Genomic DNA, 72,089 nt, shown 5'->3' with positions numbered 1-72,089 from the left:
CCACAGCAACACCCAATTCTTAACCCACTGAGCAAGGCCAGGGATCAAACTGGCAACCTCATGGACACTATGTTGAGTTCTTAACCCACTGAGCCACAATGGTAACTCCAAAAACAAAGTTATGTTTTGGTTATAACCCACGTGCCATGTTTACTCAACATATGAGTTATATGCATAAAATATGATGAACCCTGTCCCTATGGAGGAGATGATCTAGCAAAGATTTTACATGTGTACAAATAACTATAATGCAAAATAGTGTGAAATAAGAGCCAAAATGGAGGCAAAAATCAAACTTACATAGTTCAGGGGGCAGAAACATCATGTCTGACAATGCTAAGAGAGAAGAGTAAGATCTAAGCTGGACTTTAAACAGTTAAGTGGCATTTAGTGGGCAGAGATGAGGGAGAACATGCTATCCTGAGGAAATAACTTGAACAAAGTGTAGAGAATGTCTTAAAATGCAATAGAAATTCCACCTGTCTGGAAACTCAAGGTGTGTAACAGAGGAGTGAGAGGCAAGCCTGGAAAGATGGATTGGGACCAGGGAACTGGATGGGCCTTTATCATGAGTAAAGGTTTGGAATGTGTCTTACAATAGAGAGTCACAGGTTTTTAAATGGGAGGACATTCTACCAACTAAAAGAGCATTTTAGGGTGCCTGAGGGATATGTTAAAAGGAAGGACATGTGGAAGCAGAGGCCAGTGAGGAGGCCATGGCAATCATTAAAGAATGGAACTGCCATGGTGACAGAGGAGGTGAAAAGAGAGAGGTGCCAGAAATATTTTCAAGGAAAAACTAAAATGGACTTTTGAGGAATGATGATGAAAGATTAGACAGGGCATTGAGAAACTGGAAGGGAGCAGGGATAACAGAGGGTCTGAGCCTGAATGATTGGAAAGAGCTTTGATTGGAAAGAGCACAGAAAGGAGAGAGTTCTGTGCTTTATAAACTTGAAGGAAGTTGACTGGAAGGAGCAGGGCAATGGAAACAAGACTGGAGAGTTTGGGGAGGCAGGTCTATAAATGCAACTCTGAGAGGGTAAATGAGAACTCAGGGCAGTGTAGAGAAAGAAAAGAAGAGCATCAATGATGGGCCCTCGGAGAGACTGACATGTTGTGTGAGCAGGAGGAATGGATGGAGAGAGGATGGAGCAGGGCAGAGATGGTGCCACTCTCTTGGTGCTGAGGCTGCCCCCAGACAGTCAGTCAACCCGACCACTCCACCAGGCACTATTTGAGAGAGAGCACATTTTAGAGCAGGGCTTTACAACTTCACTGGGGCAAAAGATCAGTTTTCTTCTTTCCAAATTGTTGTCATCAATACTTTGGTAAAGTCAATAGAATTACTAAAAAAAAGGATCAAGTGCTTGGATGCTGTGGCAATGTCAGATTGCTGTAAACTTTTCTGCACACTTACCTTCAGTTTTGGTACTTACATTGTGATAAATATAAACACCAACACACCTGAGTGGCACTAAGAGAAACTGACATGGAGACGGGGTACTAGTCCAGGCTCTGTTATTAGCCCTCTGTGTAGGCAAGCCTTTGAATTTCACTGCAGTTACCTCCCCTTGTTTGTAAAGTAAGGGAATTAAATTTGCCTAAAGTCTGTATTATATGGTGTTAAAATATTAGTTGACACTGAAAGGGCCTGACTAAATTATCTTTCTGCCCACCTACTTCCTTGCCTGAGTGAGAAAGGTTTTCCTCTCCTGGGAGCCCTTTTTGCCACCTTTCTAATATTTTGCGGTATATTGTGGTGTGTTGAGGCTGGAAGGCTAGTCAGGGAAAAGCAGACCTCTGGCTAGTTTCTGCAAAACTATTCTGAGCTAATCTCTAATTATCTCTAATTATGCCACATAGAAACCATAGGAAATCCGAAACAAAACATTACCCTGAGCCACAGACCCCAGTTTACACAACAGGATCCATGACTCACGAGCTCAGGATTCCAGCACCTACCAGCACAGACCTGTGTATATGCATTTCCACATCTGCCAGCTGACCTGAGGTGGTAAATTGCATTTATCATAGCCTGTTCATCTTATATGCTCCACGTGCCAAACACAGTGCCAGGCATACAGTAGAAGTCCAATATTTCCTTCTCAAATAAATAAATGAATGAAGATTCATTCCAGGCTGACATTACTAAGTGTTTCTTTCTTCAGTGTCCCCCTAACACTATGAAGAAATCATTGCATTCGTTGTAGCACATAGGAATTGTGATTCATATCTCTGGAAAATGTCATTTGGACTGAATTGTGTCCCCATACTCCCTTGCCTTCCAAATTCATGTGTTAAAGCCCTAACATCCTGTGTGACTATGTTTGGAGATGGGACCTAGAAGGAGGCAATAAAGGTTAAGTGAAGGTATAAGAAGGAGGCCTTAGTCTGATAGGGCTAGTGTCCTTATAAGAAGAGGAAGAAGTTTCTCTCTCTCTCCCCTTTTCTGCACACCACAGAGGAAAGGCCTTGTGGGACACAGTGAGTAGGCGGCCATCTGCAAGTCAAAAAGAGTGTTTACCAGAGACAGAATTTGCCAGCATCTTGATCATGGGCTGTGGAAATTTCAGTTTCTGTTGTTTAAGCCACCCACTCTGTGATATTTTTGTTACGGCAGCCCAAGCAGATAACAAAAGCCCTTTCCATATTTTTCCCTTGCAAACATCAGAAAAAAGTTACTGGGGACTGTATACTTGAAACTAACACAACATTGTAAATTAACTATAAGAGAAAAAAAAAAAGCAATTCCACAAGTTCAAATATTGTGAAAAAAATAACCGTTCCTATGAATCTATTTCAAGATTAATTAAAGTTCAAGTAGGACGGTTAAAAAAGTGATTGAGAGTCCTCCACATAGAAAACCTCCAACTTCCCTTTACCACAAGCTGAGGGATCAGGGGATCATGCTTTGGGTCTTTATATTTCATGCCTAGAATCATTATTAACACAGGCATAATCCACCTCTTAGGGACAAAGCTATTCTTCTATACCGTGAGGCAATCACTAACATGAATTAAATTTTTTTAATCTTTTTTTCTTTTCTTTTTGCTTTTTTAGGGCCACACCCATGGCATATGGAGGTTCCCAGGCTAGGGATCGAATCAGAGCTGCAGCTGCTGGCCTACAGCAACGTGGGATCCTTAACCCACTAAGCAAGGCCAGGCCAGGGATCATACCTGCGTCCTCATGGTTGCTAGTCAGATTCATGAACTGCTGATGCATGACAGGAACTCATTTTTTATCCTTCTTACAGTCAAAGATACCTTTGAAAAATGATAAATGTGTTTCATCACTGAACTTTCTAAGATGGTGAAAACGTTCCATAATCTGCAACATTTGATATGGTAGTTACTTAGCCAGAAACTATTAAGCTTTTGAAATGTAGGTAGTGCAACTAAGGAACTGAATTTCTAATTTAATTTTATTTAAACTTAAATAGTCACATGTGGCTAGTGGCTAAAAATGCATATATTCTTACTTCAAAAATTTTTAAACCAGGGAGTTCCCGTTGTGGTACAGTGGAAATGAATCTGACTAGTATCCATGAGGATTTGGGCTCAATACCTGGCCTTGCTCAGTGGGTTGGGAATCCAGCATTGCCATGAGCTGTGGTGTAGGTTGCTGACGTGGCTTGTATCCCACGTTGCTGTGGCTATGGTGTAGGTGAGCAGCTATAGCTCTGATTTGACCCCTAGCCTGGGAACTTCCATTTGCCTCAGGGACAGCCCTAAAAAAATTTTTTTTTTTGCAAACCAATGTAGCGGGTCTGGTAACAGCCATTAACAGCAGTATCTATCCAGGTCAGGGGACCTGTATTGCGAAGACCTATGCAAGAATGAACTTTTTTTCAGTGTACAATTGATGTGTGGTTAGTAATTATAAATGACCAATTTGTATAGTCTCAAAAATAGTCAACTACTGCTCACTAGGTTAATATATACATTCTGCCCAACCACTCTGGCTAATGAAAGAGTCTATGCACTCTTTCTATATCTACCTTGATTCCTCTGCCTTTGGGGAAACAGAAGAAGTAGTACAAAAAGTATGACTTTCAGAATCTAATAAATCTAAGCTCAAATTCCAGATCCCTCTATTTTAATCAGAATACCTGAACAACAAAAAACTACCAAATTTCAGCGGTTTATCACAAGTTTATTTCTCACTTTCCAAGTGTCTGTAAGAGGGCAACAGTCCTTCACTGGTGACTCAACAATTCAGGTTTTTTTCTATTCATAATTTCATCATCTGAGTATGAGGAGAAGGGAGAGGCTGAAGACTTGTGCAGAGAATTTTCACTGTCACACCTGATATCTCATTGATAAGAACTATTACTCAGCCCCACTTAACTGCATGGGAGATACATGGGAAGCAAACTTTTCACATCCAGAAAGGAAAAACATTAAACTAAATGTTGATGAACACAAAGCATTGTCATCTGCTACACAGAGCTTATAAACCTGACAATCTAGTTAAACTTTCTCACCTCATTTGAAAAGCAGAGATATTTATATCTATATTATAGCGTTTCTAAAAAATGAAAATGAATGTACACATGTAAGGTTCACTGCACATGCTTTCTTTGTACATAATGGAGACATAGGGATGGTGGGTTCTTTTGCTTCACTAGAAAAGGGATTGTGCAGCAAACTTGCCACAACAGATTCATGAAACAGCAGGTCACACTACATTTCAAACTACCATAAATCTGATCTAATTGCTTTTGTTTTTTAACTATTTTTTTTTCCTCCACCAGGTCACCAAACAACCTCTTACCTTTACGTAATTTCTTTTTTTTTTTTTTTTTTTTGCTTTTTAGGGCCACACCTGTAGCATATGGAAGTTCTCAGGCTAAGGGTCAAATTGGAGCAGCTGCAGGCCTATGCCACAGCAAGAGGGGATCTGAGCGGCGTCTGCAACCTACACCACAACTCATGGCAATGCCAGGTCCTTAACCCACTGAGTGAGGCCAGGGATCGAACATGCATCCTTGTGGCTCCTAGTTGGGTTTGTTAACTGCTGAGCCACGAAGGGAAATCCCTACATTTATGTACTTTTTTTTTTTTTGTCTTTTGTTGTTGTTATTGTTGTTGTTGTTGCTATTTCTTGGGCCGCTCCCGCGGCATATGGAGGTTCCCAGGCTAGGGGTTGAATCGGAGTTGTAGCCACCGGCCTACGCCAGAGCCACAGCAATGGCAGGATCCGAGCCGCGTCTGCAACCTACACCACAGCTCACGGCAACGCCGGATCGTTAACCCACTGAGCAAGGGCAGGGACCGAACCTGCAACCTCATGGTTCCCAGTCGGATTCGTGCGCCACGACGGGAACTCCCATTTATGTAATTTTTAAGATGGAGCTTTTGTTGTTTTTATTAGTAGGCATGGGTAACTAGCCATAGTTTCCCAACTATTACCACTAATAATTAGTAACTATATAGAGAAAGCTTTAATATAAAATTATAATAAAGTCAGAGTTCTAAAATATGAAACTCATAGATAAAAAGTACTTTATTCTTCTTTTCTGTTCTCATAATACTACATAGCCTGAAGTAAAAGACATTATTTGCTATGTATTTGCAACTGTTAATAGACAGATCTGAATAACATTATCGATCACTTTGATCTAACTGATTTTAATAGAATACTATATCTTGCAACAGCAGAATTTATATCCTTTTCAAGTGTATGTGGTGTGTTCTCTAAGATAGACCAAATATTGGGATACAAAAAAATCTCAATTTAAAACGACTAAAATCATACAGAATATGTGCTTTGACAACAATTTATCTGAATTAGAAATCAATAATAAGATATCTAGACAAACTTTCTAATTTGGAAATTAAACAATGGATTTTTCAATAGTCTATGGGTCAAAGAAAAAAATCGTAAGCAAAATTATTTTGAAATAGAATGATAGTGAAAATATATCAAAGTTTGTAAATCCAACTACAGCCATGCTAAGAGGAAAATTTATAGATTTAAGTGCTTATTTTAGAAAAGATGAAAGGTCACAATTTAAAGTTTAAATTAAATTTAAAGTTAAAAGTTTAAAGCTTAAAAAACTAACAAAAGAAGAGCAAAGTAAACCCCAAAGTAGTAGAAAGAAGTAATGAAGAGAAGAAAAACATGAAATAAAGCAAACAAACAACAGGGAAAGTTATCCAAGCCAAAAAGTAAGTTCTTTGAAAAGATCAAAGAAATTTAGAGTTCAAGTTAGAAAGAACATAAATTTCCAATATAAGAAATAAAAAAGAAGTTATCCCCACAGATCCCATATACACTAAAAATATATAATAAGTAAAATATAATGAGTAACTGTATACAAATTTGACATCTTAGATGAATGGACAAATTCTTTGAAAAAATACCACTAACAAACAGAGACACAAAATGAAACAGAAAATCTGAAGAGACCTATATATATTAAAGAAATTATGTTTGTTATCAAAGTCTTCTCAGAAAAACGATCCAGATGATTGGACTGGTGCATCTTATCATATATGTAAGGGAAGAAAATCTTATATAAACCTTACATAAATCTTATTAGTTCATAGTAGAGAATGGAACTTTTCCCACCTGGTTTATGAGGTCAGTAAGCCCAGAATATCAAAACCTGAGAAAAATATAATAAAATATAGAGAACGAGAGAGAGGGAGGGGGAGAGAAAAGAAGAAGTGGAGAAAAGAAGGGAAAAATTACAGGCCAATACACTTCAAGGACATAGGACATAGATGTAAAATATCCACAAAATATTAGTAAATCAAACTCAGGTATACATATAAAATGGATAATATATTACAACCGAATAGTGTGTATTAAGGTTAGTTTAACATTGAAAACTCAATGTAATCGGAGTTCCCATCATGGCTCAGCGGTTAACAAGCCCGACTAGTGATCATGAGGATGTGGATTCAATCCATGGCCTTGCTTAGTGGGTTAAGGATCTGGTGTTGCCGTGAGCTGTGGTGTACCTTACAGATGAGGCTTGGATCCCAAGTTGCTGCAGCTATGGTGTAGGCCAGTGGCTACAGCTCTGATTCTACCCCTAGCCTGGGAACTTCCATGTGCTGCAGGTGAGGCCCTAAAAAGACAAAAGAAAAAAAAATGTAATTTACATACACACAGAAAAAATGTATATGATAATTTCAACAGATAAAAATAAAGCATTTAACAAAATTCAACATTTAGTTATGATTTTATTTATTTATTTTATTTTTTATTTTTTGTCTTTTTGCCATTTCTTGGGCCGCTCCCATGGCATATGGAGGTTCCCAGGCTTGGGGTTGAATGGGAGCTGTAGCCACCAGCCTACACCAGAGCCGCAGCAACGTGGGATCCGAGCCGCGTCTGCAACCTACACCACAGCTCATGGCAACGCCGGATCCTTAACCCACTGAGCAAGGGCAGGGACCGAACTTCATGGTTCCCAGTTGGATTCGTTAACCACTGCGCCACGACGGGAACTCCTAGTTATGATTTTAAAAGTAAGTTTTTTTAATGGAGAAGGGAAACTCTACTTGGAGTATATATTTTTTAATTTTCAGAGGCTCTTCAATGTCATAAAGAATGTTAATTGAATTTGGAAAAGTTAATGTGGTGGTGGTACATTAGTAATCATCATTCAATGAGGCTACAGGCATGATGTCCATTTATACCCAAAGTTCTAAATTTATTATATTAAATGACTAAAATTTGAGAGAGAAAGAGAATCCTGAGAATCAGATCTTTAAAAAATAAAGAAAAAAACCTCATCAAATTATGAACAGAAGGGACTGGGTGTTCCCATTGTGGCTCAGCAGGTTAAGGACCCAATGCATTTTCTGTGAGGATTTGGTTTGATCCCTGGCCTCACTCAGTGCATTAAGGATCCAACATTGCCACAAGCTGCAGTGTAGGTTGCAGATGCAACTAGGATCTAGTGTTGCTGTGGCTGTGATGTAGGCCTCAGCTGCAGCTCTGATTTGACACCTAGACTGAGAAATTCCATATGCCACAGCTGCGGCCATAAAAAGAAAAAAAAAAAATGAATAGAAGGGACTTTCCACAATCTGTTGAAGGTCATTTTCAAGAATTGTAAATAGTTAAAATTTACTGTACTCACAAGTTAACAAATCAGCCTGTCATAGTTTCAAGGATGCTGGCAAAAGACGCAAATCTCCTAGGTCTGCTGTAAAGGACACTTTATTCCTTACAACAATAGCAGTAGCTGGAGTATTATCATTTTTAGGGGCCACTTTCCTAAGTCCAGTTCTCAAAGGATGACACAATGAGGGCTGGGTGCCACCTGCACACAGCAGCTTACTTTATACAAGAGAAGTACTGAGCTTAGTGAACCCACTCTTATCATGGGCTACAGGCAATCCTGACCAACATTTGCCTGAGAGGGAGACATTATCTTTATCAGGAAAAATACAAGGATGTCCACTCTTACAACAACTATTCAACACAGTTTCTGGAGTCTTAAAAATGTCAATCAGAGTAAAAAAGAAATAAAAGGAATCCAAATTGGAAAAGAGCAAGTAAAACTGTCGCTGTTTGCAGATGACATGATATTATACACAGAAAATCCTAAAGATGCTATCAGAAAACTACTAGAGCTCATTAATGAACTTGGTAAAGTTGCAGGATACAAAATCAACACATAGAAATCTCTTGCATTCCTACACACTAACAATGAAAGATTGGTAAGAGAAATTAAGGAAATAATCTCATTTACATTACAACAAAAAGACTACCTAAGAATAAATTTACCTAGGGAGGCAAAAGACTTATACTCTAAAAATTATAAGATGCTGATGAAAGAAATCAAATATGACACAGATGGCAAGATATACCACGCTCTTGGATTAGAAGAATCAATATTTTCAAATGGCTATACTACCCAAGGCAATCTACAGATTCAACACAATCCCTATCAAATTATGAATGTCATTTTTCACAGAACTAGAACAAAAAATTTTTAAATTTGTTTGCAAACACTAAAGACCCTGAATAGCCAATGCAATCCTGAGAAAGAAAAATGGAACTGGAGAAATTGGGCTCCCTCACTTCAGAGTATACTATAAAGCCACAGTCATCAAAACTGTATGGTACTGGTGCAAAACACAGAAATATAGATCAATGGAACAGAAGAGAAAGCCCAGAAATAAACCCATGCACCTATCACCAATTAATCTACATCAAAGGAGGAAAAAATATACAATGGAGAAAAGATTGTCTTTCCAATAAATGGTACTGGGAAAACTACACAGCTACATGCAAAAGAATGGAATTAGAACATCCTCTAACACCATACACAAAAATAAACTCAAAATGGATTAAAGGCATATATCCAGACAAAACTATAAATCAAAAAGATACATGCACCCCTATGTTCATTGCAGTACTATTTACAATAGGCAAGATATGGAAGCAACCTAAATGTAAGGAATGGATAAAGATGTGGTACATATATACAATGCAATATTTTTCAGCCATAAAAAGAGAATGAAATAATGCCATCTGCAGCAAGATGGACAGACCTAGAAATTATCACACTAAATGAAGTCAGACAAAGACAAATATTATATGATACCACTTATCCATGGACTCTAAAAGATACAAAGGAACCTATTTACAAAACAGAACAGACACATAGTCTTTGAAAACAAACTTATGGTTACCAAAAGGGGAAAGGTGGGGGGGAGGGGTGAATCAGGAATTTGGGATCGGCATATACACTACTATATATGAAATGGATGGTCAAAGGGGACCTGCTGTATACCACAGTGAACTCTACTCAGTATTCTTTGATAACTATAAGGGGAAAGAATCTAGAAAAGAATGGATGTGTAAATGTATATAACTGAATGACTTTGTTGTACTGCAGAAATTAATACAGCACTGTAAATCAACTATATTTCAAAAAATTTTAATTAAAAAAATGAAAAAAAACTAAACAGATAAAATTTTGTTCATGGGTATACAATACAAAAAGATGCCAACTATCTACAAGAACACAAAGTGTTGGAGTGGGAAGAGTAAAGGCTATGTGCTTTGTATAAAATTTAAGTATTTTTTTTATCAATTTAAAATAGAAAGCTATAGCTACATGACATATTATGCAAGCATTAAGCTAACCAAAAGAAACTTATAATAGAAACACAAAAGATGAAGTGAAAAAAGCAAAATAAATCCCTATAGGAAAATCATGAAATAACAAAAGAAGAGAGAGGCAAAAAGGGACAAAACAACTGAAAAGCAACAGAAAACAATTAAGATGGCAACATTGTCATAACTTGTCAATAATTTAACTTAAACTATTAAACTAACAAATCAAAAGGCACAAAATGGCCAAATGAATTAAAAAACCAAGAGATCCATTAATACACTGTCTTATCAGACTTGCTTTTGAATTGAAGATGCACACAGACTGAAAACAAAGAAATGCAAAGATATTCCATACAAAGCTTAACCAAAAGAAAGCAGGGGTAGCTATATGCATATTGGATAAAATATACCTTTAGCCTAAAACTGTCTTTAGAGAAAAAGAAAGTCATTATAAATTATAATAATAATTCAATTGGAACCAATGCAACTGGAAGATATAACAATTATAAATACAAAGCACACTCAACATCAGAGTATCTAAATGAAGCAAATACTGACAGATCCGAAGCAGAAATTGACAGCAATAAAATAATTGTAGGGGACTTCAATATCCTACTTACAATAATGGATAGCAGAAAATCAATAGTCGACCTGAATACTACAGATCAAATGAAAGTTCCTATACAGAACTTTCCACGTGACAGCAAAAGAATACACATCCTCTCAGGTACATACAGAACAAATTCCCCAGGAGAGATCACATTAGGTTACAAAACAAGTCAACACATTTAAGACAACTGAAACCACATGGAATGAAACTAGGTCAGTATGGCAATAAAACTGGAAAACTAAAAATATATGGAAATTAAACAACATACTCTTAAATAACTATTGGGTCAAAGAGAAAATCAGAAGAGCAATTTAAAAGCACCACCAAATGAAAATGAAAACAATGCCAAAAACTATGGGATGAAGGAAAAGCATTAAGAAGGAATTTTATGATAAAAGGCTACATTAAAAAGAAAGAACACAATAAACAACCTAACTTTAGCCCCATAAAGAACTAGAAAAGGAACAACTAAGTCTAAATTTAGCAAAAGGAAGGAAGTAACAAAGATCAGAGCAGAAAAAAAACGGTAGAGACTAGAAAGACAGTGGCAAAGATCAAAGAAACTTTAGCTAGACTAAGAAATAGAGATGACACAAAATTAGAAATAAAAGACATTACAACAGCTAACACATAAATACTAAGGATCACAGGAAACTACTGTGAATGATTATGAGCCAACAAATTATATAAACCAGAAGAAATGGATGAATTACTAGAAATACACAACCTACTCAGAATCATGAAGAAACAGAAAATCTGAACAGACCAATAATAAGGAGATTGTGAATCAATAATCAAATCTCCCAACAAAGAAAAATACAAGATTGGCTTCACTAGTGAATTCTACCAAACATTTAAATAAAAATTAATACCAATCCTTTTCCAAGTATTTTTAAAAATTATAGAAGGAACATTTCCAAACTCATTTCACAAGACAACATCCTGCTATCAGCAATATTGTGATATCAAAATTGGATAAGAACATTACAAGAAAATAATATTATAGTGCAATATCTCTGATGAACACAGATTTCAAAAATCCTCTACAAAATATTAGTCAAGCATGTTCAACAATACAGTAAAGGAATCACACACCTTGGTCAAGTAGGATTTATTCCTGGGATTTGAGGATAGTTCAACATATGCAAATCACTAATATTACATCACATTAACAAAACGAAGGGTAAAAATCATATGACTATCTCATTAGTTGTAGAAAAAACATTTGATGAAATTCAGCATCCTCTCATGATAAAAATTCTCAACAAATTAGGTACAGATGGAATGTACCTCAACATAATAAAGGCCATATGTGATAAGCTCACAGCTAACACCCTACTCAACTGGAGAAAGCTGACAGTTGGGAGTTCCCATCATGGCTCAGCAGAGATAAATCTGACTAGAGTCCGTGAAGATGCAGGTTCGATCCCTGGCCTTGCTCAGTGAGCTGTGGTGTAGGTTGAAGACATGGTTCGGGTCCTGCGTTGCTGTGGCTGTGGTGCAGGCCAGCAGCTACAGCTCCAATTTGACCTCTAGCCTGGGAACTTACATATGCCACGGGTGCAGCCCTAAAAAGACCAAAAAACAAACAAACAAAAAAGCTGAAAGATTTTTCCCCAAGATCAGAAACAAGAGAAGGATGCCCATTATCACCACTCATACAATTCAAAAGCAGAAACAAAATCTAACCCAACTAAAAAATAGGCAAAGGACTTGAATAGATATTTTTCCAAAGAAGACATCCAGATAGCTAATAGGTATATGAAAAGATGCTCAACATCACTAGTAATCAGGGAAATGCAAAACTAAACCACAATGAGATGTCACCTCACATCTGTTAGGATGGCTATTACAAAAAATACTAGAGATAACAAATGGTGGTGAGGAAATAGAGAAAAGGAAATTTTTGTACACTGTTGGTAGGAATGTCAACTAATACAGCCGCTAAGGAAAACAATATGGAGGTACCTCAAGAAATTAAATAGGACTACTACATGATCCAGCAATCCCATTTCTGGGTATATGTAGCCAAAGAAAGTTAAAATCATTGTCTCAAGGGGATATCTGTACTCCCATGTTTGCCGCAGCATTATTCAGTAGCCAAAATTCTGAAACAACCCACACTTACTTCGAAAGAAGAATAGATAAAGAAAATGTGATGCAGGAGTTCCCATCGTGGCGCAGTGGAAACGAACCCGACTGGGAACCATGAGGTTGCGGGTTTGATCCCTAGCCTTGCTCAGTAGGTTAAGGATCTGGTGTTGCCGTGAGCTGTGGTGTAGGTTGCAGACGCGGCTCGCAACCCACGTTGCTGTGGCTGTGGTGTAGGCTGGCAGCTACAGCTCCGATTAGACCCCTAGCCTGGGAACCTCCATGTGCCTCGGGAGCAGCCCTAGAAAAGGCGAAGACAAAAAACAAAAAAAAAAAGAAAAAAAGAAAATGTGATGTATACATACACCGGAATATTATTCAGCCTTTTAAAAAAGTAGGAAACCCTGTCATTTGAGAAAACATGAATTAATCAGGAGAGCATTACAACAAGCAAAATATTTTAGGCAGATAGAAGACACATATCTCATATTATCATTTATATGCGGAATCTCAAAAAAAAAGTCAAACTCAAAGAAATAAAGAATAGAAAGAGTGGTTGCAAGGTGCCAGGAGAAAAGATGAGAGGTTGGTGAAAGGCTATATATACTTTGAATGATGAGTAAGGTATCAGGATCTAAGTGTAGCATGGTGACTATAGTTGGTAACACTGCATTGTACAAATGAAACTTAGAAAATAAACCTTAAGTATTCTCATCAAAAAAAAAAGTAAATACATGAGGTGATAGATATGTTGTTTCATTTGTTAGAATCACAAATTATTCATACATCAAATCATCACACTGTTCACTTTACATTATTGTTTGATGAATTATACCTCAGTAAAACAAACAAACAAAAAAATGTAGTCCACTCTCATTTTAGAAAGGTAGATATGCAGGGCAGGGAAGATGTTAGGAGATTGAAACTGCAAACAAACTCTTGGTAAACTGGAGGTCTCACTGTTCAATAAATGAAGGGGTGAGGATCTCAATAATAAAAGAATTTTCACCAGTACCATCCACCCCCTTCCCTCATTAAAATAAAAAAAAAATAGAGAAAGTGGGAGACAATTTTTATAACACTGGCCATCTCCAGAATGCTTAAATTCTTAATCATGTGCGATTCCACTGCCCCCTGCTGGACATGATCACTGTGACCTCAAAACTAAACATTCTAGAGGTAAACAATTGTAATAATTTTCATCATTCTAGCATTGGCAAAACTGTGCTAAGTGCTTTACGTGCATCATCTCCTTCAACTCTTCTAACAACTCTATGGCTAGAAAATGCTATTCTCACTTTGTAGGTGAGGAACCTGGAGCTTCAGAGTTAAGTAGACCAAGGTCACACAACTAAAGGGACCTCAGAATTAAATACTGCCTCTAGAGCCAGCTCCTAGCTACTTCCTGCTCCCTAAATATATGAACTTTCATGCTAACATACTAGAGATACACCTGGAACAGTACTGAGATACATTATCATCTGAGACTTGTTGATTCACTGTAAACAATGGAATCACAAAAATGACTTTTATGTTAAGAAGTCCCAAATAAGTATCTTCCTCTAGTTTTTCCCTCTTGAGAAGCTGTAGAATTTATTGAACAAGAAAAGGTTACTTCTCAACTAAGAGGAAGACAGGGTTTCTCAGGGTTTCTCAAAGCATGATCCATGAATCAGTCTCCTGCATTAAAATCATGTGAGTTTCTGGTTGATTACAAAGACTCCCAGGCAGCAGGATGTGTCTGGGAGTAGGACAAGACTTGCTGCTGAGACATGATATACATGTTATCAGTGAAGTAGGGTAGGAGTGGACAGAAAGAAGAAGGTAGGATTTTTGGCTCAGCAACTGGGTGGAGAGTAGTGCTGTGAACTGAGATGGAGAAGACTGGAAGAAGTGAATGGATTTTTACTGCCAGCAGTTCAACTGCTGTTTGGCAGTGCACAGAAAATCAGGAGTTTTGGTTTAGACATGTTATGTTTGAGATGCCAGACAGGATATTAAAAAAAAAAAAAAAAAAAAGGCAACTACAAAGGAAATGACTGAGACTTTTAAAATTTGGAACTATGTTATTTTATGTGTATCTGTTATGCATTTAATTGCTGTACAGCACCTGGAATCCCTACCAATGATAAATGCCCAGATTGCTTCCAACTCCGGTCACACAAACAAAACAGCAATGAGCATCCTCATATCTATATCTATCTATCTATCTATCCCCGTCCCCAGTTCCTGACGCACAGGGCTCCTAAAATCCTTAAACATTCCCAAGCGATAAGAGCACTAGGAACATCTTTTGTTCTGGGTGGGCACTTGGATGGGGCTGGTAACCAGAAACACCCAGCCATGACCAGAAGCTTATTAGGATTTTCAGCCCTGCCTCCTCATCTCCCAGAAAGGGGAGAGGGGCTAGAAACAGAGTTAATAATCAATCACACCCTTGTGAGGAAGCCTCCATAAAATCCTAATAGACAGTGCTCGGAGAGTCTTCAGGTTGGAGAACACATCCCAATTTCACAGTGACAGATGCTCCTGCACTGAGGGACCTCCCTAGGCTTCACTTTTCACCTAGCTATTTATCTATATCCTTCATCATATTCTGTAACAAGCTAGTAAATGTCAAGTGTTTCTTTGAGTTCTGTGAGCCACTCTAGCAAAATAACTGAATCTGACAAGACATACATAACTTGACCAGGTACTGCCAAATTCCTCTCTAAAATGGCTGTACCACAAAGGGAACAATTGACAAAATAAAAAGAAAAACTTACTGAATCGGAGAAAATACTGGCAAATGATGTGGCCAATAAGGGGTTAATATCCAACATACAAAAACAGCCCACAAAACTCAACATTAAAAAAAACTACAACAAACCTGATTAAAAAACAGACTGAAGAACAGACATTTTTCTAAAGAAGAAATGCGTATGGCCAACAGGCACATGAAAAGATGTTCAACATCGCTAATCACCAGGACTACGAGATATCACCTCACATCTCTCAGGATGGCCATCATCAAAAGAAACACAATAAACACTGGCAAGGATGTAGAGAAAGCGAACCCTCTTACACTGTTGATGGGTATGTAAACTGATGCAGCCACTGTGGAAAACAGTATGGAGATTTCCCAAACTAAAATTAGAACTACCATATGACCTAGCAATTTCACTCCTGGGTGTATAGCCAAAGAAAATGAGAACAATAATTCAAAAAGATATATGTAAGAATAACCTGACCCCCTTGCTGTACAGTGGGAAAATAAAAAAAATTATTAAAAAAAAAGATATATGTACCCCAATATTCATAGCACCATTATCTACAATAGCCAAGATATGGATGCAACCAAGTCTCCATCAACATATGAATAAAGAAGATATGGTGTATATATAAACAATGGAACACTACTCAGCCACAAAAAAGAATGAAATTACGTCACTTGCAACAACACAGATGGACCTGGAAGGTACTATGCTTAGTAAAATAAGTCAAACAAAGAAAGATAAATACTGCATATGTCACCATTTATATGTGGAATCTGAAAAATAAAAAAAGAACGAGTATAACAAAACAGAAAGAGACTTGCAGATATAGAGAACAAACTAGTCATTTACCAGTCGGGAGAGGGAAGTGGGGAGGGGCAAGTTAGGGATGGGGATTAAGAGGCAGAGACTACCATATACGAAATAAATAAGCTACATGGACATATTGTACAGCTCAGGGAATACAGACAATATATTATCACTTTGTAGTATAATCTATAAAAATATTCAATCACTATGTGGTATACTGGAAACTAATATAATGTTGAAAATCAACTATACTTTGATTTTTAAAAAGAGGAAAGAAAAAAGACTTTAAATGTGCAAACAGCTCAAAAAATTCTGTAGTTTACTCAATAGTATTGTATCAATGTTAATTTCTTAGTTTTGATAAATGCCTAATTGTTATGTAAGGTATTAACATTAGAGGAAGTCAGGTGAAGGGTGTATAGGACTTGGAATTCTTCCATAAATCTAGTAAAATTACTTCAAAATAAAAAAATTATAAAACAAAAAAGGGAGATAACTATTATTATTTGGTAGTACTTATGAAAATCACGTTTAAAAATGCCACAAAGCTAATATAAAAAACAAACGAGATGTGGACTCTTAAGATTGTCATGCAAATCTGAATCCTAATTCTAAGTTCATCAAACAGCTTAATTTTTCATCAAACCAACACATTTTTCTTAAGGAGTGCTAAAAACCTGAACTGATAAAAACACACTCATACTACTAACATATCCACTTTGATGGTATTAGGGATCCATACAAAGATTTTCATTGGAAAAATGATCTGAAACTAAAAAGGGTTGACCTACAAAATCACTTATGCCACCTAGTGGTGACTGAGATAAATATGACAGCTGGCTGAAAGAAAAGGCTTGAAGCTCTCTGTATTTATGATAAATAAGCCTTAACTGAGAGAAAAAAGATGACAATGCAATATCTAATACTATATATCATTTATATTAAAGGTATTCAAAAATAGGAGATTTCAGTAAAATCAGTTTGGAAGAGCAATTTAAATTAAGCCAGGGGAGTAGCTTGCTGGCCACATGAGCAAGCAGCAATCTGAAGTGACACTCCTGTTTCCAGCTCCATATTATACCATATCAAACACCATCTCAACTCTATCAAATCATTATCTTCACTATGGAGATTTCCTTGAAATGCAAAAACCAAATTACAATTGGAAAAGGGGGGGGGGAATAAAAGGGGCAATGAAGACAAGGAGAGTATTCTTGAATGATGAGGAATAAAAAGATAAACCAAAAAAATAAGGGAGGAACCCTGTTCCTTAGAGGCAGGGTTAACCACTCCCATTAAATGCAGGATGGAAAGAACAAGGATGAGGGCAATGCAGGGGCACAGAGAGAATGCAAAGGAGTCGTCAAAGGGCCTGGGTTCTACTCCTTGGCTCTCAGTGTGTGTGTCCCTCTCTGAACTCCCAGACCCAGATCTATAAACTGGTATGATACAATAAAAGGACCCCCTTAAGTTCTATCTAATATTCTATCAGGCAATCACAATAGGAGAAATATTCCTGACTCCTTAATAAAAAATTACTTATGTGGTAACAATTGAATAAAACAGCCCAGAAACAAAATAAGTAATAGGGCTTAACATATTTCCTGGCACACAAGTACTTCATCAATATTAAATATTAGCAGATAGGAGACTTTGGGAGATGAGTCAAAGAGGGAAAACAAAAGGAACAAAGAGGAAGAGAAAGAAGGGAGAGTGAGTCCAGCATGCAGAATTTTCTAGTCCTAGTTCTCACACTATTACACATTTAAATATCTTCCTCATAAATGTGGACCAGAAATACTCTTATCATGTATGAGATACCTCTGCACTTAAAGAATTACTACTTAAGGAAAATGCTATTATCACCTTTTGATAAGAAGCAAGAAAAATGGTCTCTTTACACTCATTTTTATTAAACAAATAAGCCTGGTAGTGGAACTTTTTTTATTTAATGCATAAACATATAAGTCTATTAGAGAAATTGTACATATTGGTGAATATGGTCAATGGTCACATCTATGGGTTAATTCTTTACAAATCAGAACCAATAATTAGGATAGATTCTATGTGCTCTTCATTACATTGTGAAGTGTCTTGTGTAGTCGTATTCTATTGTTGGAATGACAGCTTGTACAAATTTCAAGAAAATTAGGAGATACCTAAAGATCTTTAGCTAAGGAAAACAGATTGGTAAATAGTTCCATGATTTAAGCTAACATTACAATTACCAATTTTTTAAAGCAATAACTCCTCAGAAAAAAATACAGAAAATCTTAAATCAAGTATATTAAAAATTTCAATCATACAAAGTTTGTATTTATTCAACACAAGGTTCTCTATAACTTTAAGAATGCCTGACCCATTCCCATTTAATATCTGCAAGTAAAACTTCTTTTTTTGGTGTCTTTTTGTCTTTTTAGGGCCGCATCCAGGGCATATGGAAGTTCCCAGGCTAGGGGTCTAATTGGAGCTGTAGCTGCCAGCCTATGCCACAACAACAGCAATGCTAGATCTGAGCCACGTCTGCGACATCCACCACAGCTCACAGCAATGCCAGATCCTTAATTCGCTGAAAAAGGCCAGGGATCAAACCTGCATCCTCATGGATGCTAGTCAGATTTGTTTCCACTGAGCCATGAGGGGAACTCCTGTAAAACTTATTAATGAGTACAAGTTCATATTAGCCCCCAAATTTTAATATAAAAATAAGGACAAGGCTGTACATGTTTAATGAGTAGGAAATGGTCTTTTTACTACCTATAAGTTTACCAGAGAATGTTAGAAAATGAGACAGCACAAAGAACATAAAAATACTGATACAAAAGAGAAAAATAAATAAAAATCTCCATAAAGACTGGTTCTAGGTTAGTATATGTACTTGCCACAGAATCTGCTATATTGGACTGTCTTTAATAAATTCCTAAATTTTTTTCTATGTTCCATTGCACTTGGAAGCTTTTTTTTTTTTTTTTTTTGCTTTTTTAGGGCTGCACCCATGGCATAGGGGTCAAATTGGAGCTACAACTGCCAGCCTATGCCACAGCCATAGCCAGAGCAACACAGGATCCAGGCCACATCTGCAACCTACACCACAGCTCACAGCAACGCCAGATTCTTAACCCACTGAGAGAGGCCAGGGATCAAACCCATGTCTTCATGGATCCTAGTTGGATTCGTTTCCACTGCGCCACGATGGGATCTCTTAAGAGCTTAAGTTTTACTGGGGGGGATTGATATACGGAGTATTCCAAGTTGCTACCTAGCTTCCAAAATAGAGATGAATGCTCAAATTATGCATAATAGGATTTTAGGAGTAAATCTGGCTGGACCAAAAGTTTTTTGGTTTGTCTCAATAGAAATCAGCCCAATGTTTCTCTGAGGGATGCCATTCTACCAGCAATGCTTAGGTTATCGGTAGTTTCAAGATAGTGGTGACCCCTCTCCCCGCCCCCCAGTTTACATCTAACACTGAGTGGCATGAACCACCAAGTCAAAAATCAAGTATCTAACATCAAATTAATTCGAGCTATTTGGTACTTAAATCATTAACTTTGACTGCTTCTGATGAATCCATGCTATGGGTACATATACTTCAGGATCCAGTAGTTTGCTTCATACCCTCTTGTCAACACCAAAGAACTAAAGGGATATTCTTAGCTGGAGAAAAATGAAAATAGATTTCATGTGCTTTACTTTTTAAATTAGCCTATTTGTTTAATTTGAATTCTTTGCTTCAGAGAGAACTCAGACTGACACAATCCAACTCTACTTTTACCTGATGGGAAAAAAGTACATTTTTGATAATATGTTAAATCAGAAATATGCTTAAGGAAAAGACACTCATGTGTTTCCTCTAAATTCATAGGTTACTCATCCTTCATCAGTAGATTAAACCCATTGAGTTTCTTTTCCAGCAAGAGCTAACTGTTTAGGAAGCATATACTTGTAGCCATTGCCTCTTCAAAAAACGAAAACATTTGGCAAACTGCTACCTAGAAGCACACAACTGCTCTGAGGTTCTGAAACAAGGCAGAGCTAACCAGTGCACACAGACACATGTAGTAATCAACTGAGTAAGACCACAACTATCACAATGTAACATTTTCTAAATAAAGACTCCCACTAAAATCCAGATACCAGGGGCTAAAATAAGTTACAGGTACTGTGCCATTAAGTTCACACTAAGTTTCCCAAAAGGGGGGGAGGAAGGGGAATCGCAGAAGCCAGTTTGCTGCTATCACATACACAGGTAAGGATACATATGGACACCAAGTTCTCCCCCTCCTTCTGCAACAGTCTCAATAATCTTCTTCATCACCTCTGCATGCCTAAAAGCAAAAGAACAAATCTTATTAGAATCAGTCAGACCAAAACAGGAAAATCAAGTCTTTGTGGAAAAAATCTGTCAGTTAATTTTAATACAGAACAGTAATGCTGTAAAATATTCTCCTCCCTACTCCCCAACAAGCCAGATTGTTGAGTCATGTAAACAGTTTTATTGGGGGAGAAGATAATTTTTAAAAGCTATGGCAGTCACAAGTGAACACAATGGGACTAGTTAGCTTTTCCATAACTGGGGGTGGAAGGGGGGGTGGGAGTAGGACAGAAAATCAGAGAAAGGGAAATCATGCCAGGGCATAACTGCAAAGCAAGGCATGTCTGCTCTAAGAAACACAAGGAATCATACCACATAAATTCAAAGAAACTACACAATAATAAAGTTGGTCAAAAAAAAAAAATGCCACACAAAGAGATATTTACAATGCTGTGATTTTGACTGTATCTAGCTGAGAAAGAGCAAAATGTGAGTTAAAGAAAAGCTAATTGGTCAGAGTTAATAATATTTTTTCTTTATCCTAATGCATATTGCCAAAATTACCTGATTTAGAAATTTTTTTTTTGTCTTCTCAACAGAAAGATTTATCTGAAGTGTTCCATAAATCTTTTCGTGGCCAGCTGATGTCTCCCCCATTGTATAGAAAAGGGTGTTGTCTCTTTTCCTCACTGAGTAAAGTTTACACTTCAGAAAGAGACCTGCCTCAGTTTGATAAGTTCTCTTCTACAATCTCAAATTACAAGAGGAACCAACAAAATAACTCTCAAAAATGAAAACATTTTAAATTAGATAATTCAAAATGAAAACTAGTGACCCTTGAATTACTTTTCACAGTTGGCAATATTAAAAACTCTTGGAAAAAAAAAAAAAAAAAAGGAGTTCCCATCGTGGTGCAGTGGTTAACGAATCCGACTAGGAACCATGAGGTTGCAGGTTCGGTCCCTGCCCTTGCTCAGTGGGTTGACGATCCGGCACTGCCGTGAGCTGTGGTGTAGGTTGAAGACGTGGCTCGGATCCCGCGTTGCTGTGGCTCTGGCGTAGGCTGGCAGCTACAGTTCCGATTAGACCCCTAGCCTGGGAACCTCCATGTGCCGCGGGAGCGGCCCAAGAAATAGCAAAAAGACCAAAAAAAAAAACTCTTGACATAAAATAAACTTGAAAAATGAGCTAGGCTTTCTTTCTAATTAAGCAATGGAATATCAGCGGTTAACAAATCTGACTAGCATCCATGAGGTTCAATGCCTGGCCTTAGTGGGTTAAGGATCTGGCATTGCCATGAGCTGTTGTGTAGGTCACAGATGCAGCTCAGATTCAGCATTGTTGTGGCTGTGGTATAGGCCAGTGGCTACAGCTCCAATTTGACCCCTAGCCTGGGAACTTCCATGTGCCATGAGTGTGGCCCTAAAAAGCTAAAAAAAAAAAGAAAAAGAAAAATTCTGAAGAGAGTATGTACATCAGCTGTACTTATTGGGCTCTGTGAAAACACACTGATACAAATTAAATTCCAAATTATAAAATGCAGTTGAGGGAGTTCCCACGATGGCTCAGTGGTTAACGAATCCAAACAGGAACCAGGAGGTTGCGAGTTCGATCCCTGGCCTCGCTCAGTGGGTCAAGGATCCGGCGATGCTATGAGCTGTGGTGTAGGTCACAGATGCAGCTCGGATTCCGAGGTGCTGTGGCTCTGGCGTAGGATGGCGGTTACAGCTCTGATTGGACCCCTGGCCTGGGAACCTCCATAATGCCTTGGGTATGGCCCTGGAAAAAGACAAAAAATAAAATAAAATGCAGTTGATTTGGTAGGACTGAAAACTTAACTGAAAATAAAGGAGAAGAGAAACTCTGCATACATCTCCCTTCACTAATCAATAAAAGGAGATAAACAGGTTACCTAGAAAAAGCACAACTTTTTTGTGTTTGTTTTTTTAGGGCTGTGCCTGTGGCATATAGAAGTTCCCAGGCCAGGTGTCAAATTGGACCGTAGCCACCGGCCTAGGCCATAGCCACAGCAACGCCAGATCCGAGCTGCATGTGCGACCTATGCCACAGCCTACGCCGACACCGGATCCTTCAACCCTGCTGAGCGAAGCCAGGGATTGACCCTCATGCTCATGGATACTAGCTGGGTTGTCAGTGCTGAGCCACAACGGAAACTGCCAAATTTAACTTTATATTCCACATTAACAGAAAAGATTTATCACAGCATAGCCAACCAATGTCTAAATGATTAGTATTTTTTAATCTAAAAGGGATCTTCCAAACTATTCTTGGAGCTAATAACAAAAGTAAAATCATCACAAAGATCTATACTTATAGCTAAAGACACTCAAAGAACAAGATATTTGTAATGAACTCAAACTTATAAAATAAGTTGGTAAGTTTTTTCTTCTTTACATTTCTAAGGAAAACAAAAGAAACTTATTTATTAAATATTTTTTTCTGTTTGGGCACTATGTTTACATAGACTCCCAAATAATAAATCCATGAAGTATACACACACCTGCATGGGTGAACTGAACACATAGGGGGTGGTGGAAGGTGAGGGTGATTTTCAATGGTCACTGTTTTCTTCACATGATCCTGACTGATGTCTTCATACATGTGCTCAACTGTTAAAGGCTGCCGTTGCTGAAACCATAAAACATGCTTTAAAATTACTATTTAAAAACTTTAAGGCCTAAACTTCAGTGTTTACAACATATTCATGCTCAGCCCCCACTTTTCTTGTGATTTAGAATTCTAGATTATTTAAAACCACCAGATTACTTCAGAGAAAATTTATACCGAGTAGAGGTAGGAGGAGGGAGTCCTCCCATTAAAGGCTATGTGACATCAGCCACCATCTAATGCAGAAAAAATCCCACAAAAAGGGAGCTTCATGGCTATCAAAACATTCTATAACTTTGTAACATGTTTTAGGCCTATTTTGTTTTATTTTCTTTTCCATTTATAGTCATTGGAATGATAGGTTAAACAATTTCATTTTATTTCAGTTATCCTTTAATTCAATTAAATGAATGGGCAAAAAAATGGTTTTCTGTTTTAAGAAAAAAATAAACACATGCAACATGATCATGTAAATGCTTACATAGCCAAGAGATACAATCACAAACAAAATGCAACTTCATTTTCCCTCACATTTGAAGGGATAAGCTCAAGAAGTAAATTTATAACAGATTATTTCTATTTAATTTTTCATAGTGGTGTTGTCAAACTGAATAATTCAGTTTCTTCAAAATAAGATTCAAAGTCAACATTAATCATAAAATTGTAAAACAAATAATTTCAAAAATTTAAAAGGCAGAAATATATATCCATGGACCTAATGACAAAGATTTAAAGCCAACAATTTAAAATATTTACATTAAAATAAGTTTTTCTTTATTTTTACCTCATCATAGCCAAACAACCATAGTCGTGGTGTCTGGTAATATTTATCATAAGTGATGTAAAGATCATAAGTTCTGGTTTGCAAAATAGCGTCTTCACCTCCAGCATCAGTTTTAGCTTTACAAGCTTCTACTATTTTCCTTGTATCTAGAGTAGCCTGGGCAATAGTGGAGAAAAGTTTACAACCATTAAAATCACTATGAATGTAGCATTTTAGAAAATCTGTTTTCCCAACCCATGTATTTTTTTTTTAAAGCAGATATAACAAAATTCAAAGCTAAAATGCTATATGCTATAAGCAATGTACACATATAAAAATTTATTTGCTAGATCAAAGTATTACTAAGAATACCAATCCAAGTTCATTCATTAAAAATAACTAAATAAAACTCAATTTACAAACCTCATCTGTTTCCAACAATCCACTCTCTTCATATTCTGTTATAAAAATCAACAAAAGATTAATCAAGTTCAAAATACTTTTTACTAAAACAAATTCATATTCAGAATATCATTCAAATCCTGGGTTTGCTTTTGTTTCCGACTACAGATATTGAATAAGTATGAGGGAGCTAATGCTATACTTCCAAAGCAGCGACTTTACCTGACAGAGTCATAAAAAGTCAGCACACTTAAGGTTTGGTCTGTGCTACAGTCTGTTAAAGATACCATTTGGCATAATAACACTGCAAAGTCCTCAGAGACTCCACAGAGTGCATGAGGCTATTTATTATATATATAATTGCATAAGACATACCCGTTAAAGTCATCGGTGACTTCCACTTTGATGAATCCAATGGTAAATTCCCAGTTTTCATCTCAATGACCTCTCAGGAACATGTGGTATGTTTTATTTCCTTCCCGCTGGAACGATTTCTCTCAGGTACGATACTACATCTTCTTGGCGTTCCTCCCACCCTGCTAGCTTCTTCTTCACTATCTCCTATGCTGCTTCCTCTTCATCATCTATAGTAACCAAGACCCCAGTTTCTGGACCTTGTCTCTTCTCTATTCACATCTACTTCCTTGATGTTTTCATTTAGTCCCAATAGCTTTAAAAGCTGATGACTTCAAATTTATTCCCTAACTGCAGACCTGGACACCTGATTGTTTACTTATGGCTCCAGTCAATAAGCACAAACAGCTTATGTCAAAAACTAGGCTCCTGATTCCCCCTCCAAAGCTATTCAGTCCTACATTTTTTCCCTATCTTAATTAATGACATCTTTCCAGACGCTCAGATAAAAAATCTTGGAGTCACACTTGACTACCCTGTGTCTCTCATGTCACATCCAACCCAGCAGCAGCAAATCCTTTTGGCCCTACCCTCAAAATATGTCCAGAATTCTGCAGTTTCTCATCACTTCTAATTACCAATCAAACCCATGCCACAATTATGTCTTGCCTAGATTGTCAAAATAGCCATTTAAATGTCCCCATCCCTTTCAGTCTATTCTCGGCAGTGTGGTCACAGTTAGTTATCCTGTTAAAATGTTAAATCTCATCTTCAGTTGTTCCTGTACCTAGAAATACCCTCCAATGCTTCTTGTCTCACTCTGTGTTAAAGCCAGGGCCCTTCATTATCTGGTCCCCATACCCCTCTGACTCCAGGCCCTGTTACACTCCCCTCCCTCCTCTCTGGACATAGAAGCCTCGTTGCAGTATTTTATACAAGCCACACATGCTCCTACTTTGGGGCCTTTGAACCCTTCCTCAGATATCCAAATAGTTTGTTCACTTGCTTCCTGCCAAGCTTTACTCAAAAGGCATATTCTCAATGAGGCTTTTCTTGACCAACCTATTTAAAAATAAGACTCATCCTACCACAAAACTCCCTACCCCCTCCTGCCTTTATTTTTCTCTCAGCACTTTATAACCATCTAAGACAGTATATGTTTTGCTCATCTACTGTTTTTGGTTTGTGTCTCCAAATCAAATATTAGCTCCATGAGATCGTGTCTACTGCCTTATCTCTAGCACCAAATATAGTACTTGATACATAGATACTGTACTGCTCTATAAATATTTGTTGAATAAAGAGTGAAAATTAACTGTTATGTTGGATACCAAGGACATTGTTCTTTAAGCAAAATTCCATACATGGCAATTCTTTAACTCTATCCAAGGAAAATGTAACAAACACACTAAAAGGCTGCAGATATTCAAGGCAATCCCACATCTTGTACTCTAAAAACAAGACTTTATTCATAAGATTCCCCACTCCAACTTGGACAACTGCATGCTATTCAGACAGATGGGCTCTAGAAAGACTATTTGTGCAAGAAGGTGGCTCTGACAATTATGAGACATCTAGGTGGAAATGAAACTAAAGAAGTAGATCTGAAGTTCAGGAGATCTGGGTTGGAGGTTTAGACATGGAAGTCCTGAGCACAGACAGGGTGTATGAAGTTGCTGTGAGCAAATTTGGCTGCTAGTAACTCATCTGGATTTCTTCAAATGATGGGTTTACAATGGAAATAAGGATAAGACTCTCTTGGAGTTCCTGTCATGGCTCAGTGGTTAACGAATCTGACTAGGAACCATGAGGTTGCGGGTTCGATCCCTGGCCTCACTCAGTGGGTTAAGGATCCGGCGTTTCCGTGAGCTGTGGTATAGGTCGCAGTTGTGGCTTGGATCCCACGTTGCTGTGGTTCTGGTGCAGGTCAGAGGCTACAGCTCCAATTAGACCCCCAGCCTGGGAACCTCCACATGCCGTGGGAGTGGCCCTAGAAACTAAGGCAAAAAGACAAAAAAAAAAAAAAAAAAGGTTAAGACTCTCACTAGAATTCAGGAACAGATATACAGCTAAGTTTCATGGAAACTCAGAAGTCATGTAGGAAACAAAGCTGAACAGTACTTTTGAATAAAGCTTACTCTGGCTATTTGGCCATGCTGTCACCTCCTCATTGGCAAGTACCACCTGCCATTATGTGGTGCTTCGGCTCTTAATGTCATTATCTTCTACTTCTTCCTGCTATAAGATGTGTCTATGTCCCTGTAAATTCTATGAATTTGGGGGATTTAACAACCTTTCAGCCTACAAAATGCCTGCCCTTTTTTATATTCTCTTCTTTTTTCCAACTGCCAACTCTCTCTATAAACATACATATATTCATATTTAAACTCCCATAGAGATTCTAATGCAATTTACACCATTGTTTTTTCCTGTCACACACCATTTTGTGGCAAACCAAAGTATGCAATTACAGAAGCCATAAGCGTAGACACAAATCTACTTGGGAGTATAGGCAGTGAGGAGAGAAAAGTGAAACTCCATGAAATAGTAACATTTAATAGCTGAACAGCTAGGCAGAGTAAAAGAACCCCAGAAGACTTAGAAGAAACAATCAAAAAAGGAAGAGGAAAACCTCATGTCATAAAAACCAAGGGGGAGAAAAAAGGAGGAGGAAAAGGTTAACAGAATCAAATAAATAACGCAGAGAAGATAAGAATAATAAGGACAGATTGGCTTTAACAGAAAGGTTGTCCTGATGACAGCAACTTCTTTATCTAATTTTAAATATCCGAGGTCTCACCTGTATTAAAGATTATCATGCTAGTGAAATATGAAGCTCTGAATAGCCATATACTTTTTTTTTTCCTTTTTTCTTTTTAGGACCACGCCTGCAGCATTTGGAAGTTCCCAGGCTAGGGGTGGAACAGGAGCTAGAGATGCTGGCCTATGTCACAGCCACAGCCAACTCGGGATCCGAGTTGCATCTATGACTTACACCAGAGCTCATGACAATGCCAGATCCCCAACCCACCGACCGAGGCCAGGGACTGAACCTGCATTCTTGTGGATACCAGTCGGATTGTTTCTGCTGAGCCACAACAGGAACCCCCTAGCCATATACTTGTAGAGTTGTATTACTGTAATTACTGTGCTCTGTTAAGTACAGTGGGTTTTAATCTCTTGTAACTGATTCTCAGCTGCAATCCTCAGTGATTTCAGAGAGCAGTGAGGGGATTCTGTGTGGTTCAAAAGGCCTCATTAAGAATCACTATCAGGAAGTTCCCTTGTGGTATAGCAGGTTAAAAATCCAGTGTTCCCACAGCTGTGGCATAGGCGGCAACTGCATAGTGGGTTCGATTCCTGGCATAGAAACTTTCACATACCGCAGGCATGGACAGAAAAAAAAAGAGATAAGGATCATTATCATAAGTGCAACTGTTAAAATTTAGAACTCAGTGAAGTAGAATTCTTAATCACATGAATTACATATATTCCAAAATTAATATTTTTGACAGAACACTGAAAACCAGCTACGACAGAAAAAATAAAAATCATTATTAAAAAATTAAATGCTTTACTCAGCTAAAAAAATAAATAAAATTAATATTTTATTGTGGTTAAAGAAAATGTAGAACATAAATACCTTCCATATCTGCAGCTTCTCCTTCATCTTCCTCTTCCTCCTCTTCACATAATGCTGAACAATCCTGGAGTTTTATACCATCCTGTGAAATGAATTATATTTAAAGTTGCTTAAATATATTCAAATACTGAGGAGCCACATGCCAGCACAGTGCTAACCACTGTAAAAATAAGATATTTCCTATGTTCAAGAAACCCCTACTTCAGATGATAAATCCATAAACCAATCATTAAGTGGTGTGCTAAGTGCTGTGGCTGAAAAAATATAAGGCATATCACAGAAGCACCAAGAGTCTTCTAAAAATAGTTGCCAGTTGTATTTTCAACAAAACAGTATTTTTAGTTAACCAATTCATTAGTATTACAAAATCAGTTGAAAGTTAATTCATGCCATTAATTTAAAGGGAAAAGGATACACTTATATATCATGATACATTTATAAGTTAAATTTATTATTATAAATCAAGTATTATATTCTCTAATGTGTTAAAAACATCCTGGCTGAATTAGGCAATTACAGTTATTACAACACAGAAGATTTTAGTTCAATTTCTTAGCTATATTCGTACCAGAATGATATAATCTTAACCAAAGATAAGCCTAACATAATATATAATTATCATTTTCACCAAATTAATATTTTAAAAATCTGAAGTCAAGGTAGGTCAAAAAATTGGACATTTAGTTTCACCTAAATTACAATTTTAGTTAGCGATAGTTTTATTTACCACCAGAAACTTAATTGTAGGTATCATTATTACATAAAGAAAAACTGTCAGCATCTGGATAATTTTCAGATACACCAATATGTAACAAATTGATCATTAAGAGAAGTTTTAATCATGTTGGTGATGTTTATAGTTGATACAGTAGAAATCATCAACAAAGATTAATTTCGGATCTGGTTAGCAAGTATTCTAAGCACTAAATTATAAAAAATCATGTGAATTCTATATTAAACAGGAAATGAAGGAAGATATATTCCAGGTTTAAAGTATTCTAAGTATTCCACCTTTAGTAGGACATAAAGATGTTAAAAGGGAAATCAAGAACAATAGTAATCATTATTGCAGTTATTAAAAATCCTTGAAAGACATACCACAAATCTATCAAAGGAATGCTTTCTACACTCCTCTGTCATTTATCACTCCCAAAGCCTGAAGTATACATACTAATGGCTGGAGTAAACAAGAGCTTCTGAAGCAACAAAGCCATTTATGTTATTTTGCCTTAGTTATTCAAACTCTCCCAAAAAAGCAGAACTTCAAAAGGATGAATTATCAGGCTAACGAACTGAACTTTAATCTCTAGCAAGCATAAAATTGTACACTAGAAAAACAATGACAACAACTTGTTTTGGTTTTTGATACCTTCTGTTATGCCCCAGTAACAAATCCCAAAAAAGCCGAATGACAAAAACACACAAAGAAGAATATCTTAAACTTGGAACTACTGTAGTTGAATGTTTCATAAAGACAAGAGAGGAACACCTGACTATTAACACAACAGTTAAGAAAATAGGGGAGGCATTTTGTACTATTTTTTTCCTATCATTTCAAACTATATAAAAATATGAAGACAACTTTATTCTTTCTATAGAAATGAAAAACTAATATAATGCAGATACTCTAAATTAACTGAAAACTTTCAAACAGAAAAGTTCTACTCAATGATATATTTTTACCCTCCCCCCATATAAACTGTACAATAAAACCCAACTAACTTAGCTTCCATTCATTCAAAATGTCACAATCTTGGAGTTCCCTTGTGGCACAGCTGGTTAAGGATCTGGCACTGTCACTGCTGTGGCTCTGGTCACTGCTGTGGTATAGGTTTGATTCTTGGCCCAAGAACCTCCTCATGCCACAGGAATAGCCAAAAAAAAAAAAAAAGAAAAAAAAGATACACTAAAGTTTCTTTTAAATTTTCAAAAGGAAAACGAAAGCCAAAAACAAAAAACTCCAAGAAACTCCTCAAACTAGCAGTAAATTATTTAAAAACTATGGAAGAAATGAATTACTACAAATTTTAAACACTATACCATCAGCATCTACTAATCAGCAAATAAATAAATCCCCTCAAAAAACCTCCACTTATAGAATGTTTGGTACTTAAAAAAGTCATTTCTTTTAAACTGGCCTAGAGAAGTCTTCTCAATTAGTAAGAATGTATAGGTTTTAACCAGTTACAATCTCAAAAATACTTTTCCTAACCATTTGACAGAGTAAGGAAAAGAGAAAACCCTGGGAGACAGTAGAGTTTTGGTATGCTGATATTGAAAAATGTGAGGGAATAAAATAGTTGGAATTTAAAAGAACTTGATAATAAATAGAGCTGTGTAAGAATGATATGAGTAATCTTAAAATATGTGTGTGTGTGTATATATATATAGATATATATATATGTAAATAACAAGGTCACTGAATTTTGAAATATAACTAACCAGTACCTTGCTTTCCAGTGTAATCTCCTTAACTGCTTCAGTTATTCCTGCAACACCTGTTTAAAATTCAGCAGAAAATAATAATTAAGTTGTAAACATCCTCCATTTGATCCTGATTTGAGCAATACAATAACACTCACAAGTTCTCTGAAATGAGGAAGCAATGTTAGTAGCACTTTTATAAATGAACTCTAATAGGAATAAATAATCCCAAAGGCATCTTTCAAATTAAAAACAAAATAATGTTAAATATCAATTTAATAATTTTTCCATGAATATCCTACTCTATCATTCATTTACTATTCTTCACTTGTTTACTTTCTTTTGTGAGTCTATTAAAATAAACATTCTCAGAAAGTGAACAGATTAAGAGATTACAGGAGTCATGTTTACTTTTAAACTTGCATTGAAATTTTGTAAACAAAATACTGGTTATATTAAATATACTATTTCCTTCAGAAATCTGGGCTATCCAGAGGTAAGTAATATCACATTTATTCAGATTTTCTATTTTAATGTTTCCACATCTTCTATAATAACAAATACTATTCTGTTAGGTAGTTAAGGTAATAATTTCTCCCTATAAAGAAATAAAGTCTCTAGAGAAAGAGTAACTTGCTTAAGTTTCACAGTTACATGAAGAACCTGGAATTCAAATCGACACCTGCTGACTTTTGGATTAAATGCTCTGTCCACTGTACCTCATTAAGCAGCTACTTGCATCAAAGAAGGTGGCATTAAGCAGATGGTAGCACACACATCAGCTAAATAATATTTCTAATTCAAAATATCCATCAATGTTCTCAGACAGTTCAACAAGGATGGGAAATATTAAAGGAAAAAAACTCTAAATACAAAATATGCTGTGCTCCTTTTTTTAATCTTCTAAAGCTTTGATATATCTGTTCAATATATCCAAACTAAAGAATGAATCACTTTTATAAATGGAAAATGTCACAACCCACAGCTCTAACATAAAGCTTTTACTTCATAGTAGTTTTTCTAGAAATTATTATTATTATTATTTTTGGTTTTTTTACTATTTCTTGGGCTGCTCCCATGGCATATGGAGGTTCCCAGGCTAGGGGTCAAATCGGAGCTGTGGCCGCCGGCCTATGCCAGAGCCTCAGCAACGCAGGATCCAAGCCGCGTCTGCAACCTACACCACAGCTCACGGCAACGCCAGATCGTTAACCCACTGAGCAAGGGCAGGGATCGAACCCGCAACCTCATGGTTCCTAGTTGGATTCCTTAACCACTGCACCATGACAGGAACTCCTAGAAATTATTTTATAATAGGTATGATTATTTTCTAACAGTAAAACCCAAATATTCATATAATGAATTGGTATTACAAAACAATTTATTGAATTTACTACTTCGCATAAAGAAAATAAACCTCTTCTACTGTATAAATGTAATGTAGTAGTAAACCAGAGTCTGCTAATAGTAGGACATTCCAGTAAAAGAAAGGAAAGCTCAAATGACTCTAATGAAGGTAATACTCTCAAGGGTTGTGATGATTGATTTTTTATGTCAACCTGGGTAGGTAACTGTGTCCAGATGTTTGATCACACACCCGTCTAGACATTGCTATGAAGGTATTTTTAGCTGTGCTTCACATTTAAGTCAGTATAAAGTAAAGCAGTAAAGCAGATCACCCTCCATAATGTGTGTGAGCGTCATTCAAGCAATTGAAGGCCTTAAGAGAAAAAGACAGAAGTGTTTTAGAAGAAGAATTAATTCTGCCTCCAGACTGCCCTCAGACTCCAGCCACAGCAATCAAGCCTTCCCTGAGTCTTCAGGCTGCTGGCCAGCCTGCCCTATATACATTTCAGAATTTCTAGTTCCCATGATCGCATAAGCCAATTCTTCAAAATAAACCTATCTATATCTATATCCATGGTTATTCTGGAGAACTATGACTAATACAAGGGCTAACAGAAATAAAAGAAACATGAGAGAAGAAAAGCAGGGATAAAGCAAAGGTAACTAAGGCAAATAAGAACTAGGTACCCTGGACTTCTGAGTCAGTTGGAAACACTGCTTAATACAATCAGAATATAATTTAAACTTAAAATTCTAAGCGTATCTCTCATAGACATTACTTAGCATTTATTATGTACACCAAATTAACTGACATATGATACTATATTGTTTTCCACATAAGAAAATGATATTAGAGTTTCCATTGTGGCTCAGCGGAACGAATCCGACTAGGAACCATGAGGTTGTGAGTTCAATCCCTGGCCCTGCTCAGTGGGTTAAGGATCAGGCATTGCTGTGAGCTGTGATGTAGGTCACAGACACGGCTCAGATCCAGTGTTGCTGTGGCTGTAGTATAGGCTGGCAGCTGTAGCTCCAATTTGACCCCTAGTCTGGGAACCTCCATATGCCACAGGTGTGGCCTTAAAAAGCAAAAAAAGAAAAAAAGAAAAAGAAAAAGAAAAGAAAATGATATTTGTCTCCTGTCAGTAAGGTAAGCATTTCCTTAGAATTTCTGTGATAGATTTCTGTCCATCCAATCATACTGACAACTACTTATCTCTGCGATTAATGCCTTTGTAAAAATGTACCTGGATTTTGGGATAGGGATTATGAAACACAATACAACTTGACAAAAGAGAAACTTATTGACATCAGAAACAGTGCTATAACCCATGGCTCTAGTCAATCAACAATTTCCTACAGACGTGCTACCCATTTCTTCCAATCATGTGAAGACTAAAGCAGAGCAGCTGCAAGATAATGGAAAGATCAGGGTGGGGGTGAGGGGGAGCCGTCTAATAGCACTACTCAGTGGGAAAATATGATGGTATTTGAAATTATTTTAAGGAGTTATTCAATCTGTTATTTTCTCTGGGCATTGATATAACTTTCAACCTATTAAAGAAGAAAAGTTTCAGGAGTTCCCATTGTGGCTCAGTGGTTAGTGAACCTAAGAACCATGAGGTTGCGGGTTCAATCCCTAGTCTTGCTCAGTACGTTAAGGATCCAGCGTTGCTGTGAGCTATGGTGTAGGGGGAAGATGAGGCTCGGATCTCGTGTTGCTGTGGCTGGGGCGTAGGCTTGGCAGCTATAGCTCCTATTCGACCCCTAGCCTGGGAACCTCCATACGCCACACGCGGGTGTGGCCCTAGAAAAAGCAAAAAGACAAAAAAAAAAGGAAGAAAAGTTTCAAATCAAGGAGCTCAAGTCCTGCATCTATTTCAAAATCATCATAATGAAACAGATGGCAGTGTCCTTTACTCAGAGTAGAGGAGAAACTGACTCAATGAGGTACTTTTTTTCCTGGGCAGATTATTTAGCCCTCTGACTACTGCCATGAGTCTCAACAGAGGGCAGCAATTTTAGCCTTCATAGAGTATTTCGCAACGTCTAGAGGCATTTCTAGTTGTCACAACTGGGAGAATGCTATTGGTGTCTAGTGGGTAGAGCCCAAAGATACTGCTAAACATTTTGCAATGCACAGGAAATGCTATGACAACTATCCAGCCCAAAATGTTAACAGCACTAAGTTTGAGACATTTGATATACCTCCTACTTGCCAGGAGCTAGAGACAGAAAACTTGTTTTTAGTATCCTAGATTTAAACTTGGAACATATTTTCTTTATTAAAACTAAATCATTAATGGTAGTTAGCTATAGCAGCATATAATAATAGGCATTTACAGTTACATAGACATTCTGGCAAAATAAGTTGTAATGAAGTGAACTGAAAAAATCATATTCAGTTACAACAGCTTGTGCAGACATATTCTTATTAAAGGTTTAAATTTAATTATTTAATAAAAATGTAGTGAACAACTTCTATATCAGATATTATGTTAGATATTGAAGATTCAACAATCTCCACCTTCATGAAGCCTATAGTCCTTACAATGCTTTCAGTAATCATTCAACAAACTACCAAAGATTTTTAAATGCCATGTCTCTGAGTAAAATAAACATGAGTACAGCATGGTTCCTGTCCTGAAACCTAAGTTTGTCATTGAGTGATGGGACGACATATACATAAGGGATTCTAAAGCAAAGTAGTATGCATACTCTGCATTTCTGATGGCTTTCTTGCTTTTAGAACTAAAGAAAACAATATGAATATTTTCAAATTGCTACTAAAGTAGCAGTACTATAGGAATTTTGCACACCCGGGGGCATTCTTTTCTTTTTTTCTAATTTGTCCTCCTGCTTCTTTTCAGGTAAAAGTCTACTGGGACAAAACTATGGTTTTGTTTTGTTTTAAATCAAAGCTGTTACAAAAGATTGCAAAAGAGTTTAAACAATTTAAACATATGCCATTCTGTTCTCCTCTTACCTGTGTTATGGTAAGTATCTACCCATCCCCCATCACCATCATCTTCTTCAATGATAGCTTCCAATTCATCTGAATATTCCATCTGTTTGCACCGCTTGTAGCATGGCACTATAAAAAAAAAATGGCAAGGCCAGTTACTAGCACACAATCTGCTTCCTACAAATCCATTAGGGAAAATAAAGAAAATTTATTCCATAAAATATATTTCTACAACCAAAATATTAGATGAGTATTATATCTAATAAATGTACTTAAGAGTTACATTCAGGCCACGGACACGTAATTATTTGACCACACTCATCTTTCCCTAAATAGCTTTAGTCAGAAGACTCCCACTCCACTGTGAGCATTCTAAGTATTCTCTACCCTGATGATCTGTAAAAGAACAGCAAGCCTGAAGCCAGAGATGACATTGTTCAACCTCAGGCTAATGAATAATAATACATCATTTTAATGGCTTTACTCTCAGAACATGGAGTCACCACCTGTCATACTCAGAGGTGGTAGAGGTGACCTCTGGCTTCCAATACTACAGGAACTTTCAATATGAATTTCATAATTATATTTAAGCTCTAGCTATTAATGATGGATAAATCGATGTAAAATTCACTAACCTGCTAAATTACTCTTTTATACAATAATGGTGTCAAGTGTTTCATATAGCAAATACATCAATTAACAGGTATCATTCATAAGCCTAAAACTGAGCAATTATAAACACAGTATGATGTGGGGTTAACAAAATGCTATTAATCTCTTGATTTTTTTGAAACAAGCAAGATACAAATGGCAAATCTTATTGAAACATATACTGAAGGAAATTAAAAAAATGATGTTTTGTACATATGTTTTCCTTTCCTATAATGAGTAAGTTAGAACAGAAATCAATGTATTTGCTATGTGACTGGATAGGGACTATAAAAATCTTTAATACTGTTTTCAAATTAGCTTCATAAATAATTTCATTAACATCCTAAATACCTGTTTCAGAAACATTTTTATGCCTACAGGCAATCTTTCACTGACACAATGGATAATAAAACCTCTAGCTTTCAGATTTTAGATATCAAAGGTAGTAACAATTACACTTTCCATGAAAAATTTAAGTCTATAAAGAAAATTAAAATTAAATTGGTGAAATGATTATGATGATGAAGGCAGCTTAAAAATCCAATGAGAAGTCCAATTTTGTTTAGGGTATTTTTCCTTCATATCTTAAAACTAAATTCTTGGCAAAAAGAAATATCAAAAAGGAAAGAGATAAAAATCAAGTATGGCAAAAAATACTCTAGCAACACAAAATCCAGAGTTTCATTAAATCTCCAAATTTCTAAGAGAAACTGTAAGTACAGCTTTAAGCATAAATTAAGATAAGTAAGTGCTAAGGCTTTTTTAAAAAATATAACTGTGTAAAATTTACTAATATATACAACATGATTCTTACCATTTTTGGTGACCAAAAATTGTTTGCCTGTTGGTAGGTATGCCTTCACTTTCAATTCTTCCCCTGTTGCCCTTTAAAAAGAATACAAAGCACCAAAATACAAAAAATATATATATATTTTAAAAGGCAAAGACAAAAGATATCACACATTAATCTACAAACTACATAATCCAAACCCCTCAGAAAACTATTTTAGGACTGTTTGGGAAGGATGCCATCAAGTGATATATGTCAGGCCACTGAAGAGCATAGCAATATTAAAAGTGAAATGTACCAACGGATGTAGACAGACCAAGAAAATTTGGATTACATATTAGACAAAAGGGTAGAATAACAAAGAACTGTATCATACAACTATTATGTTTCCTTCTAAACAAAAAGAATCTCATTCAGATTTTTAATCTTAAAGTATTTCTCATCTTAAAACCAAGTGTAGGCAGGAAAATAGCTGCATAACATTACATAACAAAGTAGGTGGTTGACAAGATCCATGTTCCTACCACTGTATTAAAATTGGAACTAAGACTTAAAAGATGCTTTGAATCACAAGATAATAATGTTAAGAATAATAACGATCAAAAACAAACAAAAAATCTTTTTACTAAGTGCTCAAGAACTCTAACATGCGTTATTTTCATATAATCCTCAGAAATCTAAGAAGTAAGGGATATTAATAGTGCCATTTCATAAGTAAGTAAACAGAAGCTTAAAGAAGTCAGGTTGCACAATTACAAAGCCAGACAGTGGAACAGTCAGGATCAAGCCAAGTCAGCCTGGGGCTTCTGCTCTCAAGAACTACTCCCCCTGTGGGTCAGAGCCAGATGTAACATCTCTGATTTGGGGGGCTACTATGAAATAACTCGCTAAGAAATATGCTCAAAAATTCTGTGGGTCACCTACTGAAATTGGTCAGAGCTGGGGTGGCATGTAATATCAGTCACAAATATAAATGAGCATAAATCTGAAGTTCTGCTGCCTTCTTCAACTTCAGTCTAAAGTTCAAACCAAAGATGTGAGCATAAGACAAAGCCAGGAAATGCCCTAATACAATCTGGCAGCTTTCTAGGATTCTTTAAACCATTCCCAATTGTCAAATTCAACATCATGGTAATGCCTGAAGTTTGAGGGAAGATGATATAATACAGTCATGATGGCACTTGTTGACATGAGCATACAGAACAGAAATGGTCAGTTCCTAGCATGAATTTAAAATGAATAATTCTTCTAAAAAGCCAAAAAAAAAGGAGTTCCCAAAGAGGTGCAGCGGAAATGAATCTGACTAGGAACCACGAGGTTGCAGGTTTGATCCCTGGCCTCGCTCAGCAGGTTAAGGATCCAGCATTGCTGTAAGCTGTGGTGCAGGTCACAGATGCAGTTCAGATCTAGCGTTGCTGTGGCTGTGGCATAGGCTGGCAGCTGTAGCTCCCATTCGACTCCTAGCCTGGGAACCTCCATATACTGCTGGTGCAGCGCTAAAAAGCAAAAAATAAATAAATAAATAAACAATAAAAAGAATAATTCCTTTGGCCCCAACCAGAGCCAGGAGTATGGATGTTGGAGTGTGGTATAACAATTTCTAAGTTACAATAATTATCTCAACCATCATAATTCATGAAGTGGAATTATAAATTACTTCTTCATAAAAGATCCAGTCCATATATACTAACCCTGTAACAATACTCTAAATCATATAACTAATTAGGCAATTAAGAGCTAAAACAAAGACATCTGAATAAAGAAAATGTATGTCTATCATGCATATTGAAGAAAATCCTAATTTAGTTCTTTTTCAACAAAATTACTATTATTTTAATTTTATATACCTATTTGACTTGAAATATTACAAATTACAGACCAGAACCTAGCTCAATGTTGTTTTAAAAACTTGGTGGGGGGGATTATTTCAGAGAGATTCTACGGTATGAACACAACTGAAAATATAGAACAGAAATACACACAGGAAAGACAACGACATAAAAAATAAATGAACCTGACATTTTGCCCTTTCTTGTACATAGAAAACAATGTTATACAAGATAAAGAGCAATTGATAAAAAAGCAGTAAGAACTATTTTGCAAGTGTTAAATTAAAAAATTAAGAGTGATAGGGAGTTCCCGTCGTGGTACAGTGGAAACAAATCCAACTAGGAACTATGAGGTTGCAGATTTGATCCCTGGCCTCACTCGGCAGGTTAAGGATCCAGCATTGCTGTGAGCTGCGGTGCAGGTAACAGACGCAGCTCGGATCTGGCGTTACTGTGGCATAGCCTGGCAGCTGTAACTCCCATTCGACCCCTAGCCTGGGAACCTCCATATGCCGCTAGTGCGGCCCTAAGAAGCAAAAAAAAGAAAAAAAAAATTAAGAGTGATGGACCACAAATGAAAGAGAGTTCCAAACTGCGATTTTTAAATAGTTTAATTATTTAAGCTCTTTAGACATTAAGGAAAACATTATCAATCATAATCTTGTTAATTCTAGAACCTCTGCTCCCAAATCAAAACTGTATGACTCAATTACAACTGAAAAAGTGTAACTGAGGGAAAAATGATGTAACAAGCTAAATCACTCATATCCAAACAAAATAATTCCAAACAATTCTCACCTAATTATTTTTTTATTTTTTTGTCCTTTTAGGGCCACACCCGCAGCATATGGAGGTTTCCAGGCTAGGGGTCCAATTGGAGCTATAGCTGCCGGCCTATGCCAGAGCCATAGCAACGCTGGATCTGAGCTGTGTCTGTGACCTACACCACAGCTCATGGCAATGCTGGATCCTTAACCCACTGAGCGAGGCCAGGGTTCGAACCCACGTCCTTAGGGATGCTAGTCGAGTTTGTTAACCTGAGCCACGACAAGAACTCCCAATTCTAGCCTAATTAAAATAGTCTGCCAGTATTGGGATCAATTTTTTGGCCATTGTCAGGTGGTTTTATCGTTAAGTACTGAAAGTAATGAAACTGAATTTGTTTTAAAATATTCTGTTATTGGAGTTCCCGTCATGGCTCAGTGGTTAATGAATCCAACTAAGAACAGTGAAGTTGTAGGTGCGATCCCTGGCTTTGCTCAGTGGGTTAAGGGTCTGGCGTTGCTGTGAGCAGTGGTGTGGGTCGCAGACGAGGCTCGGATCCCCTGTTGCTATGGCTCTGGCGTAGGCTGGCAGTGGCTATAGCTCCGATTAGACCCCTAGCTTGTGAACCTGCATATGCTACAGAAGCAGCCCTAGAAAAGGCAAAAAGACAAGGAAAAAAAACCCAAAAAAAATGTTATTATTTAGATATTTTAAAAATATGTTATGAGAACTGCTAAATGGCTTAAATTTCTTTAAAACTAAAAGAGAAACTTAAGGAAGATAAAAATTGGAAAACTCTGTTACAAGTGGATTTCCAATTAAGACCTTATTTGGTATCATGATTCTCTCTTTTGAGCTAACTTCTAAAAAATGTAGAGACTTTTGAATCTTAAAGAAGGTCTTAAAGAACCTCAAGACTCTGCAAAATCTGCATTTATCAATGTCATAAAAAATTCAAAAAATAAGTTCCCGTCGTGGAACAGTGGTTAATGAATCTGACTAGGAACCATGAGGTTGCGGGCTCGATCCCTGATCTTGCTCAGTGGGTTAAGGATCCAGCATTGCCTTGACATGTGGTGTAGGTCGCAGACATGGCTCAGATCCCGCGTTGCTGTGGCTCTGGCGTAGGCCGGTGGCTACAGCTCTGATTAGACCCCTTGCCTGGGAACCTCCATATGCTGCAGGAGTGGCCCTAGGAAAGGCAAAAAGACAAAAACAAAAACAAACAAACAAACAAAAAATAGCTGACCAAATGTGTTAAACTTTTGAAAATTATTTTTTAAAGATCTGCCACAGGACTGACCTAGACACTCTAAAGAAAGGGAATACTGGCAAATGAAGAAAGGTAATTATCTCAAAATGTCCATCTTTTGTGCTAAGAGAGCAAAATAAAAGGTATAATGCACACTTTTTCTTCATTTATTTTACTGGGTATCACTAGGGCACTGTTTAATAGAAAAAATCTACTACAAAAGGGTTAAACTGGTCATCCTAATTTTCATGCACTAATCTATTTCGCAAACTGTCGTAATTATGAACTCATACCTTTTATGAACTTTCTCTTCCCCACTCAAAATTACTTACCATTGCCATGTTGGACAGTGGTGGACTAAGTGATCTCCAGCTGCCACAAACTAGTCAAGATTTAGAAGGAATATGAAAAAAGGAAAAAAGAAAAATTGAATATCACTGAATGCAAGGTGGCAAAATATCAAAGGGATCATCATAAGTAACCCTGATACTTAACAGTCAATTAAAATGCAAACATTATCAACTTGCTCTACCAGCCTGAAAATTAATTTTGGATATTATTAAAACTATACATTTTTAACACCCATAAAAATTCAAATTAATTTGGGAAGAAAAATATCAAGTGCTATTAATTTTTATTTAATTTTAATCATTGGATTAAATAATACCAAAGACACATAATATCATGAAATGAATAAAGGCAACACAACAGGATTCAAAAATGCCAAAAACCATTATTATGAATAAAATGTAGAGAGACTCCTGCTGATGGGTGAAAGCTCAATGAAGACCTTTGAAAAAACTACTAAATAAATACAGGTCTATGTTGTAAGAATAGTTTATTACATCATATTACACAGGTTTCCTTTTTTTTTTAAATTTAAGTAACATTTAATTTTGAAAGTTTTTTTCACACTATTAAAGGAATTATTAACAAAAAGTAAGAAATGTAGTGCCAAACAATGGGGTAAAAAGAAGCTTCTGGGCTGAACTGGAAAATACACCAAAAAAAAAAAAATTAAGAAACTGAATCCTCTATCAAATCTTGGATTTTCTGGGCAGGCTGAACATTGTACAAGTTTTTGTTTCTCAGAAATAAGAAACAGACTCAGGAAGAAGTAGTTTAACCTTTTGAGAATTTCCATTATACATGAACATGAACTGATCTTATTGCAAGACAGAAATCCTACCTATTTTTGAAAGCAGAAAATGAAATTCTGTTGAGCACAACTGCAGTGTCCCCATACTTCCCCAATTACTTCTATTTCACAAAAGCTCCAACTTAAAATCATATATGGTTCACAAGTTTATTACACAGCAAAAAACTGCATTATCCTTAATCTTCTAAAGTCTTTCTTTAATTGAAAGATTGAGAAAATACATCTACAGATAATATTCCATTTTAACTTGAGAGAGTAAAACTCTGTAAAATATTAACTTCTTTTAAGATAGCTTAACAAGATAAGATTTAGCTGTGTCCTCCCAACAGTAACTTTACAAAACGTTTCTGTTCTTTTAAAGAATTTCTTTACTATTTAAACTGGTTAAAGACAAAAACCCAAATGAAAACAATACTTTCTCCCCCAATTTTAAGCATTTGGGGTCACTCAACCAGATGCTACACTTAACTCTGTGGCTATCAAGAACTAATTCACCACCAACAATGACTATTAATTTAATGCAAGCAAAACAAAGAATTAAAAATTTTTAAATGCTTGGAGTTCCCACTGTGGCTCAGTGGGTTAAGGATCCAGTGTTGTCTCTTCGGTAGCACAAGTTTGATTCTTGGCCTGGTGCAGTGGATTAAGGATCCAGCATTGCCACAACTGTTGTGTAGGTCGTAGCTATGACTCAGCCAAAAAAGAACAAAAAAGTTAAAAATTCTTTAGTGATATTGCCTTGAGGTCACAAGACTCTATATTTTATTTGTTTTGTTTCATTCTTTTTAGGGCCACACCTGCAGCATATGGAAGTTCCTGGGCTAGGCGTCCAATCAGAGCTACAGCTGCTGGCCTATGCCACAACCACAACAATGCCGAATCTGAGCTGTACCTGCCACCTACGATGCAGCTTGTGGCAGTGCTGGATCCTTAATCCACTGAGTGAGGCCAGGATAGAACTTGCATCCTCAGGAACACTACATTGGGTTCTTAACCTGCTGAACCACAAGAACTCCAAAACTCTACACTTTATTCCATAGCACTTCTGCTGCCATCTATTAAAAAAATAGCAATAACACTAGAAGATAAGGAAAACTAAAAAACAACATAGAATTGAACTGATATTTAGCATATGCATGTATCTGCTCTCATTGGCAGTGGCCATTATTACTTTTTCCTATGTTCAAATGAAAAATTTAAATTTCTAAATTCTCAATATTGTTTACAGCAGATTTCCCTTAGTGATTAAATACTGGATAATACTGAATGACAAGATAGAATCAATATTAAAATTTTGATAATCAACTTCATTATTCAAGCTGTCTTTTTCACTACTCGTCTACTTCTTCAAGTCATACACATGTTGAATAGTAAAGTATTTTCAGTCAGATAGTACCATGTTAGATAACACCTGTCCCTCTTTTAAATACAATACTTCCACATCTCTTGATGAAAACAAAAGAAACTTACAGGCTGATAGCCAAAAGCCCAGAAAGAGTGAGAGAAAGCAAATGAACAGATCAACTCAGCACAGCATTTATCCAAAGCAAATTATGTATTCCATTTTTCTTCCTTTAGACTCATTCTAACTAAACCTTATAATTGTGCTCTATCTCAATCCACTATTACATGGTTGGTACCCAGCAGAGCTAGAGCGGAGCTAGTTTGCCTTGCTTGCATTTGTTTAAAAAGGGGAAAATTCATAAAGCACTTCATGATACAATTAGGGGTAACAGTTATTCATTGTAGGATTAGTAGCTGTTTTAAAATGACCATGCACTTGAATCTCTTAACTCCATCTATTTATTTACCAATTAGTCACCTTTACATAGAGGAGATAAAGCCAAAGGATACAAGAAAAACAGCATACCTGCATCTCTGCTCTGTATTTTAAATACTTAGTTTCAAGAGTCATGTCTCAATTGTATCTGGCAAGAACATTAATGATATCCTTAAGATCAAAACTTAGTTTCATTTGGCATTCAAGGTATTAAACATGGAGCCTAAGACAGACTGGGTCCTTTAGAGAATGTCAAGCCATAACCCCTCATTTTATAGATAAGAAAACATGAGGCCTATGCCTAGATAGCTTAACTGATTTGCCGGAGTCAGAAGAGGGGAAATTAGAGAAATAGGTCTAGAAGCCATGTCTTCTAGGTTTTGTCCATACCACCATGTGTCTTCAGTAAAAATAAAGACAACTTTAGATGCAACTGGCAGTTCTGCACACCATTCTTTGAATTTACAAGGATTTGAGACTGAAGAGATCCCATCATAATTGAAAACTGAGAATTCAGTTAATTCTCTAGCTTGAGGTCATGGAATTAATTTACAGCCAGATCATACAACACAGCTGATTTCAAAATGTTTCTTTCAAAACAAAGAGTAAAGTTCCACTGCCAATGAAGATACTTTTAGTGAGAGAGGTGAAGCTTGAGTACATTATCTGCCATTCATTAAGACTAAAACATAAGTCTGATGCAACCATAACTATCTGCAAAACCAGAGTCTAAAAGTACTTTTAGGAGTTCCCGTTGTGGCTCAGTGGTTAACGAATCTGACTAGGAACCATGAGGTGGCAGGTTCGATCCCTGGCCTTGCTCAGTGGGTTAAGGATTCAGCGTTGCCTTGAGCTGTGGTGTAGGTCACAGACACAGCTCGGATCCCACGTTGCTGTGGCTGTGGCTTAGGCCAGTGGCTACAGCTCTGATTAGACCCCTAGCCTGGGAACCTCCATATGCTGCAGGAGCAGCTCTAGAAAAGGCAAAAAGACAAAAAATAAATAAATAAAAGTACTTTTAGATCAGAATTTATTTCTCTAAAGATAATAAAATAAACTACCTAAGGGTTGAACACTTTTATCATATAGATTTGGTGAACAAGTAAAATGATTCCTCAAAAATTCTATGTTAAAAATTCAATAAAGCACAACTGGCCTATAACACAGTCATCAGGTTCAGCATTAAGCAGACTGATTCATCATTATTTGGTTAGTAGAAAAAGTGAAAGAACGGTTAAAAAAATAGTGTTAAGGAGTTCCCATCGTGGCGCAGTGGTTAACGAATCCGACTAGGAACCATGAGGTTTCGGGTTCGGTCCCTGCCCTTGCTCAGTGGGTTAACGATCCGGCGTTGCCGTGAGCTGTGGTGTAGGTTGCAGACGCGGCTCGGATCCCGCGTTGCTGTGGCTCTGGAGTAGGCCGGTGGCTACAGGTCTGATTCAACCCCTAGCCTGGGAACCTCCATATGCCGCGGGAGCGGCCCAAGAAATAGCAGCAACAACAACAACAACAAAAAAAAAAAGACAAAAAAAAATAGTGTTAAGTATGTAGCAATAAATATTTAAGCTGAATACTGACAGAAAACTTAATATCCAAGCATTGAGCCAAAGTTTCCAAATGGAAAGTCACGAAAACTCATGTTTGGGGTAAAGACAGAGCAAACACCAGAGAGGCCACTGCATAGCTCAATATAATACAAATACGAGTGTACGATAAGTAGCTGTAGGAATCTTCTCCACTCCCTCTCCCATCCTTATTTCTAAATAAAGAGGAACTACAGGAAAATGAGAAATGGCAAACTGAGAGGGAAGTTACATTTTCTTCTATGGGAAGTAGAAATCCGTACAAAATTGCTAATACAGTCAACAGGAACTAATTTTACTCAAGTCAAAACTTAAAGTTCCAAGATGTTTTCTTATAAAGCAAAAAAGCCATCCAGTTTTATTAATTGTAAAATAGCTGTAAAATATCTTCGATACTCACCTCTTCTGGGGTGATAACACCTGTTTCCTTGAACTTGGATTCCTAAAGAGAGCAAAAAAGCCCAATAGTATTACACTATTTCACTTTGAATTAAAACATGTTTGTGGGCGACTATTTGCCTTGCACCATCTAGGCAAGTGGGGCATGTGCAGAAAAAAAAGACTCTCTCACTGGTACCTGACCTCAAGGAACACACAAGTCTAAAAGAGGAAAATGGACATGAAAATAATTAACAGTACACTTTGATCAGTGCTACATTATTAGAGCAAAGCTCTTTGGAAAACATTCAAAGGTTTATACAAACATTAAAATAATTTTGCGAAATGACCCAATATCATTATTTTACAGAATAAAAATATCTTAAAGATGTTTGAGTAATATTAGACACCAAACCTAGATATCATAAATCATTTAATACTTTCCCATTATTCACATTTCCACCAAGATATTATACATAATCTCTCCTCTAAAGGAAGGATGTGGAGTTCCCATCGTGGCGCAGTGGTTAACGAATCCGACTAGGAACCATGAGGTTTCGGGTTCGGTCCCTGCCCTTGCTCAGTAGGTTACTGATCCGGCGTTGCCGTGGGCTGTGGTGTAGGTTGCAGACGCGGCTCAGATCCCGCGTTGCTGTGGCTCTGGCGTAGGCCAGTGGCTACGGCTCCAATTCGACCCCTGGCCTGGGAACCTCCATATGCCGTGGGAGCAGCCCAAAGAAATAGCAAAAAGACAATAAAAATAAAATAAAATAAATAAAGGAAGGATGTTATTATCAAAATTTTCTCAAGTTTAAGTTATATGTAAGATTTTTGTGTAGAAGTCTGTAAAAATGAAAAGATTCATTTAGGAACATTATTCATTCGACAAATGTTTACCAAACAACTACTATGTGCCAAGCACTATTTGAGGTAATAGGGACACAGAGTGAATAAAATGGACCAAACTCATCTTTGTCCTCATAAGAAGTTTAAAGTTTAGTAGAGGGAGAAAAGCCAAATGGTAATAAATACCACACAGAAAAGTGAGGCAGAGAGGAAACTGGGTAGGGGTGGAGGGAGATAAATGGTTATTTAAAATAGGATGGCAAGAGAACAAAGAATTCACTGATAAGTGACTACAGACTGGAAAGAAATCAGCCACAAGGCTGTCTGGGGGAAGAGCATTTCAGGCAGAGGGAAGAACTAATGCAACACCCAAGGCAAGAGAGTGTTTGACAAATAACATGGAAGTGAGCAAGGGCTTTTGTTTAAAAGCCAGTAGTAAGTCCAAACCATGATTTTTCTTAATGTTTACTGGCTGGGAGAAATCATTAGCTTTTTTCCCTTGTTTCCCCATGTCCAGTAGGAAACTACAAGGATTCTCTCTGAAAACCAACAATTTGCACAGGGAAGAGTAAGGAAGAGGATTATTAATTCTGCTTTCCTTATTACTAAAACTACCTACCTAACAAGCTAACACATCCTTTCCATTTGGTGAACAAGTAGAATGATTTCTCAAAACAGAAGTCTATGTTATAAGTTCAATAAAATACAAGTGTCCAATAAAATAGCAGTTTTATATTTAATCTTGGGAGGTCTCTTTCTTTTGCTCCACTCTCCCTGAAACTAAAAGCTATAACAATGGTTTATTATTTAAATCCTGTTTGTCTAGGTAGACATGTTTCTGAAAAGATGATATAATATGCAAAAGAATCATATGATCAAATGTCAAAATTTCAAAGTCGACTGAATAATCTTAATTTAGATGGGTTTCATAAGCAACAAATAAAAGCATAGCAATACTGGAATTCTCATTTAAAATTTTTTTTTTAACTTGGCCCAACAAGTATCATTTAAAATCCTTCTTAGAAATATAAAAACAAAGTACAGGACTAACGTTTCCCTTTGCATGGAAAGGGAGCAAAGTAAAACTGTTCACTATTCCTCTTAGCATACCAGAGGAACTTCTTGAATAAAGAGGAACAACCATTTCCAAGAATATTCCATCCTCACACCAAAATTTGTAAAACTTTAATTGAAAGGTTAAAAAAAAAAAAAAAAAAAAAAAACACTAGGGAGTTCCCGTCGTGGCGCAGTGGTTAACGAATCCGACTAGGAACCATGAGGTTGCGGGTTCCGTCCCTGCCCTTGCTCAGTGGGTTAACGATCCAGCGTTGCCAGCGTTGCCAGCGTTGCCGTGAGCTGTGGTGTAGGTTGCAGACGCGGCTCGGATCCCGCGTTGCTGTGGCTCTGGCGTAGGCCGGTGGCTACAGCTCTGATTCAACCCCTAGCCTGGGAACCTCCATATGCCGCGGGAGCGGCCCAAGAAATAGCAACAACAACAAAAGACAAAAGACAAAAAAAAAAAAAAACCCACTAAGCAAGAAATCGCTGTTCATTTACTCTCACTGCTTGCTTTTCAGAAAGGAAAAATAAAGTTAAAGTAACAAAAAACTTACCCTAAAAGAGCTTTAAAAGAGACAAGTGGGTGGGGGTGGACTGGGGGTTTGGGATGGAAATATTCTAAAATTATGTTGTGATGATGGTTGTACAACTATAAATATAATAAAATTCATTTAATTAAAACTGGCTTTTTATTTTTTTTTTGGCTTGTTAGGGCCGCTCTTGCGGCAAATGGAGGTTCCCAGACTAGGGGTCTAATTGGAGCTGTAGCTGCCAGCCTACGCCAGAGCCACAGCAATGCCAGATATGAGCCACATCTTCGACCTACACCACAGCTCACCGCAAGGCTGGATCCTTAACCCATTGAGCAAGGCCAGGGATAGAACCCGCAACCTCATGGTTCCTAGTCTGATTTGTTTCCGCTGCGCCACGATAGGAACTCCTAAAACATTTTTAAGAGTTATAAAAGAAAAACTTGAATGCACTTCTAGAAATGTATCTTTGAAAGTAAAACCAGTCATTCTTGTAATAACTAATGTGTTACAAGTTTTACTTTAAAATATCTTTAAAAATGTAAATAAACCAAGTATCTAGAAGGGTCAGCCTACTCCTTATTATCATTGACGTCCAAGATGAATAACTAGTTTCAGTTATTTTAAAAACTTGGAAAGGGGGGTGTAGTCTGTTAGCTGGATTAAATGGTACTGAAAGAAATAATGCTGCAAATTTCACCTTCTTTTTCTGAAATCTAGTAATTTGGGACCTTAGTCACAACTTACTATTTCAAACCCCTAATTAAAAGAGACTTACTATGAACTTTGAAAGAAAAAGGTGACATCTCATTTTAATACGAAACTGATTTCATTTTTTAAGATAAGCAAAATCTTCATTTCAGTAGTTCAAAAGACTTCCGATGTTAGGATTTAACGTCCTCAAAAATCACTTATCTACGGACCACCATCCAACCTGACTGTACCAAGAGGAGCTGAGTGCTGAAGGGTGGGAGACAGAAGTATGCAGAGTCGGTCCAAATTACCCAAGAGCCAGAGGAAACACCTAGGGAACAGCTAGGTAAGACCGCATGTAGGGGCTGCACCTTTTCCCGCGTACCATTCCTACCGCCTTCCCACACCTTTCGCCACCGGAGAACCAGGTGACTCTCCAGGCGCCCGGCCCTCGATCCCTGCAAAGCCAAGCGTGTGGGTGACAGTCCCTGACAAGCCCACTTACCTTGAGGACCGGGGTCAGGTACTCAGCTACTTCCAGTGCCTTTCCCTTTACCGTGTTAATCACATTCTGCATCCTGGGGCCGGAGGAGCGGCCGGCCCCGAGACGGAGTGGAAAGGACAGCCGGACAGGGATCGGGAGTCAGAAAACGTCCCCGCCGCCGACTACTGGCCTCGACACCCGAGGCGACGGGACGCGACGGGACGGACGGGACGAGGGGGAGGGGCGGCCGGCGGGGCGAGAGAGAGCGGGGAGCGCGCTCCTCGCGCCCCAGGCAGCGCGCGGTGGGCCGGGCCCAGCTGTCACCAGGCCGCAAGGGAGAGCGGCGGGGCCGACTCAGGGGGAAAAAGCGGGCGCACGCGCACCCTCGCCCTCTCAGGAGTTGTCTTCTCCACCTAGCTTCACCCGCACCCCTTCCGGCTTCTCCTTCCTCCTCTCACTCTCTCGCCGTAGCTCCGCCGCCACCTGGACCTCACGTGACACAGGACTCCCCCGACACGTGACGCGAGAAAGGCCGCGCTTGGGGCGGGATCGGGTCGCTTTTCCCCTCCTCCGGAAGCGTAACACTGAGCGCGCCTGCGCAATGGGCGCCAGGTCCGCTCTTCTTAGCGTCGGGTAGTTATTGTGCTTTCTGTTCCAGAATAGGAGGGTTGGGTGCAGAGGCTTATTCGCCTTTCTTTTCCACCTATAGCTTCCCTGCCTATGTGCCCTAAAAGCTGCTGCTGTTGCGGAGCCAGACAGTTACTGCTTTAGCTCTAGGATGCATGCTCTTCCGCAGGAAGCTTTTCGAAGGGACCAAGGTAACAGCGCCCCCACCCCGGGGCGGGGTGGGGGCAGAGGCAAAAGAGTGCGCGTGCGTTTGAGGGAAGGGCGCACGGGTGACAGAAGGCGTTCCTAAATCGTGGAGGGAAACCTGCCCTTCGGGTGGGAGGGGGGGGCTGTCTTTTTGGCTTTGGTACACTTGGGCCCACTAGGCTGTGGGTGTTGGTACTTCCAGCCCATCTCTCACCAATACCACCGGCTCTGCGCTCCCTTAAACTGGCATGCTTTGGGCAGGGTAACTACTCAGTGTAGAGTCTAGTGTCTTCAACATCTCAAAAAAGGGCCTTGGAGTCATTGATTTCTAAGTTCCCCTCTGCTTCCAACACTAGTTGGAAATTAAAGTAACAGCAATGTTTCAGATATTTCCATTTTGGTCATTATTTAACGAATCTTTCACTGCAAGTTCTTTTTCTTCCTCCTATGGAAAAGCTGCTACTAAGGAGAAAAATACAAATCTGAAATTATCTTTTAGACCACAGTTGCTCATAAGAGTGAAAGTTAAAAGAATTGTTTCTCTGCAAAATTCTGCAGTCCCAAACTGTCCTTTTGTCAGCACTTCTAATCTAGCCCTTGCCTTTTCTGTGTCTAGAGTTCCCCTTCCTATCAAATTTTGACTGTTTCATTTCCTTTCACCATAGTTTCTCTTGTACTTCTCAACTTTTTTTATTTTGATATAGACATCTAAAAAATTCCTTTTCTGTTCTTCACAAGGCAGTGGTATGTACATTATACTTAATCGGCTGTCAGGGTTGTTCATGAACATGTCCTTCTCTTTAAGGCAATTGAAAAAACAGTGAAATGGAAAGCACATGTTGTGGTCATCCAGTGTTATGCTCCTGGTCAACAATGTATACATTCCTGCTAGGGGCGGTATTCATTGCTTTAAGCTCAAGTCGCATCCTACTTGTAAAATATTCAGCCAATGAAGGTAAGTTAAGACTTGGATTATGTATGGAACTCTTCCATTTAATCACCCATTGTCTTTCTTGTCTTTGGTTTCCTTGTGTGTAAAATGGGGATTATATCCTTAAAAGTACTCTGCTTCATGTGAGTAATAAAGCATGGTTCAATTTGGTTCTTTTAACCTTTCATACCTTAGCAAGAAAAATTTTTGATGCTGAGTGAAATTTGGATCAGGCAAGTACAGAATCAAACCCTTAGCAGAATGGATCATAACATCTGCCTATTCAGTCAACAGGTGTTTCTGAGCCTAGAGCAATGTGTATTATAACTTATCTTGAAATATGAGATATTTGTTGATCCCCTGGCATTTATAAGGTAGTATTTTAATTACATTATCAATGGAACAGTATAGGTTATTAGCTTTGATAAATACATACTCAAGAAATCTTGTTCTTAACAGAAGAATTTGTATTTAAACAGTTTTATTCCATAAAACCTTATTGAGAATCTCTCACTAGTTATTGAGGACACATAAAGTTGGATACTGTGACTGTTAATGGTCTGCTTGGGAAGTCAGATATGTATATAAGTCTCTCTTTGGTTGACCTTTCTCTGCCAGGCACTAAGCTAATAAATATTAGTAGCAGGGTTCAAAGTACATAAGATAGACCTTATTCTCAAGGATTCACAGTTTATTAGGAGAGAAATACATGTAAATGGATTATTAAAATACACTATAATAAGTTTAGTTTTATACCAAAATGCAGAGATAGTTCAGAGTAGAAAGTGTATATATTCTGACTGGGAGAGCATGATGTGGGCTGCAGAGAGGTCAGGGAACAGTTCCCTGATAAGCTAACAGTTGATCTACAAGAAGACAAGGTAGGCAGCTGTATTCAAAACAGAAGCAACAGCTGTAAAAAATGATCAGATGTATTAAAAAGTAGGAATGAAATTCCCACTGTGGTGCAGTGGGTTAAAGGATCCAGTTCCATAGGTTGCAGCTGTAGCTCAGGTTCAATCCCTGGCCTGGGAACTTCATATGCCTCGGGTGTGACCATAAAAAAAAAATTTTTTTTAATTGAGAAAAAAAAATCAACTTGGATTGTGAGAATATGTAGTTCAGAATTACTGAGCTGAAAGTTTTAGGGACTTGGAGGAGGTGGGGGAAGGATTGCTTGGCCTGAGAGGGAAGCAATGATTAGATAGTTAAGGACTTCACAGGCCATGCTAAGTGTCTGGGACTTTTTCCTTTAGGCCCCAGAGGTTATGGGACAAGGAATACTTGGAATGTAAGTGGGAGGGTTAAATGAGAAAGACTGTTATGGTAGCTGAATGGAGAATGAACTAAAGAGGAAGAAAAATAGCCAGCTAGGGGGTTATTGCAAATCCAAGCTACAGATGATGAAAACTAACCGAGGCTTAGAAATAGGAACAGAGAAAAGATGATAGATTCAGGAAATATTTTACGCATAGAATGACAGGACTTAGGGAATATATTAAATGTGGAAATTAAAGGAAATGAAGTATGGGATAGCTCAGAGGTTTCTGATTTGGAGAAATCAGTTTCTCCAAACTGGTGAGGTTCTCAGCTGAGATGGAGACTAAGGAAGAACTGATGGGACAGACTTCAGGGAGATTAAACAGTTTTAGCTTTGTACCTTTCATGAGGCTGTGTCCTGTTCATTGCAGTATCCCGCTGTATCTAGCACTTCAACACTTCACACGTGTGAAGGAAATGCCAGTTAAGTGAGTAATACACTATAATAGGAGATAGTTATTCATATGGATATGTTTAGTGAACATTAAATGTTCCAGGATGCAGATTTGGAAACATTAAATTGACATTTAAAACCCAAGGAGTGGAGGGCTCCTTCAGGGTAAGCATGCAGAATGAGAAGATAAGAAAGAGCCAAGGACAGAACTCCGAGGAATGCCAACATGTAACAGGTGTGCTAACACTCAGAGGGATGCTGAGAAGGAATTAGATGAGAGAACTAAATGTACATGATTTGTAGAAGGGAGTTTGAAGGCTGAAAGGGAATTACAACATCACAATAAGATAAAGATTAAAACTTGCCCTTTAGAATTAGAAACTAGGATATGTTTGGTAATCTCAGGGACCAGGTATTTTGAGTACAGTGGTGGGATCAGAAACCAAATTGCTTGGGGACAAGACCTGAGTGGAAAGTGGGTAAAGTGAAAATAATGAATGTTGACACTGTTTAATGGAAATAAGGAGGACGTATGGTAGCTGGAGGGGTAGGATCTTCTGTTTTGTTTTTTATTTGGCAAAGTTTTGAGCATATTTATAGGCTGAGAGGAGGAAGGCAGTTAATAGAAATATAAAGGAGATATGCTGAAGCCGGAGGAAATATTTATTGGAGCAAAGCCTCTGAAGAGAAGGGAAGGTTTTAACAGGATGGATGGATAGTGGGGCCCTGGCTCCTCTTTCTGGCGCTGAAGGGAAACCAGTAAGGATGGATGTAATGTAGATAAGGTTGTGAGTGCTGGCCGGAGAAGAGTGGAGGAAGGTCACACATGATGCTGTGACACCATAAGAGAAATGCAAGGGGAAAAAAGATGAAAAGTTGTGATCTGAAGCCCCACCCCACCCCCACGTTTTTATGTGTTCACTCATGTGTCTCATGCTAGAGAGTAATGTCAAGTATGATTGAAGGATAAGGGAGTATGATTTCAATCTAGCTTTGAGCTCAGAAAAAGGAGGAGAGGTTTTTTGTTTTTTTTTCTTTTTGCCGCTCCCATGGCATATGGAGGTTCCCAGGCTAGGGGTTGAATCGGAGCTGTAGCTGCCCGCCTACACCAGAGCCACAGCAATGCTGGATCTGAGCCACATCTGCGACCTACACCACAGCTCACGGCAACGCCGGACCCTTAACCCACTGAGCAAGGCCAGGGATCGAACCTGCAACCTCATGGTTCCTAGTCAGATTCGTTAACCACTGAGCCACGACAGGAACTCCAGGAGGAAATGTTTTTAACTAGGCTTTGAATAGATGGAGAAAGTTTAACCGGCAACTAAGTGCCTACCAAGTGCAGAACACTATTAACTCCCAGATCTAGGAAGGTGACTAACATGGTGCCCGTCTTGTAAGTATCCTTACAGTTTTTAAGGATAAGACATACAACATGAATAACTATAATACAGTGTTACAAGTACTGTAGTAAAGGTTTACAGGTAGTATTACCCCAAAACTGGGTTCACTCGGTGAGTCTTGAGCCAAAAGATGGGAGAAGGAAGGATTTATTATCACTTGCATCAAGTAAAGAGAACACCAGGGCTATTTCCCAAAGCACTGTCTGTCCGAACAGCAAAATTGGGGAAGTTTTAAGCTGAGGGTACATGCATATTCATGAAGGGGTTTTGGTGGTCAGCAGAGTCCAAGCTTTAGTTGAAGTCAGGAGGATCAGAAAAGGTCAACACCATCAACCCTTAGGTTCCAGTTGATCTGGTGGTTGTTTTAGTAGCTGCAAGCTCATCTTTACTATGGAGACAGAATCGGGAGTCCTTACAACTGATATATTATCTTTGCTGTTGTCATTTCTCTTGCTTAATGACAGCCTCTGTATTCTTTTGTTCCTGTAAAATCCTTATTTGCTGGGACCTGTTCAAGGGCAGAAATTGTAGCCAGGCTTAGATCACAAGATGACTTAGGCCCAAAATTGGCTTCTCTTATGTCAAGAAAGCTGTGCCTGGTTCTCTTTCTCCAGGGATGCCCTACCTGATCTATTATAGTAGTACTGCAGAATCAGAGATAAACAAAGAATTATGTTTCCCCTGAGGTCAGAGAAAACCACAGAAAAGAGTAAGAAATGGTATTTTGGGGAGAAAGAATGTTGAGATGGCTTTTTTCCTCTGTGCTTGGCCAGTTTTTCCTATGATGACCAAGGGAAACAAGCAGATATTTTTGAAAAAAATGCATTCCTCAAAATAGTACCTAAGAAAGTTTATGTTTGTCCTTGGCAAAATTATAAGCAAGTTATTTATAAGCATTGAGAAAGGACGGAAGTGGAGTTCCCATCATAACAGGAACAGTAACGAACCTGACTAGTATCCAAAAGGATGCAGGTTCAATCCCTGGCCTCACTCAGTGGATTAAGGATCTAGTGTTGCCTTGAGCTGTGTTGTAGGTCACAGAGGCAGCTTGGATCCCACGTTGCTGTGGCTGTGGCCTAGGCTGGCAGCTGTAGCTCTGATTGGACCCCCTAGCTTGGGAACTTCCATATGCTGTAGGTGCAGCCCCCCAACACACACAAAAAAAAGCAAAAAAATAGGAAAGACAGCGGTAACAGCTAAGATTGCAGTATACTAACTGAGCCTCATTTCTTAATTAGATTGACTTGTAAGTTGGGTAGCTTCCTTATATGTCAGTGGGTTTGGGTGTGTCAGCGTATTTGTCTGCTTCGTCCCCTGGGCCAATTGTCTCTAGCAGCTTCCATCTATTACTCCAACGTACTATTTGTCACATGCCAAACAAATATTGTTTTCCTTGTCTACCATGATATGAAATAGAAAAATTGAGTTATAGGTTTCACAGAGTGTACATTGATTTTAGTAAGGCGAGCAAGTCACACAAGAGGAACCGTGAGCTGGGTAATAATTCAGTCACATAAGTTGATAGCTGTTTGATGAGTCAGGACCTGTATTAATTAATGGTCAGTTTAAAGGGTAGTCTATAATGCCATGCCACAAAGCTTTCTTTGCCTTTTGCCCTAGCCTCCTCAACACATTTATCAGTAACTTAAATTAAAACATGAGAGCCATGTTCTGCAGTTTCAAGGATAATAAGATGCTGAATGAGGTAGAGATAGCCTACACATTAGGTGAACTGATTAAAAAAATCCAAAAGAGCAAAGCCAGTAGTATGAATTTTAATGTAACTGGTATTAAAATCCAACTTTTAAGTTTAGAAACAGCTCTAAATTATTAATTGTATGTATACATTGTATAGAACAAAATTGATAATTAAACATTTTTGTTACATTTCAGAAAACAAATATGATTATCTTCCAACTACTGTGAATATGTGCTCAGAACTGGTGAAGCTGGTTTTTTGTGTGCTTGTGTCTTTCTGGGTTATAAAGAAAGGTGAGTCTTGAAGTTCCCGTCATGGCTCATGGTAGCAAACATGACTAGTATCCATGAACACTTGGGTTCCATTCCTGGCCTCGTTCAGTGGGTTAAGGATCCAGTGTGGTATAGATTGAAGGTTGTGCTCGGACCTGCATCTCTGTGGCTGTGGTGTAGGCCAGCTGCTGCAGCTTCGATTGGACTCCTAGCCTGCAACTTCCATATACCACAGGAGCTGCCCTAAAAAACAAAACAAGAAAGAAAGTTGAGTTTTGAAATGCTACTAATACATTGTTAAAAATCACAGAATCAAAAAACATTAAAATTGAAGGAAACATTTTATATCAGACTGGCCCACTAATTTATATATGAAGATGCTAAAGATACAAGCATAAGTTAGGTTACCTGTGTTTTTTAGGTGAGACGCAGACTCAAAGAGAAAGTATTAGGCGATTCTAAGAGGGGGCAGAGCCCAGACTCCAACCCACGGGTCCCAGCGCCTGTCCAGTGTTCTGCCTCTTGACTTATTCCTGTGATGGGTCACACAGCAAGTTAGTTTTTACTCAAATTCAGGATTATCTAAATTGCTGCTGTCTGACTTGATATGTAGTGCACTGCAAAGGTCTCTTATTTCCTTTAGGGGAGGCAGCATGTGCATCAGAGTCAGACTGTATTCTGGGGCAGATTATTTTACTTTTACCAGTTTCATCAGCTATTAAATAAGGATAATACTAATCCTTCATCAGATCTAAAGGATGTAGCCTTTTGTGGCTCCTAAAATGTATTATTTCTCTGATTATTGAACTTTAGCTCACTCTCCTGCTCTGATCTGCCTTCCCGCTTCAGGCAAACATAGAATTTATAGTATTAAAGGACTGGCCCAAGAGGTGTTTTTTCATGCTCAAAGGTTTCAACCAGTACAAAATCTCTAGTTAATGGAATACATTTCTTAATCTCATGAAATTTATGCATTATATATACAGCTTAAACTTAAGTTGTTTTCTGTCCTTTCTCTCTGTTAAAGTACCTTCCTAAGTTTTTGGAAACCTAGAGATAGGATAATGATTCATACTAGGATGAGTAAAAGTTAATTTTCTCTACTCCCATATATATAAATTTTCATCTAATAGTTCCCTTTCTTGATCCCTCCCACAGCTCCCAAGGAAAAAAATATCCCGGCACAAATGCTTACTTTTCTACTTATTTAATTCTTTCAGCTTTATGTTCAGAATAGTAAGAAAAACTGTAAGTGTATTCTGAGTTGCTGCCTTAAGTGATACGTCTATATCTATCTCAGGTTAGCAGGAGTTAAGGAAATCAGTATTCCTGAGGTGTTGCTGCATGGGCATAGTGATGCATTGAAGAAAGACAGTAATGAAATCCTATATTGTCTTTGATTTCTCAAGGTTAATAGTCACTTTGAAAGCAAGTTCATTAAACCTTTTTTTAAGAATTGTATCAGAAATCAAATACAATTTACTTTCTCTAAAAATGTGCGTTCTCAAGATAATATATTTATTTCTGTATTTCTTTCTTTAGAAGATCGTCAGAATAGAACCTTAAGATGTGGTTCCTGGAAGAAATTCTTTAATATCATGAAGTGGTCCGTTCCTGCCTTTCTTTATTACCTGGATAATTTGATTGTCTTCTATGTCCTTTCCTATCTTCAGCCTGTAAGTAATAATGACAAAGAATATAGCACTGGAAAAACAGGAGTGAACCTCAAAATTAACTTTCTTTTTTTTTTAAATCATTTTTTTCCTTGGCATTGTTAGTTTCTTACTGCCTCACTGGCCTTCCTGAGGTTTAACCAGAAGCATCTGAGTACTGACTTAACCAGTCTGCTTGTCAACTCTCTCACTGGTAAAGATAACTGTATTAGGAGTTATCTGAGCCCATCGTGGCTCAGTGGTTAACGAACCTGATTAGTATCCATGAGGACACAGTTTTGATCCCTGGCCTTGCTCAGTGGGTTGAGGATCCAGCGTTGCCTTGAGCTATGGTGTAGGTCAAAGATGTGGCTCAGATCCTGCGTTGCTGTGGTTGTGGTGTAGGCCAGTGGTTGAAACTCCAATTTGACCCCTAGCCTGGAAACCTCCATATGCTGTGGGTATGGCCCTAAAAAGACAAAATAAATAAATAAATAAATAACTGTATTAAACTGTGCTGACTGTTCTGTGGGAGCTGCTTCTGACCACTGAGTCTAGAGCCATATCCCTGTGTAACCTTAACCAAATTACCTATTTTCTGAGCTATTTTGTAGGCACCTGCTTCTAATATTAATCTCAACATCCGGGACCTCCAAGCAGACTTCCGTGATTAACTCAGAAAATTATACACTCAGTGTACTGCCCTTTCTTACACTTGTTTTAATGTAGTTTATATGTATTCCATTGTGATTTTCTTGTCTGTTAGACCTGTCATTTAACCAAGTCCTTTTAAGGGTAGAGGTTATACCCTCCCAATCTAAACGCTGTGAATAACTAATAATACTAGGAATACTTCTCATCTCTCCTGACCTCTTCTGTGCAAGAGCTATTAATAAACAGAAATAAAGTTTGATCTTCTGCTTTTACCTATTACTCAGTTTGAATCAGATGTACACGTTTTCCCTGTATGTTTTCATTTTATAAAATAAAAGTTTCTATTACTATTGCTAACAAAGTGTATTTCTTTAAAGAGCAAATTCAGGCATTTTGATTAGAAATAGAATTTCTGGAGTTCCTGTTGTGGTACAGTGGCTAACGAATCTGACTGGGAGCCATGAGGTTGCGGGTTTGATCCCTGCCCTTGCTCAGTGGGTTAGGGATCCGGCGTTGCCGTGAGCTGTGGTGTAGGTTGCAGACACGGCTTGGATCCCGTGTTGCTGTGGCCCTGGCATAGGCCAGCAGCTACAGCTCCGATTCAACCCCTAGCCTGGGAACCGCCATATGCCACGGGAGTGGCCCTAGAAAAGGCAAAGAGACAAAAAAAAAAAAAAAGAAATAGAATTTCTGTTGACACTAGTCATCTATTTGAAGCATAGCCAAATCAGTTTGAGAGTGGGAAGAAAGGAGGGATCAAGAGGGCTCTGAGGTGGAAAATAGGAGTTTGATTCTTTTGCACAATTTAATAGATACGGAACCAGGCAAGACCACCTACTCTAAGTATCAGTTGCCCATCTGTAAAATAGAATAATGTTACCATATTGGCCCAAAGGCAAGGACTTGAGCCAGAGCCAGGGGACCACTTGAAGTTCCTTTCAGCTCTGTGATCGATTTCATTAGTAAGTGTTCATTCCATCTAAAATGTGTCCTCTCATGAATTCTTGCTTTCATTTAGTTTTCCACAACTGAGAATTCCTGTACCCAACAACATATCATTCACATTCAATAAGTATATATTTTTTGTATTTAATTTCTATGCAACAGACTAGCTATAAATGTATATCCCTTTCCTAAATCCCGCGTACCAAAGCAAGATCGCAACTTCCTGTTCTTACAACTTATTGCCTTGCTCTTCCTTCCTGATTGTGTGCAATCACATATATTACAAAATAAAATACTTGGCATATTCTGTGCATTGCTGTGCCCAAGCCTAGTTGGAAAGAATTAAACAGAAATGCATGAAAGTTCCTGGGCAAAGAGCTCCGATACTTCATTTATTCTATGCTATTGTTTGGAAAGAGTTGACACAATTCACAGGCCAGCAGGCTGCTTTGTTAGGTACATTTACACCTTGCACCTTGGTTACTATGATTGATCAGAGCCACCACTTCCCCAGTCTTACCAGCCACCTACTTTTCTTTTCTCATCTCCTTTTACTCTTCTCCACACCAGGGATTAGCAACCATTTGTCTATGGACAAAATCTTAAAATGGTGGGTTTCCATAAAAATTCAGGAGAAAGAGAGTGATGTGTTTTGGGGATTTTTGCTACTTTTTATTGGATTCACTTGTATTTCTTTAACTCAGCTGTGTATTAGTCATGTTTGCGGATATATGAGATTGTGCATACTCTTTAGGGTTTGATCAATTTAAAGTGACAGCAAGGAGGAAGGCAGGATGAACTAAAACAGTAGTATTTGTTTTTTAAAATTATTGTCAGATCCGATTATGGGGGCAGTGAGAAATTTCATACTTTCCAGGCCCAGTGTATACATGTTTAGATTAATATCCTTCTATGTGAAATGTGACTGAATACACAAAAACAAACCTTTATAAAAACCTCACTAAGTCATTTCTAAGTGTTTAGAGCAATATGAATAACTCCAGAGGACTGTCAAATACGAGTTTGGTTGTGAATCACTACCAAACTATTGAGTCACTACAGTTCAACACAGTAAATTGATTTAATTTCTAGACCACTAAAAATGCTTACAAACCTATACCTCCATTTTCTTCAGAAATAAATGAGCCTTAAAAAGAAAGAAAAAAAAAGAGCCTAACAGTAAGTACCTGCCTTCTGTCTACCCACAGAATCAGTGTTAAAAGTCTATAAAGCACTTTGAGAGCTTGAAAAAGTATGCTTTATAATCATGGTAACTTATTTCTGAACCTAAACCTTCCACGTTTATAAGTATTTCCAGATCTGCCTATTGATATTATTTACTCAGATATATGCTGAATTTCCACACATTTTCAAAGCCTATAGAATAATTTGATCATATCTGCATAAGTTTAACAAGCAATAAAAATAGAATTTAATCCTCTAGTGAAGTAGCTGCCCTAATAACCCCTCTGGGTTTTGACCAAAAAGCTTTTTTTGTCAGGTGAACAACCAGGTTGGGAGATTTCTGAGGTCAGTGCTTTGTCTGTATTGTAACTCTATCTTCTCTTTCTTTCTAGGCCATGGCTGTTATCTTCTCAAATTTTAGCATTATAACAACAGCTCTTCTATTCAGGATAGTGCTGAAGTAAGTAACTTGTTATGAAAGCATATATCATATTTTAAAACAGCACAGCCTTGTTTCAGATGATATACCCTCTGAATCCCAAGGCCAGGATTTTCTTGCTAATTGGCTTTTTGTATTGGGCATGTTGTTTAAACCATTTGGAAAGGAGCCGAAGTGTTACCCTGTCTGAATTCTCTGCAATTTAATGTTTGAAGTGTTTTCTCTTAGCATCTCAAAAAAGAAAAAAAAAAAAAGAGAGAGATGATTGACTGGGTTTTAATTCTTTTAATTTTTAGTTCCAGATTTTCAACACAGAATTCATTAGCTTGCTTTTTTAGGGAGGGCAGGGTCGGGGGAGAGTCTCTATATACTAATAGGGAACCAAGAAGTTTATAAGGTTAATATATTTGCTATTTGGAGTTTAGAGTGGCAAATTCTTTTTTTATTAAACTACTTGAGATGAGTATGTGATTTAAGCTCTACGTGGCAGAAGATTTGCATGAGGAATCTAGTCAAAATTACAATTCAGAAGAATGACAAATTTTTAGAATTTCCAAGTGTTATCACTAATCTTTCCTATCTCCAGGAGCATCTTTGTGTAAAATAAACATTTTTAAGTTTAAATAGGCTCTGCTACAAAGCAAGGGCCAGAGTAACCTAAGGTCATACAGGATACATGTATTTAACTCCAGTTTGTTACTTGATAATGATGATGATGGTAATGATAAAAATAAAATTAACTGTTTGTTGTATTTGTTGTGATTGTTCTTATTTTAATTTTACATTCACTTTCTGTTTCTAATTTGTCTTTCAATGGGCTACATCATAGTGTGTTTTTCATAATTGCTGTGTTCAAAAGGTTGAATGACTTGGTGCATAGGTACTCAATAATTATTTGCTGAATCCCTTGATGCCGTCAGTACATATTTGAAAGATTTTCTTTTACCCTGAGGAAACTTTCAACCTAATGATTGATTTAAGAGAAGGAAAAAAATGAACATAGCATTTCATCCAGTTTAAATGTTAGAGTCACTAAGATTTGCTTTTGCATCACATTTTTCATTTTATTTAAGAGTTGTGGAAATAGCTCAACTAGCAAGTCAAAGAATGCTAATCTAAAGACGTTTTAAAGTCTTTAAAATCAACATGAAAATCACTTCGTAGGATAAAAGTTGACTTCTGAGAAAACATATGTAAGCAATAATATTTTTATATTTATTGCTATGATAAAATTGGAGATGCAGGAGTTCCCGTCGTGGCTCAGTGCTTAACGAATCCGACTAGGAACCATGAGGTTGTTCGATCCCTGCCCTTGCTCAGTGGGTTAAGGATCCGGTATTGCCATGAGCTGTGGTGTAGGTTGCAGACGCGGCTCGGATCCCACGTTGCTGTGGCTCTGGTGTAGGCGGGCAGCTACAGCTCCTATTCTACCCCTAGCCTGGGAACCTCCATATGCCACAGGAGCAGCCCGAGAAATGGCAAAAAGACAACAACAACAACAAAATTGGAGATGCACTTCCATAAAGGAAAACTTATTGGCTCTGACACCTGATAAAAGGCTCACTAATTTAATAAGGTAGTGATAGTCTCAAAAACATGTTTGTTTGTTTTTAAGCAAAAATAATTTTTTTCAAGTTCACTGTTGACTCAGCACGTTAAGGATCCAGCGCTGTCAATGCTATGGATTCAGGTCACTGCTGTGGAATAGGTTTGAGCCCTGGCCCCAGAACTTCCATATGCCAAAGCATGGCCTAAAAAAAAAAAATTTTTTTCCTATGGAATGACATTTTATGAGTACACATGGTATTATGCTTAGGTTTTATATAATACATATGTTTTTATGTCAAAGTTGTGGTAATTTAAAACTGAATTTACCAAAGAGGAGATAAAAGGTATGTATTGGCTGACTAGAAATTGGCCAGTAGCCGTAGCCGTGCCCGCAGCTGGTTGTTTTTTTAGTGACTTCAGAGCATGAGGGGGCCATGAGCTGAGGTGAGGGGTACTCAAAGAGCCCTCTGCAGACTTGGCTCCACAGCTGTGTGGGTCTCTGCTGGACAGAAAACACAAAGGCCTCCTTTCTGCCCTATTTTGACTTAATCCCACAATGACCCCATAAGATAAGTGCAGTCAGCCTGAATCTGCTTGGAGCCCAGAGCCACTTGGCATTTTGCAGCATTTGGGCAGTTCCCTTCAGCTATAGAGGAGGGAGACTGAGGTGGATAATCTGGGGACAGGATGGCAAACAATGTTGTTATGAACTACAGATCACATTTTTTTCCCACATATTTTACCTCTTAAAAAGCAGTAGTAGTCAAAGCAGTAATATTGATTCCAAGGTATGTGTTTGGTTTGTTGTGACTGTCTCTGTTTTTTATCATTGGAAGTTGCTTATATTAAAGGAACAATAAAATCACTCCATTTTTATTATTTCCACAAGCACTAACTTAGTTTCCAGAGTGGGTCTCAATTTGGCTGATTGATAGATCAGCACTGAAGTTACTCTAAATAGTTGAGCCAAACTATCATAATAAATCCAATGCTGTCTTTTATGAAAATGTCTTTTAAGTGTTACCTGTTATTACATTTTGTTGTTGTTTGTTATTACATTTTAAAATCAACTTTGTTCCATTTTAATGTTTCTGATGGTGGTGATGTATGTTGTTTGTTTTTCCACCATTTAATCTACTCTTTGTGAATCATTTGATGATCTTTTGCCATTGGCCATAAAATTTTAATCCAAGAGTAGCAGCTTGAGTTCTATCACAAGTTCTTATTTTGTTTGCTGTAAATAGCTCATTTAGAATATTAAAGCTCTTGTCTTGTATTTGACTTTAGCAGAACCATCAAATACCTCTCCCAAACAGACAAAGAATATAACAGGTAGAAAAAAAAATGTCTGGTCACTAAATGCAAGAATTACTTGGAAGAATTTGAAAATGGAAAAAGTAAAATTATTACCATCCACATGTCTTGTTCTTAGCTCCATGTGAATGTATAGATTTGTTCTTTGAAATATAGCTACTAATTCAAAGTGGGCTTTAGGAGATAATATCAACCAAGAAAAGCTAGGAACACATTTTGAAGTATATGATGATGGAATTTTCTTGCAGTGCAGTGGGTTAAGGATCCAGCATTGTCACTACAACGGCTTTGCTGTGGCACGGGTTTGATCCCTGGCCTGGAAACTTCCACATGCCACAGGCATGGCCAAAAAAAAAAAACAACCCAAAACATATGATGAGATGAGTCTCTTGGAAGTTATGTATGATAAGGTTTAGTTACTATCTGAACCAGCACAAAAATAAAAGTGCCACTCAGTAATATAGGCATTTCCCAAAAATCATTAATTCACTCCAAAATTTTTTAAAAATAATTTCTCATGATAAATCTGCCCCAGCCACTCTTTCTATGCTAAGGAAGGTATTATGTATGGTTTCTTGAGAAAACTTAATGTGAGTCTTTCCACTTAATTATTTTCTTGTTCTGCCTTGGTTTACCACTAAATAAATACCTGCCACAATTTGGACTTAATCATTGAGTTACTAGGAAAACTCAAAATGGGCGAGTCATTAAAAATATATATATGTACTTAAGACAATTTAACTTAAGATATGTAGGTGCCCGTTCTTCATTCTTTTGATGAAAAGCTAAGGCCTTTCCTTTGGGTATGTGTGAGGTTTGCTGATTAGAGTTCTTTGGTTTCTTTTCTGCTTGAACCTACATTCATTATATATCATCTGTGGTTTCTGGTTTCAGTTCCTTTAGAGTGGAGCAAGCCTTAAAAATATTTTTGAAGTAGATTCTTGTAGATGCATAATAATACAGATTTTTATTATGCATTCCCTAATCTTAAAATTAACTCACCCGTACCTAATTCAAAGGCAGTTTTTTGTTGTGATTTGCCTTTAATCTTCCCAAAGCATTCAACTTAGTTTTCATAAAAACAGCAATCCTTTTTTTTTGTAAGTTATGATTTATGTAATCATTAAAATATGTATTTGCAATGATGAGGTCACCTGGCAAAAACACATTTTACAACAGAAACTCTTTATAAGCAAACAGTTCACTTGGGAGCAGAGGCCCTCAGGTTCAGCAGCCTTCCAGCAGGAAGCATTCAGCTCTGAGCATCAATCTGAAGTTTTCCTGGGGCAGTGGAGAGGTCAGTTAAGTGAGTTTCTACTGTTGCATCCACTGAACTGTGGGGAGCAAGCTCTTCATGCTCGTCCAGTCATCAGGTGTAAGAGCACGGTCCTCAGTGGACTTTACAGGATAACTTATTGTTTTATTTTCTTTGCTGAAAATCTATATTCAGCCTAGTCTTTAATAATTTTTACCTTCCCTAGAACATTGTCTTGAATGAGTAATTATTTGCAGTAGGCACCATTTAGCTTGTTGAAGGTTTTATTTCCTTAGATTCTTTTTTCTCAAAGTCAGTTCAGTGGAAAACCTATAGCTGTCAGAATGGAAAACTTCTAAAGAACTGTCACCTCACTTGTCTTGATAGTCAAGAGTTGATTATGTAATGATTTTTACAAATTGAGCACCCACCTTTCATCTCTGTTCAGTTTCTCTTCATTTTGCGTTCTACCACTTCATTTGGACCACTCGCACCTTCAGAAATGTATGTGGTTAGTTGACCGTTTCTGACCTCATGGCACAGGGCTTTGCTGGTCCCATCACTGAGTGCTAGATCTGGTTATTGCAAAGTGTATGCACAAGAAGACATGTGCACAGGGGTGCTGCTTTCTGGGCTGTCTGTGCATTTCCCAGTTTCACAGCATGACACTCTGTGGAACTTTAGTGAAATCAGACACATATCCCTGTATATGCATCTTGGGAACTCAGAACTGTGCTTGAGAGATGCATTGGTCCAGAAGGTCTTAGAAACCATGCTTCAGATCCTTTGCTCTTTCATAAGTACATGGCTTTAGGGACGTCAGCTTATCTCTGCAAAGTTTCCTTCTGTATGTAGATCAGGAATTGCCTGATCCAGAGTAAGTGCTCAACAGATGCTCCAAAAGTCCTTAACTTCTAGTCCTCACCTGCTGCTTTACACTTCTGCCTTTGCTTATGTTACTCTCACCAGACTAATTGATCTTCTGATCTTCTTCTTCTTTTTTTTTTTTTTTTTTTTTTTTGCTTTTTAGGGCCCCAGCCCCAGCATATAGAAGTTCCCAGGCAAGGGTCGAATCCGAGCTATAGCTGCTGGGCTATGCCACAGCCACAGCAGCATAGGATCCAAACCACATATGCTACCTACACTGCAGCTCATGGCAACGTTGGATCCCTGACCCACTGAGCAAGGCCAGGGATCAAACCCTCATCCTCATGGATACTAGTCGGATTCATTTCCACTGCGCCACAACAGGAACTCCTGAACTAACTGACCTTTAATTGTGAAGATGTCGTTCCCCGCAGAGACCTCCCTGCCCGTCCCCACTTGGGTCAGTATACTTTCTTTAGTCCATGGACATTCTTGTAGCCTTTGCATAGACTCTTGCCTCTGCCTGGATGTACCACCAACTCCCTTTTTGCATGGCTACCTGCAGTTTATCTTAGCTCAAGTGTCATTTCTTTTTCGAAGCATATCTGCCTCCATTTACAGATCAAGTGTTCCGTCCTCAGTGTTCTTTGTATCATGTCACACATGTTGTCATCATTTAGTCTTAAGGCTCTCTCCTTATTAAAGTGTAAATTCTTTGAGGCCGAGTCTAAGGCTTCATCTTCCCAGAATACCCAACACATAATTCCTGCTTATTAAATGTCTGTTGAACGGAAATGAATCCACAAAATGGAATAATTATCATCATAGCCTTTATATCTAAAGCATTGTTAGAACTTTGTAAGCTGAAGAACCAAAAGTATTTTTTCCTTGTCTTATCAGACAGTAGGTTGTTGTATAATGCTTTATGATCAGGCCGTGGATCTAGGAGCTAGTTTCCTCCTCAAATCATTTTTGACCATGAATGCCTTTGAAAATTTGACAAAGCTTTTAAGAGTCTCCTGTGAGTGGGGAAAGGCCAGGAATTCACCTATATAGAGGATCCGGTACCCACTGCAAGGAATAACAGATTTCAGAAACCCATCACATTCTTTTTGGTTCATAGAAACCAGATTGAGAATCCCTGCTATGACTGACTTTATCACAAGATAAAAAATTATTATACCAACGAACTAAGATCAGTTCTCAAGGTAGAAAGCAGGCTTAGCTAAACCCATAGGTTAAAGGGAAACTTAAAATGAGGAGAAATGACTGACCTTAAGGGACAGTTAATTTAAAAGTGAATAAAAATAGCAAATCAAGAAGCAGACATACCAGCCCTCTTCCTTTGAACTTGAATTGTGGGGAATGCTAGCAAAAAGCTGGTGTAGTTCATGCAACGAAATACTCAAGTGATTTGAGTTTTCAGCAGAAACAGTTGATAGGGGAAAGGGGAAAAACTAATATTAAGATCTCTTTTTTCTTCTTTGAACAGGAGGCATCTAAATTGGATACAGTGGGCTTCCCTCCTGATTCTGTTTCTGTCTATTGTGGCCCTCACTTCTGGGACTGAGACGTCACAGCATAACCTGGTAGGGCATGGATTTCATCATGATGCCTTCTTCAACCCATCCAATTCCTGTCTTCTTTTCAGAAGTGAGTGTCCCAGAAAAGACAATTGCACAGCAAAAGAGTGGACTTTTTCTGAGGCTCGGTGGAACACCACGGCCCCAGTTTTCAGTCATATCCGTCTTGGCTTGGGCCATATTCTTATTATAGTCCAGTGTTTTATTTCTTCAATGGCCAATATCTATAATGAAAAGATAATGAAGGAAGGGAACCAGCTCACAGAAAACATCTTCATACAGAACAGCAAACTCTACTTCTTTGGCGTTTTTTTTAATGGACTGACCCTGGGCCTTCAGAGCAATAACCGTGATCAGATTAAGAACTGTGGGTTTTTTTATGGCCACAATGCATTTTCAGTAGCCCTGATTTTTGTAACCGCAATCCAGGGCCTCTCAGTGGCTTTTATTCTGAAGTTCTTGGATAACATGTTTCATGTCATGATGGCCCAGGTCACCACTGTCATCATCACAACAGTGTCTGTCTTGGTCTTTGACTTCAGGCCCTCCCTGGAGTTTTTCTTAGAAGCCCCATCAGTTCTTCTCTCCATATTTATTTATAACGCCAGCAAGCCTCAAGGTCTGGAATATGCACCCAGGCAAGAAAGAATCCGAGATCTAAGTTGCAGCCTTTGGGAGCGCTCCAGTGGGGTAAGTTTGTGAGGATGCTGCTTTTTGACTGTTCTTCCCAAATGCAAAGTGTGGTTATACAAAAAAAGAAATGGATCAGGGCGAATTTATCACAGGACACAGTGGATCTCTGTGACTTTTAAAAGTGGTTCAACAAACATTTGTTGCACTCCTTTTAGGTAAGGGGTCGTCATAACGCTGTCAGGGGTTGGGAAAAAGTGTAAATCACAGTCTTGAGGGCCTTATGCATTAGTTGTAACATAGAATATTATAGAGTCACAGAGCTGGTACATGCCTCATGGGTTATTTGTCCAGTCTCCCTAGTTCTACATGTAAAGAAACAGGCTCAGAGAGGCTAGCTGAGTTATAGGTAATAAGTGAGAGAACTGGTATCAAACCCACGAGGTCTGACTCTTTAGTCTTACTTTTTCCACTTCACCACAGTTGGGAAAATAAGCCTCATTCATGAGAAAAGTTGATCTTCAACATTAGTAAGTCTTGTTAAATATAAGTAGAAAGTCTGGCTGCTCCGTTTTCCCAGTTATTCATAAACCAGGATGTACCAGAAGGGCCAGCCTTGTTTGTCTTACTAAGAAGGTAGCTTTCAAAAAGATCACTGCATGTAGAAGAAAATTGTTCCTAGAAAAATACTTATACAGTTATTCTGAATAAGTATTATTCTGCTGGTTGCTTATAATTGTTTTAGGAAGGTCTACCAGTCATACTGGTAGCAAATGGATAATGGTCTTTTGGAGGCTCAAGTTAGGAGTTAGGCATATTTTTAAATAAAACATGAAATAGAGACCTCTCTCTAGCTTGAAATTTACAGTTTTCAAGAACACACAAAATATGAAGTATTTCACACAATGATCATTTTACTCTATGGGGAAATGAATCTTGCTTATTAGAATTCATGGCCTAACTTCCCTCAGTAATGCCTCCTGTAGTGATGATACAACAGATTCTTAAGATGAAAAATTAGAAGACTGGGTCCCAAATGCCCTTATCTTAGCCAAAGAGAGTATAGATTCTTATATTAAGTCCTGTATTCTTTTCCAACAGTCCAGTAACACTGCTTGCCCTACTTTTTAAGTTAAAGAAAACCAGTTTAGGAGTTCCCGTTGTGCCTCAGTGGTTAACGAATCCGACTAGGAACCATGAGGTTGCGGGTTCGATCCCTGGCCTCTCTCAGTGGTTTAGGGATCCGGCGTTGCCATGAGCTGTGGTGTAGGTCCCAGACGCAGCTCGGATCCCAAGTTGCTGTGGCTCTGGCATAGGCCGGTGGCTACAGCTCCAATTAGACCCCTAGCCTGGGAACCTCCATATGCCAAGGGAGCGGGAGCAGCCGTAGAAAAGACCAAAAAAAAAAAAAAGGAAAACCATTTTAGGTAACAAGGCCTAGTTTATAGTATTTCTCCAACCTTTAGTTATTTCCCTTCAGAACCAGCAGGGGGCGCTCCTCACTTTGCTCTCGTTAACTTTGAAATTAAAGTACTGAGGTGCATTCTAATTTTTAATGATCTCATTTTATGTCTAAAAAGATAACTTTCCAGTATTTCATTTCATTTAACCAGATTATGGTTTAATGAAATAAAATCCATGATTTATTAGTAGAGTTTCTCCTTAGCAATCATTAAAAATGCTGCATTTCTAGTTGTGTTTTAATTAATTACTGATTTCATGTTTCCTTTTAGGATGGAGAAGAACTGGAAAGACTTACCAAACCCAGTGATATTGAGTCAGATTAAGATACTTTCTAAGTGGTACCCAAATAGTTGGCAGTTCTTACAAACCTTATTTGCACATTTTAAGCATGTATGATATTTATCTTTGCATTTTGATAAACCAAGAACCTTTCAAAAGCATAAAACTCTTTGCATATATCTGACCACTCCCTAAGTAATTCCAGCCAAAGCTTAGAGTACCCAAAGGCTAGAAAGTTCCAAGGAACTGACATAAGAGTAATAGTGTAGAGACTGCATTAATGGCCTGGTACGTCAACAGGTTATATTCGCAGATTATTTTCTTTGTTTCTCCAAGGTTCCAAAAAACTTGTAATAACCATGTGAGCTGTACCCTATTAATATGCAAATGGAGACCAGTTTGCCAGATATTCATAATTATGTAGTTTGCTTGGCATGCCATAGTCTTCCCTTTTCTATCATCATAAATATCACCTAAGTTGTCCCTTGAATTTTGACACCATGGAGATAGTCATTTTGCAATTAAAAAGCAGTGTGACTCCTCAAAAGTTTGTTTGAAGGATTTTAATAACTGGCCACAACATTGATTTGAAAGTAATGTCTGTGCTAAATATTTTGCCAAAGAAAAATTTTCAACAAAATCTCAGAATTTTAGTTTTTAGCAATTCCTATGGAATTTGATTTTTAGTGACTATCTTTTGATGTTTTTCTGCACCAATAAGCTTCAATTTAGGTGAAAGTTAGTGCCTATTCACCAATTATTTATATTTTCCATCACCTAAACCAGCCATGGTAGGTTTTTTCTCGGCTTGACCACATTACTCTTGGATTATTCTATTTTGGAGAACTAATAAGCCATTTTAATTCTTAAATACAACTTATGATTATTATATATTTTTATATCATATTTTGTTCCTAAAGTTTGAGGCACTGGCTTCAGAATCATGCCAGATTGTCAGTATGACTAATGCTGAAGCGTTCCTTTTTTTGTTTTTTGGTTTTTCGCAACCATGGCATATGGAAGTTCCCAGGCCAGGGATCCTATCCAAGCCACAGCTTCGACCTGTGCCACAGCTGCAGCACCTCTGGATCTCAACCCACTGCACCGCAGTGAGGACTCCAAGAGTTCCTTTTAAAAGAGTCGTTTTGCAAAGAAATAACTTTTAATGAAATGTGAATAGTGTCACTGTAAAAAGAGGAAGGCCAGTAATAAATCACTTTATAGTAACTCTATTTCACGCTTAAACTGCATGGTATTTTTGCATGTATCGCATTGAGTCTGTGAGGTAGAGAAATCAGGTGATAGATAATTTAAACAATGAGTAAACAAAAGTTACTCGCCCAAGGCATACAGCTGGGTGGCAATAGGACAAGAGTTAGCTTCAGCTAATAGTGCTATGTGTTTACAGAGTGCTGCCCTATAAATGTGAGCTTTAAGATGTCATTTTCGTGTAGTCCATACATCTCCTTTCCCCTAGTTTTCATACAGATAAACAAAAGATAATATTATATAATCCATCTGTGATACTCAGAATAATATAAATGGCAAGAATTGGTAGAATTTTATAAATAAAGTAATTATTAAATCCTTCTCTTGTGTTGCCGCTCTGTCATGTGAGGTAGAATGCAGAGTATTTTTACTTTCAAAACAACTTTTTTTTAAAAAAGAACTTTTTAAAAACTTTCTCTTTTAGTAGATCTTGACTTCTGAGGATAGCAAAATTGCTTACTTTGTCATAGGCATTCCACCAGAGTTATGTGTAACAGGAAGATTATTTTCTTGTGGCAGTTCATTTTAAAGGTAAATATAATCAGCTATAGGAAGACCTCACTTTTAAGAAATACAGCCTACAAAACATATTTATCTTATGCAACAGATAAAACTGCAACAATATTACTTGTAAAATTATGGCCTACAGAATATATTCAATAGCAGATGCTACTAGTTCGTGGAGATTGATTTTCTCATTTACAGTTACTTTTTCCACCCTCCTTTTCAGGAAAGCACTTTTTGCCCAGAGTGATGTTTACTCATGTTAACTTACAAATTATTTAGAGAGAGAGAAGGAGCTGGAACTAAAATGTAAAGTTCTGATACAGATGCACTGCAGTACATTTGACCTCTCAACACAGGTTTGAACTGCACAGGTCCATTTAAATACAGATTTTTTTTTTTTTCCCACTGTACAGCAAGGGAGACAGGTTATCCTTACATGTATACATTACAATTACATTTTTCCCCCACCCTTTCTTCTGTTGCAACATGAGTATCTAGACAAAGTTCTCAATGCTATTCAGCAGGATCTCCTTGTAAATCTATTCTAAGTTGTGTCTGATAAGCCCAAGTGCCTGATCCCTCCCACTCCCTCCCCCTCCCATCAGGCAGCCACAAGTCTCTTCTCCAAGTCCATGATTTTCTTTTCTGAGGAGATGTTCATTTGTGCTGG

General features: G+C 37.8%; 2 protein-coding genes across 2 annotated transcripts; one reads left to right on the top strand and one right to left on the bottom strand.

Annotated features, from left to right (window-relative positions):
- Positions 1-18,250: 18,250 nt before the first annotated feature.
- ATG3 (autophagy related 3) lies at positions 18,251-49,498 on the bottom strand. The gene is made up of 12 exons (XM_047792602.1): positions 49,018-49,498; positions 45,407-45,448; positions 40,817-40,866; positions 36,663-36,733; positions 35,219-35,326; positions 30,910-30,959; positions 28,462-28,543; positions 24,486-24,520; positions 24,084-24,239; positions 23,193-23,320; positions 20,616-20,684; positions 18,251-18,515 (listed from the first exon to the last, which is right to left on the bottom strand). The coding sequence occupies exons 1-12, from the start codon at positions 49,087-49,089 to the stop codon at positions 18,434-18,436; spliced, it is 945 nt and encodes a 314-aa protein (XP_047648558.1). The 5' UTR covers positions 49,090-49,498; the 3' UTR covers positions 18,251-18,433.
- A 95-nt stretch (positions 49,499-49,593) lies between these two features.
- SLC35A5 (solute carrier family 35 member A5) lies at positions 49,594-71,233 on the top strand. The gene is made up of 7 exons (XM_047792590.1): positions 49,594-49,814; positions 50,615-50,764; positions 55,751-55,849; positions 57,371-57,504; positions 60,657-60,724; positions 67,180-67,960; positions 69,634-71,233. The coding sequence occupies exons 2-7, from the start codon at positions 50,635-50,637 to the stop codon at positions 69,685-69,687; spliced, it is 1,266 nt and encodes a 421-aa protein (XP_047648546.1). The 5' UTR covers positions 49,594-49,814; positions 50,615-50,634; the 3' UTR covers positions 69,688-71,233.
- The last annotated feature ends 856 nt before the right edge of the window (positions 71,234-72,089 follow it).

This window comes from Phacochoerus africanus, chromosome 1 (genome assembly GCF_016906955.1).
Source record: "Phacochoerus africanus isolate WHEZ1 chromosome 1, ROS_Pafr_v1, whole genome shotgun sequence".
In the NCBI taxonomy this organism is placed as follows: domain Eukaryota; kingdom Metazoa; phylum Chordata; class Mammalia; order Artiodactyla; family Suidae; genus Phacochoerus; species Phacochoerus africanus.
Note: the sequence above shows the minus strand (reverse complement) of the source record. Positions and strands in the feature narration are given on the sequence as shown.

Excerpts from the sequence above, each read along its gene's own strand:
- ATG3 (XM_047792602.1), bottom strand. The coding sequence starts at position 49,089 with ATGCAGAATGTGATTAACACGGTAAAGGGAAAGGCACTGGAAGTAGCT. Across the intron at positions 24,521-28,461 it reads AGAAGCTGCAGATATGGAAG|AATATGAAGAGAGTGGATTG; the intron begins GTATTTATGTTC and ends TTTTTATAACAG. Across the intron at positions 23,321-24,083 it reads GGTTGTTTGGCTATGATGAG|CAACGGCAGCCTTTAACAGT; the intron begins GTAAAAATAAAG and ends TTATGGTTTCAG.
- SLC35A5 (XM_047792590.1), top strand. The coding sequence starts at position 50,635 with ATGGAAAGCACATGTTGTGGTCATCCAGTGTTATGCTCCTGGTCAACA. Across the intron at positions 57,505-60,656 it reads TCCTTTCCTATCTTCAGCCT|GCCATGGCTGTTATCTTCTC; the intron begins GTAAGTAATAAT and ends CTTTCTTTCTAG. Across the intron at positions 60,725-67,179 it reads CTATTCAGGATAGTGCTGAA|GAGGCATCTAAATTGGATAC; the intron begins GTAAGTAACTTG and ends TTCTTTGAACAG.